We start from the raw sequence: 72,089 nt of genomic DNA, 5'->3' as shown, positions 1-72,089 counted from the left end.
GTGGAGTCCACGACCACCCCGTCTGACTTGGGCACTGCAGCGGGGACCCAATCCACTCCATCTGATCTGCCCACTGAAGTTGTGCCGGCACCCACCCCAACTGACTTGTGCCCCACAGTTGTGACTGCACCCATCACTTCAGTCAGCTCCACGGCAGTTGCAAGTGACTCTCCTGCATCGACCACCCCTTCACTGCCTCCTTCTGCTGCGCCCAGATCCTGTCCCTGCGGTGCCCGGTCTGCCCCCATGTATGCCCCTCCGAGATGATGTTCCCTGTCCTTCCGGTGCAGGCAAGCAATGTTTGACAGTTGTCACTCAAGTTCACTCCTTGAAATTTGATGATGGACTGTCTATTGGCCTCTTGTTTGAACGGACGTTCAAATTTTCATATGCTGAAAAAAGCTTTTTTCTTTATCCTTGTGAACTTGATTTAGCTGTACATTAGGTTGATGATGTTTGGCATGCCCTTGCACCTCTAATGCTTGGTTTCCAATGTTGAATACTGAAGTGTTGATGTGAGGTACTCCATATGGTCCATGAGATATGTATCCTATTCTGGTCGGTATCCATGTCATCCTCTGCAGCTGACTGAGTGTGTCATGATCAACAATTTGTGGACATCTCTGTGAACATTTCATTTGCATGGTCACATCTGTGGCTTGCACCCATGCACATATGATGTGCTTCCCATTGTCCAATTTGTCTATTTCCCTGACTTTGGGCGCATCTCCACTGGACCTACAGGTGTGGGCATCATTGGTATAGGAGCAACTGGGTCCTCTGTGCAACTTGCTGTACATATGTGTTGAGTATGAGCAGATGACTTAGGGGAGATTCACGTACCCAGGCTGTTGTGACCGGACCCTTCATTGTGTGGTAACTGATGGCTGACTGACCAAGTGATCTGCTGACATGAGTGGGACGTGCTGTGACTATGTTTGAAACAGCTGGACTTACACAGGAGTTGGGTCCCCTCAGGCAATGTCACGGATGTGTTGTCCCGTGACATAGCCTGGGCCCATGGTGTGTGTTGTATGAGCATGTTTGTGTGTCCACATCCCTTTTCATACACATGCAGTGTTCCCTTGATATGTTCCTGTTGTTGATGCTTGCTGAGTGGTACTGTGTTCATCCCAAAACTTTGCCATGGGCTACCAGATGTGTGGGTGCATGACACACTACTGTTAATTGGTGATTCATCATTGGGATTTGTCAGTTCTGAGTGGTGATGATGTGGTCAGATGCAGATGGGACACAGTCAGGGGTCCCCAAGGCACTTGTTTGTTCGCAATATCATGTAGTTGACCCTAGGTGGTACCTTTCAGTGATTGAGACATGTGTATGTGTGTGTGACTGCTCCCACTTGTCGGGTTCAGGGCTGCAATGTTTGCAGGTGTCAGCATGTGTGCCTTGTGGTTCTCCTTGGGTTCTGCATTGCCCTGGGACTGTGGCAGGTATTCGGAAGGTTACGTGAGCTTTGACGTCATGGCCATGTACTGCATACTGTGCAGTATGTCTGTCATTCACCAGGGTTGTAAACTGTCCTTGTGTGATGAGTCTGTGCACCTTAGTTCCTCCCAACATTCCTGTGTTTGTCATGGGTGCATGTGCAATATCACCTGTTCATGTGGGCTACACAGATGCACATTGTTGCAGTTCAGAGTGTGTGGTGTTGAGGGTGGACTGATGTAAATGTTCGCATGGATGTTCCCCTAGCTCCCGTTTGTCCATGGATAACGGGCCATGCTGAGTGATTTGTGTTTGTGTAGTTGTGATGTACATTTGTGGCACAGGACACATGTCTGGGTTTCCCAGTTTGCACGACATCCACCTTTGTCATCACAGTGGAGGTGTCATGCATGCTTGTGTCACCCCAATGTCTGGTCCCTGGGGGTAGTGTTGTTGTGTGTCAGTCCCTTGGTGTGTTAGTTGGTGTTCATTCCAGCTTGTGTCACATGTGTCCGTTGTGCTCCCTCTCATCTCACAATGCCTGATTGCCCACTAAGGGCGTCCCAATGATGGTTTACTTTTGTATGGCACTGTGTCCACATCTGTGTCACTGTGGTTCAGCCCCCCTCATGTGTTGTATAGTTGCCTGTGGATACTGAGACACACACACACATGTTGTGTCAGATGTGCAGTGTGAGGTTGGCCATTTGCGTTTGTGCATCTGCATCAGTGCATTGGTATTGCTGTTGTGGGCCATTGTCTGGATGCTGTTTCTGGGATTTGCCCTGCTGTCCCTGTGAGTCATATCACATCATTCTGCACATTCATCCTGGTTGTTAGGTGCCATTGCTGGCATGGAATGTGAGTTTGTGACCTGACACCTACAGTCTACACAGGTTGTTTTGATTAGTGTGTCTATTTTCGAGATGTGTGTATGCTTTGTGATGGTCACTTCTGCTCTTGTGTCATTGTACACTGTATGCATTGTCAGCCCCCATGTGTGGTGCTTGTCTGCACATGGCCGAGAGTATGTTTTGTTTTCACTGCACTGTTAGCCTCACCACATCTCTGTGGGTTTGGGACACAACCGCTAGTTTGCCCCAGAAGTGTTTAATGTGTTGGGAGCAGGGATCATACATGCGGTTTGGCATTTGCAGCTTTGACCATGATGACACTTACCTTTTGGTCACTGTGATGAGGGGGGGATTAGACCCCATCACCACAATGCTCGACATTTGCTGCAGTTTGGAACCACACACTTAACTTTTGTTCTACACAGAGAGGGGGGCATTTGTTGGTCACACATGTGCTGTTATATACATTGTATGTTCGAAGTCATAATCACTCTTGTGGGCATTTGTCACAGACTACACACTGTTTTCATGATGTTAGGGGGATGTATTTTGCTGACATACCTAATGTTGGCGTTTGATGGATGTGTGGCGCATCACCCATGCTATGGGTGGGGGTGGCAGGAGTGATGGGCAACATAAGCCCTATGGGTGGGGGTGGCAGGGGTGATGGACAACATGAGCCCTATGGGTGGGGGTGGCAGTAGAGCTGGGCAACAGGTCCCCTATGTGTGGGGGTGACAGTAGTGATGGGCAACATGTCCCCTATGTATGGGGGTGTCAGTAGTGATGGGCAAAATGAGCCCTATGGGTGGGGGTGGCAGTAGTGCTGGGCAAAGGTCCCCTATGAGTGAGGGAGGCAGGGGTGATGGGCAACAGGTCCCCTATGGGTGGGGGTGGCAGAGGTGATGGGCAACAGGTCCCCTATGTGTGGGGGTGGCAGTAGTGATGGGCAACAGGTCCCCTATGGGTGGGGGTGGCAGTAGGGCTGGGCAAAATATGCCCTATGAGTGGGGGTGGCAGGGGTGATGGGCAACATAAGCCCTATGTGTGGGGGTGGCAGCAGTGATGGTCAACATGTGCCCTATGTGTGGGGGCGGCAGTAGTGCTGGGCAACATAAGCCCTATGAATGGGGGTGGCAGTAGTGATGGGCAACATGAGCCCTATGGGTGGGGGTGGCAGTAGTGCAGGGCAACAGGTCCCCTATGTGTGGGGGTGGCAGTAGTGATGGGAAACATGAGCCCTATGGGTGGGGGTGGCAGTAGTGATGGGCAACAGGTCCCCTATGAGTGGGGGTGACAGTAGTGCTGGGCAACAGGTCCCCTATGGGTGTGGGTGGCAGTAGTGCTGGGCAACATATGCCTCATGAGTAGGGGTGGGCGGGATTCGCGGAAGCGACTTCCGAAAATTATCGCGAAGATGTTTAAAATCTCCGCAAACACGCGGAAATATCGCGAAGATGCGGAAGTTTTTTTCCCGCCCGTTCGCAGTATTTTCTGCGTGTTCGCGGCTCGCCAACTTACCCATGCGGTTGCTTGCGGGCGCGGCCATCTTGTTTTCACTCTTCTCGCGGTGCATGATCGCGAGAAGAAAGATGTGATCGCGCGACGCATGACGTCACTGCGGGCGCGAACTGTCGCGAGACAGCGCAAATGGCTAAAACAATACAACATCTCATGGAGAACGCGACCGGATCGGGAAAACTTGTCAGCGAACGCGGGGATTCAGGTAAGGCGATCGCGCGCGCGCGAGAATGTATTATTTTACAGCGCGAGCAAGTACCAAATTATCGCAAAGCTGCGGAATGCGGAAATTTGGACATTTCCGCGCTCTCCGCGGAACGCGGAAATGCCAAATTAACGCAAATTCCGCGAACGGAACGGAAATTTTGCCCAGGCCTACTCATGAGTGGGGGTGGCAGGGGTGATGGGCAACGGGTCCCCTATTGGTGGGGGTGGCAGTAGTGCTGGGCAACATATGCCCTATGAGTGGGGGTGGCAAGGGTGATGGGCAACAGGTCCCCTATGTGTGGGGGTGGCAGTAGTGCTGGGCAAGAGGTCCCTTATGGGTGGGGGTGGCATTAGTGCTGGGCAACATATGCCCTATAAGTGGGGGTGGCAGGGGTGATGGGCAACGTAAGCCCTATGTTTGGGGGTGGCAGCAGTGATGGTCAACATGAGCCCTATGGGTGGGGGTGGCAGTAGTGCTGGGCAACATAAGCCCTATGAGTGGGGGTGGCATTAGTGATGGGCAACATGAGCCCTATGGGTGGGGGTGGCAGTAGTGCTGGGCAACATAAACCCTATGAGTGGAGGTGGCCGTAGTGATGGGCAACATGAACCCTATTGGTGGCGGTGGCAGTAGTGCTGGGAAACAGGTCCCCTATGAGTGGGGGTGGCAGGGGTGATGGGCAACATAAGCCCAATGAGTGGGGGTGATAGTGGTGATGGCCATGCAACCCCTATGGTGGCCTGTTGTGGATCACCTGTGTGTGTGTGCCATTTTGCGGGTACGTGTCGTTTGTTTGTTTGGTAGGTGTCTGACTTACCATCTGCGCCGTCGGCGTCGGTTCCTGATCCGGTCATAGATGTAGAGTACTGGTATGACCTGCGTGATGGGATTCATGATGTGTTCGTCTCGTATACGCTGCTTGTTGCTCCGTCTCGTACCCGTTGCAAGCTGGTCCGTCTCGTAGCCGTGGATTGAGTTGTGGCACGAATCATAGCTGATATGCTTGTTTTCCAGATGCTGTGACGTGCCATAGGTGGCGACCCGTCTGGCGCGTAGGAAGTACGCATCATACTTGTCAGGGCGGAAACTACTGTGGATACTGCTTCCAGGCGACTCGGTTCAGCGTTCGGAGTTACGGGTCGGTTGGAGAGTGAAGCTTGAATCACAGCCTACGTGTCGGTCGTGTTTTTGGCAGCTATGCGCATCGTACTTCATCTACAGGACGGACCGGCTACGGGTACGTGTCGGTCGCACGGATCAGAATCAACCCCTTAATGTAGTGTAAAATATTCATTTGCATAAAAAATATTAATATGATTATTTAAATTATTGTATATTATTTATTTTTAAATGTATATAATATGTTTATTTATATATATGTTATTATATGGTTAATAATGTTTTAAATATTGTATAATTAAGAATATTAAGTATTTTTTAATATTATTAAGTTAATATATATATGTTAAAACAACAATTAAACATTTTTTTTTTACATTACATTTAATATTTTTACATTTTAAGCTTGTTTACATTATTTTAACTATGTTTTACTTAATTGTGTTTAATATTTAATTACTTTTATATTCGTTTTAATACATTTAAAAAAATCGATATTTTAGTTACCTATATTTTGAACAACGATATTTTGTACTCAATATTTTAGTACTTACCTGTTTGTAGATAGGTACTCGATATTATGTCCCTCGATATTTTTGCTTCGATATTGTGGACACTTGATATTGTGTCCCTCGATATTTAGCCACTGATCCATCTGGCTCATGTTCCACGCCCAGTTTTTTCATGACATGTAGGACAATGCAGGATTTCAGAAGCCCAGAGCCATAGTACTTTACTTTTATTGAGACAACTGGGGAGTTGGGAGGGGGGGAGAGAAAGGTAGCTCAAAGGATCTTGTCTGGATATTGTCTTGCACCTCTGCACACTATAAACAACAGTTGTGCAGAGGTACCTAAGTGAGGATAGCATTAATTTACCATGTGACTATGAGGGAGGAACTGTAGCACAGGTTTCTTGTGAAGCACAGCTTTTTGAACACATTTGCCATTCGCGGTGTCCTATGGGTGAATGTGAACACCTAGGGTAAAGTGACCATCTATTTTTAGAGGATTGTCCCTAAACTACCAGGGGTTCATTCTAAAGCCTTTACATTGTTTAGCCACCCTTAGTAGGTAGGTAAAGCTTTATTCGATACAAAATATCATAAAAGCACAACATACAGTAATAAAAAAGGATCAGGTTAGACAATAAAAAAAAAACAACAATTGATCATAGGTACATCTAAAAAGGTTAAAAGAATGGTTAAGAACTGCATTTAAAAACAAAGACAAGGTGCTTGGTGGCCTGGAGTTCGTTACAGTGCAATAAGAACAAATCGCAGAAGTAGATCAGTGCAATTAAGGGGAAAAATTTTTCTTTCGCAACAGCCAAGCACAGCCCAGATATTTGGCAATACCGCAGACAATGGTGAGAGACGAGGTATCAGTTTGCAGAATGCGTAGCACAATACGATAGTCCCGGCATCCGAGCATTCTACAAATCGGACGCAGCCATTTAGCTCTTGGTCTTCGATAGTGGTAGCAGGCAAATAGAAAATGGGGAATGGACTCTTTGGGTGCTGTACAGCTCGGACAACCAACAGATGAAGGTAAAGATCCCTTCCAGCCAGCAGTCACACAGTTGAGGGGGAGGGACCCAAGTCTAAAACGTACATACAGGGATCTATCCAATGGGGACTGGATAAAGTCGAGATATGCTTCCAATTTGCGGAAAGGCTTATGTTCGAAAAAAGCCTCGCTCAGCTTCCCCGACTTAGGATTGTTCAGCTCTCTTGTGTTTACCCAGCTCCAGTATGCCTTCTTGAGATCCTGTTTTGAAGGGGGTATCTGGGATTCCCAACAATCTTCATATCCAATGGATTTCAATGTTTGTTTTATGTAAGTAATCCATTTTAGCCACCTCCCAGTGTCTGCTGATATGAGATCATTTAAGCCTGCTGCATATTTTGCAAGTTCTGGGGTCCGTCGCAGTCTTGCCCAGAATAATAAGGGTCGTAAACGTGCAATGTCCTGAATAGAATGTCTACCTAGGTCATACAGCAAGGGTTTTAGAGGAGATGATGCTGGGACAGAGATGAGATTCCTCATAAATTTATTCTCCGAGACGACCAGATCATGAATATTTTCATAGCCCCGGATTTCTGCCACCATACATAGAACTAGACAGTGCCTGGGCCTCGTATACCACAAGAGCCGGTGCCACAGGTCGACTAGTAGAGAGATATTGTTCTCTTATAATGGCACCGGATACCCTCTTGTGGCACAGGAGCATCTTGGTCAGATGCGAGCTCCACTTCATCCCTTTTGCAATGCGTATGCCTAGGTAATCGAAAGAATCCACAATGTCTAAGGGTGTGCCATCCAGAGTGAAAGTATATCTAAAACGTCTCGGGGGATTTATTACCATTAGTTTGGTTTTTTCTGTGTTTATAATAAGCCCATAGGACTTGCAAAAAGAGTCGAATCTATTTAAAATTCTTTGTAGGCCAGCCGGGGATTTGGAGATCAGGAGAGTGTCGTCGGCGAACAGGAGAGTGGGGATCTTTTCACCGGCCAGGACTGGAGCATCAGCTGGGACCTCTCTAAGGAAATCCACCACCCCGTTGATGTATAGAGAGAACAGGGTGGGGGCCAGCACACAGCCCTGGCGTACCCCCCTGTTCACCGCGACACTCCCTGTAAGCTGGCCCTGGGCACCCCATCTAATATTAGCATGGTTATTCTCATGCAAAAGCTTTAAAAAGGCAAGAATCTCATGGGGAACACCTAGTTGGAATAAAACTTGCCACAAACGTTGGCGAGGGATTAAGTCGAAAGCCGACTTTAAATCAATAAAAGCTAAATATAGGGTTCCCTTGCCTAAAACTGCAGTTTTCCAATATATCATAAAAAATCTAAAAACTTGATCCATAGTGCCTACCTTTTGTCTAAAACCTGCTTGAAAGTGTGATAAAACCTCCCCGTTCTCAATCCAGCATCTCAGTCTCATCAGGAGAACCCTGCCAACCACTTTCTGTACTACGTCAATTAGACTAATGGGTCTATAGTTGGCAGGGTCCTCCCTATTACCCTTTTTAAAGATTGGAATCACCACCGCGGCTTTCCAGGACTCAGGTACTATAGAACCCTTAGCTATAGCATTCATAACAACAGGGATAAAAGAGGCCCAGGGAATTGGGTCGTGTAAAAGAAGATCACCTGGTATGCCATCGGGCCCAGCCGCCTTACCGGGGGCAATACTTTTAATAGCCAAGATAGCTTCGTGGGTCCCAAAATTGGTCTCCGCTGGAAACTCAACAGTAGGGGGCAAATCATCCACCACCGGAGCAACAGAGACAGTCTCACCCGCATATATAGCAGAGAAATGGTTGAACCATTGCAGCTCCGCTATATGGTTTGGGATGCTTGTTGTTTTAGCCCTTTTGGCTCTGTTCAAGAGGTCCCAGAAGGCTGTAGAGTTCCGGTTTAGGGCCGCCTCCTTGAGTTCCTGCCAGTGGTTTTCTTCCCATTCCCGTTTGGCGACTTTCAGGGATCTCGAATAGTCTTGTCTGGCCTTGCTAATTAGATTTCTATCCTGTTTTCTTAGGGCTTTGGACAGGGTGACTCTGGCCCTTTTGCAATCTTTAGAGTACCAAGGGTTTCCGCTTTTCGTGGAATCCACCTTGGAACGAGTTTTCTCCCCCAGAATAAAGAAATCCCCTATTTTATTAATGGTATCAAGATAAACAGAAGCTATAAGTTGGGGATCATCCGTTTTGGTGCTAGCATCACAAAGTTCAGTATGTTTTCTAACTAGGAGCTCTTTGATTGAAGCGAGCTTCTCCTCATGTTGTGAGATCCCATGCCATTTAAGGCGTCGACTACACCCTGCCAATGATACTTCCTTGGTTGCCATTAGACGAGGTTCATTGTCCACATTGGGTATTGTCATCCAGAGATCTTTAGTTTGTAAACATAGTGGGTTGTGATCGCTGTCTATTGTGTTTTTGACAACCATATCTGTGATAAGCCCCCAAGAGTAGATGTCTACAAGGATATAATCGATGCGTGATGGTGAAGTTAGCCTGTTAAAGGTGAAGGCACCGCCCTTGTCAGATATAGATCTGCCATTCACTGCACGTAGGTTAAATTCTTGAGTGAGTGCATTCAATTGAATAGCCCTTTGTGACCATTTCTTAATCGGAGTGAGCTCTAAGGGTGGGATTCCCCAGGTGAGATCTAATTCACTGGACCCCAATAAATCTTCTGAGGCTAGAGGTTCAAAGGTACAGTTAAAATCTCCACAGATGATAACAGTAGAGTTCCGGTCAATGAGGGTCAGTTCGTGCTCCAAGGCAGACACTGTTTGAGACATCTGTCCACCCGTCGAACCTCTAGCATAGATGTTGAAAAGATCTAGGGTGGGACCACTATGTGAACCTTTTATTGTCAAATGTAGAAGATCAGGGGAAACATTCTTATGGCACTGAACCAGCCAATTATGCTTGATATTTACCCACACATGTAATCCCCCTGATGGGCGACCTTTCCCTGAGCTTAGGGCCGGTATATAGTATGTAGAATACCCCGATTTGTATAGAGGGATTGTGCTCCATGTTTCTTGGAATACACATACGTCAAATATGCCAATAAAATTGTGCCATTCCGGAATCAGGAGCTTTTTAGGAAGCCCCGCGACATTCCATGACACAAGATTAAGAAGAGGCATAGACTTGACGAGTGTAATAGTGGGCTCGATATTAGGGAGCATCTCACAAGACAGAGAGGGCAATGAGAGGGGAGATGGACTTTCAGGGGGTGTGGTAATGTGATTAAGAGCAATGGTAGCCGACTCCAAAGAACGAGCATTAGGAGAAAGATTGTGGACCAGTCAGTCTACCCTATTCAAGTTAGAATCGTTGCTAGAAATCCTCATTCTACCCTCTGGTACAGGGTCGCTTGGCATCCAAAGTGGGGTACGCCTTATCTGGATACCGGAGTGGTCTGGGGCTGAGGTACGATATTCTAGGAGCACCAGATTCTCGGCCAGGATATTTTTACATTTTAAGCTTGTTTACATTATTTTAACTATGTTTTACTTAATTGTGTTTAATATTTAATTACTTTTATATTCGTTTTAATACATTTAAAAAAATCGATATTTTAGTTACCTATATTTTGAACAACAATATTTTGTACTCAATATTTTAGTACTTACCTGTTTGTAGATAGGTACTCAATATTATGTCCCTCGATATTTTTGCTTCGATATTGTGGACACTTGATACTGTGTCCCTCGATATTTAGCCACTAATCCATCTGGCTCATGTCCCACGCCCAGTTTTTTCATGACATGTAGGACAATGCAGGATTTCAGAAGCCCAGAGCCATAGTACTTTACTTTTATTGAGACAACTGGGGAGTTGGCAGGGGGGGAGAGAAAGGTAGCTCAAAGGATCTTGTCTGGATATTGTCTTGCACCTCTGCACACTATAAACAACAGTTGTGCAGAGGTACCTAAGTGAGGATAGCATTAATTTACCATGTGACTATGAGGGAGGAACTGTAACACAGGTTTCTTGTGAAGCACAGCTTTTTGAACACATTTGCCATTCGCGGTGTCCTATGGGTGAATGTGAACACCTAGGGTAAAGTGACCATCTATTTTTAGAGGATTGTCCCTAAACTACCAGGGGTTCATTCTAAAGCCTTTACATTGTTTAGCCACCCTTAGTTAATTACCAGCTATCTCCAGGAGACAGAAATATTGTGAGACTCCTTGTTGAGTCAGGTTTCTCTCAAATATTACTGTCTGTAAAAAAGGAAAACACAAATTTGAGACTGGCGGACCCTGTGGAAGCTAGATCTCATTTCAATATTTCTGCTCAGCTTGATTTGAAACACAATGTAAAAGCAAGTACAGAATTTGAGACAAAATAGTGTGGAAAGATGGATTCTACAAAGTCATTACCTTACAATTAATGCAATTCAGTCAGGAAAGTATGCTAAATTCATAATGATATATTAATGAAAATCAAACTGGAACTTATCCTGTGAAAATGTTGTTGGTGCTGATATCCTATATTGAGTCTGTTTAGAGCTCTAACAAGGTAAGGGGCTAAATGTATAGGAAGAACAAGACTTGCCCAAGATTAAACAATTTGGGCAAGTAGGAGAACTAAGATTGCAATGCCTGTGAAGGCGTTTCTTGATAGACAACATGACGGACAGTACTTAACCCTCTGGTCCATTTTCAGAATAAGCTCACCCACAACCTGCAACATCCTCACTAATTTGTCAATGTAATGCATGCCCTGTATCCAGGATAAATTGCAACAACAAGGTAATGGATGGAATGCTTGAATTAATCTCAGACACTGATGATCGCTCAGGGTTGCAACCCAGTCAATCATTTTTCACCCACCATGTCACTCAAGAGAAATGCCCACCTTATGCAAATCATTACAGACCCTGCTCCTTATCGAAACAGTCCATCCTGTACTGCCAAGCAAGGCACCATCACTTTTTTGTTTTTTTCCAGTGCAAAGCCTTCAGGGCGATTGGTATGCTCAAACCCAATTGAGGAGTCCCAATCAGGGTGAAACCACTCTTGGGTTGCTGGTGTACTGGTCCAGAGACGGCCTTGCTGGGAAGTGTAGGCTAGACTGTTCTTACAGGAGCAGGGATAAGACTGATTTGCATGTGGCTGGGTCCAAGCTGAGGTGGCATGGTGTGCAAAGTACCATTTCATTTGAAAGGGAACCCAAGTAATTATCGGTGGCTGTGATTAATTTAAGCATTCCCTCATCACTTTTTTACATACTTCAGTGCAACCCCCTTAGTGGTATGGGTATGCCCAAGTGTGGATCCTGTGCTCCCCATGCAAATGGAACTAAAGCGCTCAGCTACCTCTACTGAGGTGTCCCGGTGCTTGCTTGCATTCTCGTTCAGGGAGGACCTGGCCTTGCAGTTCGGGCTGGACTGTTCCTATGAAAGCAGGGTCTAGACTGATTTGGCTGGGTCCCAACTGAGTTTTCATGGTGTTCGAAAAAACACTGGATTGAGATACTGCCCAAAGTAATTACTAGTAATTGAGATAAATTCAAGTATTCCATCTGGCACTTTTTTGTTTACTTCGGAGCAATGCACTTAGTGCAAGGGTATGCCCAAATGTGGGTCCCTTGCGCACGGTGTCACAAAAACAAGCTGCACTGACTGATGAGCCCGAATCAGGATGGAACTGGTCATATGTTGCTTGGGTTATGGCTAAGGGAGGCCCTGACCTTGTAGTTTGGAATGAACTGTTCCTATTGGAGCAGTGCCAAAACTAATTTGCATATGGTTAGGTCCAACCTGAGGTGGTATGTTGTGCAAAATAACAATGGACTGGGATGTAGCTCCAAGTAATTACCAGTGGCTCGGTTAATTAAATTATTTCATTCATCACTTTTCTCTATAATTCAGTGTGGCATCCTAAGGGCTAAGGATACGCCCAGACATGACTCGTGTGCTCATTACATCACAGGAACCACACTGCACCCAACTGACAAGCCCTAATCAGGGTTAAACCAGTCTTAGGTTGCTTGTGTTTCGGTTCAAGGAGGACCTGGCCTTGTAGTTTGGCTAGACTTTTCCTAATGGAGCAGGATCAAGAGTAATTTGCATATGGCTCAGTTTATATTTTGGTGAACACTAATGGAGTATTGAGATCAATTCAAGCATTCTATCCATCACTTTTTTGTATATTCCAGTATTGGCACCGCTTGTCTACCCCCACTGGCCATGTAGTTAGCCAGAATAAGAAAGCAGATTGAACAGCCCACCATGGTTCATTAGAGAGTGAAGCCGATTGAAGCGAGAAAGAGCACCGAGATCAGAGTGCAATTGAAACCTCTTGAAAGCTGCAGAGAGCTCTTTTGTGCACCGGGGGGCTGACATGACAAGAGAGGGAAGAGGTCTGGCATTGTCTCCTCTCTCCCCTGGGTTCCCACAGCCACAAATTCGGCCAACACAGGCTGGTGGACCAAGACGACAAGATGGGCTGCACTGTGACTCACAGCCCTGATAAGGACCTGGACTGGTCACTGTGGAGGCCAGGTCCATTGAGGAAGGACAACAACACCTTGATGATGGCGGTGTCTCAGGGGGAGATGAACAGGCTGAAAAACCTTGCAGTCCTTAGTGTCCATTTACGGGTTAATTATGGCAAAGGATAAACTGACCAACCACAGAAAAGATGGAGTAGTTTCCAGCAAAATTCAAGATGTGGAGTCTCAACTTCCAACTAAGTCTGTGCATTCTAGGCCCCACCCCCAGCCTCACCCCCAGAAATCATCTTAACAGCAATATAAGATTCCTGTTCTTCGTTTAAATGCCAAACCCAATGAAACATCATGCACTGTGTCACAGCCATGGAGGGACACATTGTGGACAATGAGGGTGCACTACACATCATTGAAAACACAGTGAAATGTCTGGCAGACACTATCCAATAGCTTGAGGAGAAGGCCAGACAACAGAACACTTCATACAGTAGGGTTTGCATTCTCAGTGCATGACAAAGATCTGAAAAAAACAGGTTTTGAATGGCATATCTTTTTTATTTTTCCCTGCCTGAGTTGCATGCACCAGTAAATCAATCAAAAAGGAATATGTGTGATTTATGTGACCAACATTAATTTTTATACTATTATGTTCTCACAATGTGATAATCAAACTTATGTAATTATATTTGTTGTATGTAATTTAAATGCAGACCTCCTTGTTTTACATTACTTTATTATTGATTTACAAGAAGTTCTAGAAGGTCAACAATTACGTGCCTCATTTATTGTCCCTATTCAAAAGAACATAGTCACACAGAATGAAAACAAGTGACAGTACATCAGGCCATTTTCTGTTAATTGTGTATGCAAAGAGTTTTTAATAACAATGAAATGTTATAAAATCCAAACACAAAAAGTGAAGGCTAGAGGGGAACCTTCACCCCAGGTGACACTGGGACCGCCCAGAATGAATCACATCTCTGGTTCCAATTCAAGGCTATTGGGATAGGAACCACCTTGCCTTCAGCCGATGACTTAGTGCAGCTGGCCTGTGAGATGAGAATAGCAAAACTTGTGATTGCATTGAACGTAAGCTCCATTGTTCAACTAGGCATGCGGTTATGTACCATCTGTAAAACTCAAAATAGTTTTTTATTTTGTGCTATGCTAGAATGCAAGTAGTGCTAATAAGTAGGGGTGGGCGGAATTTGCGAAATTAACTTTCGCAAATTATCGCGAAAATGCTGAAAATCTCCGCAAACACGCCGGAAATATCGCGAAGACGCGGAAGTTTTTTTCCCGCCTGTTCGCGGTATTTTTTGCGTGATCGCGGGTCGCCAACTTACCCATGCGGTTGCTCACGGGCGCGGCCATCTTGTTTTCACTTGTCCCGCCCTCTCGCGATGCTTACTTCCTGTTCCAGGTCGCGCAATGCATGTTCGCGCCCGTTCGCGGTCGATATTTCCTGTTCGCGACCGCTTTTACTTGATCGCGTTGCTTTTTGCTTCCTCGGGGAGAAAATATCGCGCACACTTGCGCACGTGGTCGCAGCCATCTTGTTTTTCACTCTATTGCATGGTTCTGGGGCCTGATTTTTAATCCTCTCAAAATCTTTTCAATCCTTTGTTTATAGCCACTTTTTTTGGATCTTTATTACTTATTATTTTTCTAACTATTTTCCTGTTTCTATATTTTTGTTTTTTGTCTACTTTGTTTTGTTTTTTAGCTACTTTTTCTCTTTCTATTGCCATACAATGTCGTAAGTAGTAAGTATGAGTTGTTGTGAAGGTTTGAAGTGTGAACTATAAGACTAGAATCCCTTTAATTGGCATAGGAGCGGGAGTATTGAGTAACCAATGGCCTCATCTATCTAATTTCAACTCCGCTTTGAAAGTTTTATGGAGAAGAGCACCTGGTGCACTGTTCAACTAAAAAGTGAAAGACGGGTGGAAGGAAGAAGGACGGGCGCGATTTATAATGTTATGTACTACTGTGCTTTATAGTGCTACTCTACCATGCTACTATGTGTATAAATAATTAACTTGTCTTACTGTTTTTCTAAGAGTATATTTTACAATTGTCTTGTTTTTTTCTTTTTGATACACAGCTACTCCTAAACTAAATCGAAGGGAGTTGGCCGCCAAGGCACGGTGCCGGAAGCTGGAGGCAATCCAGCGAGAATACCGGCGGCTGGTGGTCTTAGCCGAGGAGGAGGAGGAGACTGCGGCTGCAATTGTGGAAGTCTCCTCCCGTGGCCCGGGCCCCAGCCACCACCCTCCAGCGGTACGGCGCCACCGTCTGGCGGCTGCCCGCCGCCACCGTGCCATCTCCGGTGCCCCCCCCACTGTGGCTGCAACTGCCGCACCCTTAGACGCCGCGTCGCCCGTTTAGAGGGCGAGATGCGCCAGATGCGTGTCCTCCTCGAGTCCCGCCCCACCAGTTAGTCCCTGTCATCCTGTTCTGCCCCTTTTTTAATTCTTGTTCTTAACTCGTTTGGGCGTTACAGACTTTTTTCTACTATGGACAGTGGTTGGGGTTAGGGAGGGTGGTGGGTCCGCTTTTGTGCGTTTAGTTTATTTTTGTTAGGGTAAATTAAATATATTTTTCTATGTTACATGCAATGTTGTTAATGTTTTGTAGGTGGGGTAACTGTTTAACATCACACTGTTTCCTTGCTGGTGCATGGCCGCCCATAGCCTGTGTTTGATTTCAATAATTGGCTGACTGTATAAGACACAAACAGATAGATGAGAGACACACCTCACTCATTGACTGGTCCTTCTAGTACTTTCAGTCTGTCCTCTAGTCTATGCATTCTTTGTACTGGTGTGTGAAAACGAAATCATTGACATGGCCATTATTAATTCTGCCTCCCCCAACCTTGTCTCTTACCGGTGCTTGATGTTTATGTCCAACTGTGTCACAGCACTGGCTGCATGGTGAAGATGGTTTCCTTTTTTTATACATGCCATGATTGGGGTGGTGGTGGTGGTGGTGGTAGTATAGTAGTAGTAGTAGACACTGGCAGGGCGGCAGCATTTCCAAAAAAAGAAAAGGAGACAGTCAATCGCCTTTCAGAGACTGTTAGAGGAGTAGTTGAATGAAGTACAGTACAGAACTTATCGAGCAACAATAATATGCTCACATTTTTGACAAAAAAACTGAATGGTGGTTAGGAGTATAGCCTACTAGACCGAGTTACAAACTATAGTTGTGTCGAGTCACTTGACTATGCCTACAGTCTAACAGTTAGTGCTGTATATGAGGAATGACAACAAACAAATCCAATCAATGCCGGCAATTCATGCTGAGGTATATGTTCCTTTGTTAAAAAAAATAACCTCTGAAATATCCTACTCATGGGTGGCCAAGCAGAAGAAGATCATCGCTCTGCCTTGAAATTGAAGTAGTGTTGGTATCACCACATCCGCCCCAGCAAGTGTGTGATTAAGTATTGGTGTACATTTAATTTAGTTACACCTCGACAATAAGTCACACAGCCCGGGGGAAGAGGGTTAGGGTTTGTTCAATGGATGGGAAGGGGGTTTTTGGGAAAGGTTTGACATAGAAAAACAGTATGCATACATAGAAAAACAAACAACAATCATTGAAGACTGCCATATCCATATGTTAAGGGAGAAAAAGGCAATGCATGCATGATGATGAGAGACCCGGATTACATACACTTCTAGTTCTTGTTCTGTTGTTCCGGCCTTAATACTTTAACACATAGCAAATAGAAATTTTAAATATTGGTAGGGAAGAAACGTAAACACAGAGCAAACCTAATGATGATAACAACTCCAAGAACACACTGTTGTAAAGATTGTATACAAGATATTATTCAAATTATTTAAAAGAAGATAAAAGTGGATACTGTTACTGTCTTATCCTGGTCAAAAATGTGGACTGGATTTGCATCTCGGCATTCCTCTTGCTCCTCTCGTCCATCAATCTTGGGTGTGTCGCCTCGTCACTGCCCAGCTGGAAAAAAAAAGGTGATGGATTGGTAAGGTAATTAATATGCATTGTAATGTTTTACAAGGTTTAGGGCAAGGCCCGGCCTGTAATTGTAGATAGAAAACCAAAGGGGATATTGAGAAAGAAAGTTCAAACAAATGCACAAGTGATGGTGTAGTGCAACAAGAACACTTTCCGAGGTGGCATGTATGCATCATCTCTACTCTAGTCTGTTTCCAGCATTGACCTTCAACAGTAACAGGAGAGAGCAGGCCCACAGTGCTTAGCATTAGCACATCCTACGTTAACACTTTAGAGTCCTTTTTTTTTCTCTCAAAGAGTTGGACAAACGCAAAGCACATTATCCATTCCAAACATTCCAAGCATTTTACAGTTTAAGTTAGTAAAATCAATGCACTGCAGTCATCCCACCGCTAAACTCTATTCAACTTCTACACAGACATTTGGGTCTGCTGTGGTTGTTGTTGACGTGTTTACATTTAGGCTTTTCCGTTTTATGCCACTCCTGAAACTTCCTCCTGACTTCATCATCATCTCTGATACTTTTACTGACTGACTGTGAAGATCGGCCTGCAGTATAAGTAAAAATTATATGACGCAACAAGAGTAGAAATATAAATATTACTGACTTGAGTCATTCTTTATTGTGTACAGAAAGATAGATTACTACTAGTACACTTTGACATCACTTTGTGCACAACAAACAAACAACGCAAACACAAAGACCAATAGCTCAGAGTCAGGTGTCCAATGCATGCCATTAATTGTCATCATTCATTACCTGTTCCTTCTCATCTTAAGTTAACGGGCCATCTCTTTCGCCATCATCATGATGGACGGTGCTGTTGTGTCACAGTCATTTGCATTGCGCAGATTGCGTGAGTCCCCTTCCTGTATTGAATTAAAAGCAATGTATCACCAAGATGCAGGAGAAGTACAAATTTCTTATTTGCAAGAAGGGGAAAATTTGTGTGTTCTGTAGAAAGTTGATTAGTGGCAGTGCACAATTACATAAATTCATGCGCAACAAACACAACAAAATCTACAACATTCAGTCTGCGACTCTGCGGCCAATGCATGGCATCAATCATTACCTGTTCCTTCTCATCTTAAGTTAACGGGCCGTCTATTTCGCCATCTTCATGATGGACGGTGCTGTTGTGTCACAGTCATACGCATTGCGCAGATTGAGTGAGTCCCAATGCATGGCATCAATCATTACCTGTTCCATCTTATTTTCAGTTAATAGCCAGTCTCTCTCGGCTCTGAAAGGAGGATAGCTATAGTAGTCATCTGATTCATGGTCCACTTGTTTTGGCAGGACGAGGAAAGTTTGAATTTGTTGTTACCATCATCCAATCATCATTCATGAGGGAAATGGAATTGAGCAGGAGATTCAGTATGATGGAGCGGAGGAGCTGGATTCGGAGGACTGTACTGTCAAATAGCAGACACCTGAAACTTGTATATTAAATTAGAAGAGTAGAAGACGGTGGTAATAGATTGGTTGTGATTCACAAGTTTATAACTGGAACAACAGACACAAACAAAGGGGGAAAAAAGGGAGGAAGACAGTAAGTTTGAGGTCTAATGCGCATGCACCAGCGCGTGAGTATGCTCGCGTAGAGCGCTCGCGCCTGGCAACTGTAAAAAGCTGGGGTCAAAGGGGCTAAACAAATAAAATTGACCCACCAGCAATCAGGAAAGGCAAAGTCAGCAGCAAGACGTTCACAGCAGGAAAGAGCAGAACGGCGGCACCTAAAAACAAGCAGCGGTCGAACAACACGAAAGGAGCTCGCCAAAGGAGTGCTTCTCCACAAATCTCCCTCCTCGCTCCTGACGTCGAAGATGTCAAGAGTCCCTGCATGCCGATATTGCCATCGGGAAAGTCAAAGACAGCTGCTCCTCACTCTCGCTGTCAAGGCAGAGAAGAAAGTTGCTCCTCGCTCATGCCATCAGTGCAGCCAAGGAAAACTGCCTTTCACTCTTGCAGAGACAAACAGATATTATTCAAATTACTTTTGAGCAAGGTATTGCTTATCAGGTACCGAAAAGTGACATGTTCAAGAAGCCTAACGCAGTGAAAATGAATAGTTACAACAAGGACCCGGCTTGACATTGCGTCAGTACACGTATCGCAAGACGCTACGCTGCTGTGGGGCTCCAGGATCACCGGAACAAAACGGGACTGCGAGGACCGGCGAGCATTGCGCTCCGCTAACCAGGCTCACCTGCTCCTCTTCCCGCTGACCACCTTGCTCACGTCACGCCACGCCTCGCGGCCCCCGCTGCGCGGGAGCCGCTCGAAGGCTCCATCACCACTTAAAGACTCGGATTGTGCTACGGAGGTTGGGTTTCCTTTTCCCTCCCTGTCCAGGACGCTACGCTGCTGTGGGGCTCCAGGATCACCGGAACAAAACGGGACTGCGAGGACCGGCGAGCATTGCGCTCCGCTAACCAGGCTCACCTGCTCCTCTTCCCGCTGACCACCTTGCTCACGTCACGCCACGCCTCGCGGCCCCCGCTGCGCGGGAGCCGCTCGAAGGCTCCATCACCACTTAAAGACTCGGATTGTGCTACGGAGGTTGGGTTTCCTTTTCCCTCCCTGTCCAGGACGCTACGCTGCTGTGGGGCTCCAGGATCACCGGAACAAAACGGGACTGCGAGGACCGGCGAGCATTGCGCTCCGCTAACCAGGCTCACCTGCTCCTCTTCCCGAAGACCCGCCCTCCTTACTATTTAACTATGTCCACGTGAATCCGCAGCGCGGATCGCAGCGCGGGCGAAGCCCGGGCCAAGGGCGGGCCCGTTGTAGCCCGTTTGAGACCGAGAGAGACCGGACCGGGCTACCCCTCTTTCACCTACGGCTCTAGCGCGTATGTGTTCTTTACTTGTCATTTCCATTGCACGTGGCTGTATTGTCCGTATTGTCTTGTGGAGGCCACATCGCTGCTATACTAGATTAATCGCGCACTGTGTTGTACCCTAATTGAGTATGGCAGCCAAAGAGGGTAGGAACCATGCGACCAAAGGAAATCTCACTGGTACACTAGATCAATTCATAGTTAGAGCCAACTCGGTGATTGACCAGGGTATTGTCCTCATGGAGCGCAGAGTGTCGCAGGATTTGGCCCTAGCAAGAAGATCCTCTTTGGGCCTCCTCGCATCTGCACGCACCCCAAATGGCACTGTTAGTAATGCCCTTCCTCTCACCCAATTTATTGATGAGACTTCTAGTAGTGAAGCTTCTAGTGACAACGACCCTGTGGTCAACCTTAGAACTACATCCCCTCCAGTGACTAGGTCGGGACCGATTCTACGGGAAAAAAGGGCCACTAAGGTAGGGTTGTCTGCAAATTCCAAGCCAAAAGCCACCAGGCAAGTTCGCTCTAAGCCAGGGGGAGCTAAATCTGCACATCATGGTGTAGCTTTAGTGGCAGACTTGGTGGCTAGAGATGGTCAGGGTAGCTGCACCCTCCCTCCAGTTTCGTCTTCCTCTAAGTCTTCTGGGGATCACCCTGTCCAGGCATCAGCCCTGTCTGAATTGATGACACAGTCAGAAGGGGACGCAATAGTTCCGCAACAATTAGATCTAATGCTGCGCGCGCTACTGGCACCCCTGGAATCCAGGTTGGAGGGAATAGTCACCCTTCTGACTAAGCTTGAACAAGGAATTAAGGATCACACTGAGGGTGCTAACAACAATAAAGTATTCCCCGCATGCTTTTGCAATTGCCACTGTACCACTATAGCCGGGGCCCTACCAGTCCCGTCGGCCCATTGCATAGCTCCACGGCTACCACCTGTCCCGAAAGCTACATCACTGGCAATTCCAGCTACACCAAACACTCCATCACTAGAACATCATGAAGCTAGCCCTCTTACGGACCATCACACAGATAGTAACATCCTGGGAGAGGCCCCCTTGGGTAATAATAGCGATAACATGAGGACAGTGAGAAAGCGAACCCAGGATAAGGCTACTAGGATGATTTCTAGAATAGACTTGCCTCCGGAAGCTAGTCCATACATGGTAGTCCTAACAGGGGTTCCTGAAATTAATGATCATAACACTGAGGAGTTCCTGAACCTAAAAAACAAGGCAATCCACTGGCTCTCAAACCATAGGCCCCTGCCACCGCAGGTTAGTTGTGAGATTATTATGGTTAGAAGGGTGGGGTGGGTAGGGCACACTCCTAAAAACTTAACTGGCGATTGTGTCATAGTTAACTTTCGGGATGCCAGGACAGCAGATTATATCTGCAACTGGAAAAAAACCCGCTTAGACACGAACATTGGGGTGCGCCCCCTCTCTTACTTCTACCCAAACGATCATCTGAGGATAGAAGAGAGCGGTTGGACATACATTCCGCATAGACAAAGGGGAGGTGCTGGGAAATCAAGGCATCTGCCCTCCGACGCAGAATGGGCTTACCCTATTTGTACAAATAGGTTTAGCTGCCTCGACCAGGTCGATTGACTGGCCAAGTCAACTCAGGTAGCTCAGGGTTCTACGGGGGACAGTATTCTAGGTTTAGAGCCCCTTGGGCTGCATGAGGAAGGGAATTTGACTCCTGACACTATGGGCTGCACCACTAGCATAGGGGAGACCAGTTACAGTAGCATCAATGGCAATCCCCAAGCGCACCCCCTGCAGTTTTCTGCTTCCCCTCCAATGTCAGCCCCCTCCCATAGCGCTACTTCCATCTTTGGAGGGAGAATTGATCCCCAGCAGAGAAGTAGCATCTCGTCTGTATCAGATCCCCCATCCCAGCACACACTTCGCCCCCAATGTATGAATTTACTATCATGGAATGTGGCAGGCCTAACAAATAAGCTAGCATGTCCCGAATGGGGCTCTTTTGTGGACACTGCTGACGTGATTCTATTGCAGGAGACCTGGGCCAGGGAGGTGGTTCATAGAGCCGGGTTCGCTTCCTTTAACATCGCGGCTCGGTGGGGAGGCAAGGGCCGCCCTTCTGGTGGCCTGACAACATGGATAGGTGTACACCTGGGCTGTAGTGTGGATTTGATCCAGACCAATTCGGACGACATTCTTTGTGTCCAACTGTCCTGGCCCAACTCATATAAATTGGCAGTTGTGAATGTATATTCACGCCCTACTGCTATGGCTAAAGAATCAAACACTGTAGGGGAACTATCATCTTTCCTGGAATCTTTGGACCATGATATTAACTGTGTGATTGCAGGAGATTTTAATTGCCACTTTGAGCCCCTTCCAGGGCTGGGTGAGGGGGCATTGCAGGAAGAAGATGAGTTTTGGGGTATCCCACAGTGCAGGTCCACTGTTGTAAAGGCATGGACCCCACTGGCCATCCAGGTCATGACTCTAACCTTGCAGTTTTCAGTTAGGGCGGTTAATGGCCGAATGCCTTCGGACATTCCATCCAAATGCACTTACAACAAAAAAGACCACGAATCTCATCTGGACTACTTTTTGGTCCAGACTAGGTTATGGTCTAAAATTATGGATTTGGAGGTCGTGAATAGATCGGATAGCGATCATAACGCCCTACTGCTGAGAATGGAAATGCCATACTCTGCTAAAGCCCATTTGGAACCAACTGTTGAACTAGGACTGGTTCTCACCAACAACAGGAGGAGGGTTAAGTGGGAAACCCTATGCGAAAGGCGGGATGCATTGCCAAGCTTATATTCATCTATTATCCCCTTGCTTAAGCTGGCAAGTGACATCTGGGACAAAGGGCAGTCCGAGGATAACTCTGCACGCTTCCTCAATGTTCACAGGGAATTAGTTGATACCCTTGCAGGCTTTTTAAACCCTATAGTTCCTGCTAGGCAACCAAGGACTAACCCGCCATCCTGGTATAATGCCGAATGCAGGAGAGCTAAAACAGCTTTGATTAATGCCATCAAAACCGGCAGTGACAAGCTAACAATCTGCTCACTTAGGGATGCCCACAAACAAGTTTTAAAACAGGCTAAGATAGATTGGGATTGGGAGAGATGGGAAAGTCTATCATCGGCCCTCGCAAATAAGGAATTGAGTAGATTCTGGGCCATTGTGAATTCTGGGTGCGCGGAACCCCGTAATGCCATTGAAGCTAATCTTGACCCGGGGGTGTGGGAATCCCATTTTAAATTTCTTTACGCTGCCACTTCTGATCTAGATCTCTTGCCCTTCCGGCTCTCGTCTGTGGGGGATGCCGAAGCCCTGGAATTCACCGTAGATGATGTTATGACTGCCATAGGGAAACTGGCAATGGGTAAAGCACCGGGCATAGATAAGATACCCGGGGATTTGCTCAAAGATCAGCCTAAGATATGGGCACCGTACCTCTGTGCACTCTTCAACTCAATTTTGCACGGTACGGAGGTCCCGGACTCTTGGTTGGGAGCGGAAATCGTACCGATATATAAGAAGGGTTCTCCCCTGCTCCCCGTTAATTATAGGCCTATCAGCCTCATTGACGTCCCCCAAAAAATAATGGCAAGACTTATTTTAGATCACTTGCAGGACTGGATCAATGAGAATGATATCCTTTCTCCCTATCAGGCTGGTTTCAGAAGTAAAACATCTACCATGGACCAGATCTTCCGCCTAGTAATGCTATACTGGAAGACTGTGTCATTGGAGGGTGGCAGTCTCCACATGGTTTTTGTTGATTTACGCTCTGCGTTTGACACTGTTCCTAGGGGCAAACTTTGGGCTGTTTTACGCGATCTGGGTGTACCCATCTCCCTACTGGGCATATTGGTGAGGCTACACACTGAGAATTTTGCCCAGGTCAGGTGTGCAAGAGGAGGTGTATTGTCTGACAGGTTTGCTGTAAGCAAGGGAGTCAGGCAAGGGTGTGTCCTGGCCCCTACTCTGTTCTGTATTTATGTGAACGGATTGATTGCCAGCCTGGATGCAGTCCCTAACAACGATGCACCCAGGTTGGCAGGCAGGAAAGTAGCAGCCATAATGTTTGCGGATGACACCCTGCTCCTTTCCAAGACACCAATGGGCATCCAGCGTATATTGGAGGGATTTAGCAACTTCTGTAGGGAGCACGGACTACAGATCAATGTAGATAAGACCAAATACATGATTTTTAATCCCCCAATACACACTAGGCCACCACCTACCCTTGATTCAGTTGCACTCGAGAGAGTTCACACCTTCCAATACCTTGGTGTTACCCTAGGTGAAAAACTTTCCTGGGGCCCACATCTTACAAAATCTCAACTTAAACTGACCCAAATAGCTGGGGGAATCCTAAAGATGACAAATGCCTCTACTTTTAAACCCATCAGCCCTAGTCTCGAAATCTATAAGGTGAGGGCCAGAGCGGCTGCACTATACGGAGGGGAACTATGGGGGCACGCTATTAGACCAGGACTAACTAAGGTTGAGAACAACTTCCTGAGACAACTGCTCGCGCTCCCCCAAAGTACACCCCTACTACCGCTGAGGCTTGACTTAGGTTTACTCCCCATCCAGGAGGAACTAGCCATTAAACCTCTCAGGTTTTGGAGGAGGATCTGGCTGACCCCCGAGCTGGAGCAGTACAAAACAGAGCTCCAAGAAATACTGAGATTAGGCAGGGCAGCACATATCCCCTGGCTCTCATACATCAAAGATGAATTTACGAATCTGGGTCTTGCAGATATGTGGGTGAATCCAGCAATAGCTTGCAGAGAGATGCCTGGGAAAACATTCACCGAGTTATACCGATCTCGATGCTCTAATGCGTGGCTCCATGATTCAAAGAATGGTACCATGGTGAAAGCATTTATAGAGATCAAATCAGTCTATTCATTTGAAGATTTTATGGATGTAATTTTCCCTGTTATGGCTAGGAAGCTATACATACAATGGAGGTTTGGTGCACTCCCCTTAGCGTGTTTAACAAGCAAATGGTACCCGACTAGGTCCTCACACTGTATTGGTTGTGACATGATTAAAGAGGATGAAAGCCACATCCTTTTTTTCTGTCCACTCTATAGCAGAGCAAGGCAGAAATGGATTGTACCTATCTGTAGGAACCTTGGTTTTAGGAAATGCTCGGACGCACTAAGGGTTTTTAAGACTGAAACTGCAGGTCACATTGTATTTGCCTTAGCCAAATATTTGCATGCTTTCTGGATTAAAAGGAGTTTTATACTATCTAATACTGCCTAGTAGTCGGGCATGTTTTCTACTTGTGCAACGTCAGTTACAGATACAATGTGTGCCCCAAAAAGCAACATTAACATTGACACTGTTTTTCATCCCTGATTTGCATTTGCCTATGTCATTTTTAGATGCTCTTTTAACAGTGTAATTTTAATGTGTATAATATGTTGTGTACTCTTTTATGGCTGAAATATTGCCGAAATAAAGATTTAAAGAAGAAGTAAGTGCGAGCCTAATTGTCAGGGAAGTATAGCTTGTCCTCAAACTCTGGGGGTTCAGCCAGTAGTAGGTAATCATCTGACACAATACTTCCGTCACCTGAGCCGCTGTCCTCATCTTCCTCCATTGATTCATGTATTGTGTAATTCGGTGTTATGAAGTGCTGATTCATTTTGATCATTGTTAACCTCTCCACGTTTTTTGGAGATAGACTGGTCCTTCTCAATGTTACAATGGAACCAGCAGCACTGAAAACACGTTCAGAAGAGACACTTGCGACAGGGCAAGCCAGATAGCTTATCGCCAGCCTGCTGAGCTGTGGCCATTCAGACCTTTTCCTATACCAATACTGCGATGGGTTTTGATCAACGTACACCTCTGTTGGGTCGTCCAGATAGGCCTGGACCATCTGCTCAATGTTCAGGGTTGCTGCTGGTAAGCTTTTGTGCTGTTTTTTCTGTGCATCAGCACTGTGCTTACAATAGCCCATCTTTACATACCAATCCTGTAATGATAATGATTGTACTCGGCCTAATGATCCAGTTATTGTTGCTGTAGTAGATAGTGATGGTGAGTGTTGTGATTGTAAGCCAACCGCACTGCCCTCAGCCGACGAAGTTGCACTTGATTCTGCATGACCTGCTTCAGTATCAGTACTTCTTGTGGGTTGATCTTGCGGGCTTTTAATTAGCAGCCATTTGTTTTCCAACTTACTGGCTGCTTCAGCTATACATCTTTTGTAGCGGGCCACATCATTGTCAGAAAAAGCAAGGAATGTCTTCAGTAGTCCCAATTTTGCACGTGGATCCAGAATTGTGGCACAAATGTAATGTTCTTGTGACAAAATTTTATTTTGTAACCTTACATTTTCAGTTAAGCGCCGGGATAAGCTCTCCACCAAGTCATGGGCTTGCCTTCTGTCCTCTACACCTTTGTATGATTCAGACACATTATTCAGCTCATACTCTAGCATTTGCAATAATGGGATAGCTTGGCCCATTGTACAGTCCTCCTTGCTGACTTCACGTGTGAAGACCTCAAAAGGAGAAAGCATCTCAGTCAGGCATTTAATTAGGCTCCATTGCTCCATGTCAAGGATCATGCCTTTAACAGTAGCACTAGCAGCATCCCCTCTTCTTTTCCAGACATATTCATGGAGTGACATGTGCTGTTCGGACAGACGATCAAGCATGTAATACGTTGAGTTCCAACGTGTTGCCACCTCCTGGATGAGTGCCTTGACTGGCATCCTAAGTTCACGTTGGATGATCCTCAGCTGCTTCCGAGCTTTAAAAGAATGGCTGAAATGAGTGCATATTCTTCGGCAGATGGCCAGTAAATTGCTGACTATGGGTTCTTTTTTCAGAAAGTCTTGAACTATAATGTTTATGCAGTGCGCCAAACACGGAACCCTGAAATAGGAACCAAGTTCCATGGCCTTAAGTACATTACTGCCATTGTCTGTGGCAACAAAACCAATATGAAGCCCTCTGGGCCGCAGCCATTCCAAAACCTTGGTGCGAAACTCGTGTAAAATGTTTTGAGCCGTATGAGATTTCTCCATGGCGAACATGGCTACAGTTGCATGTTTCCGAGTACCTTCAAAAATCGCAGCTGTGTCAACAACACCTTGCGCAGATAGTTTATCTTTAACCCCCACAAAAGAGATCCAGTGTGCAGTGATGCACATGTAATCTGTGGCTTGGCAACTGCTCCACATGTCTGTTGTCAGGTGGATATTGTGCACAGCACTCTTCTGCAAAGCGTGTCCAACCAATTCCAGCACATCATGATATAGTGCCGGAACAGCAATTCTTGCGAAATAGGACCGGCTGGGAACTTTCCATTTCGGGCAGATGGCAGACACAAATTCAAGGAAACCCACCCCTTCCACAAATGAAAAAGGAAGAAGGTCCAGCGCTAACATTTTAGCCAGCTTTGCATTGTACAATCGTGCCGTTGGGTGGTTGCGTTGGAACTGCCCCTCCAACCTAAACATGCTCTCAATGGTAGGCTGGCTTACTTTCCTTAGTGGTGCTGTTTTCATTAACCCACTACGGCTCAACGACACAGATTGTCTCATTGAGGTACTCGCCGGTCGCCTTGGTGTCTCACACAGACTCTGAGTATGGCTCTTACTGCGGTGCCACTCTGATGTTACTGAGGAGGATGTGGGCGTTACCACCACTGCAGTACTGGGGACAGGGCTAGAAATGCCTCCCTCTTCACCTGCCACCGCAATAATATCGCTCTCTGATTCATCCTGACCAACTTCAATGGGTTGAGTTTTTCTACTTTCTTTTAACTTAAGTAGGTGATCCTCCCACACGATAGTGTGGTGTATTCTGAGATGACTTGCTTGTCCTCCGGTACCATAATTTGTACCAAGCTTACCACGCCGAACACTTTGCCGACAAATTGAGCATATAGCAACGTTCTCCTCCTTGGCGCTAACAGAAAAGAAGTCCCAAACTGGGGAGGAGAACTTTCTGGCACTGCTGGATGTGCCACTTTCAACACCAGATGAACTAGAGGGGGTGTTTGAAAATGTGTGCCCCTGTGCACCTACACTGTGACTTTTACTACCACTACCTACTGAGATGGTTGAGCTGGATGTAGGTCCCTGCCGGGCCTTGGAAAATATGGCAGCTGGAGGTACTGGTGGTGTAACCTGTGTTGGTGAGTTCCGTGCTACATCCCGCTCAGTAGCAGCCTTTCTGGATAGGGATAGAATGTTGGTCTCCAATCCCTTTGGGGCGGGAGTAATGTGCGTGATGACTGGCTCGTCTTCATCAACATCATCACCCCCTCTTCTACATCTACCTCCATAACTCCAAGTTTTTCTGGGACCTTCCTTTTCAGAAGCATTGTCTTGTGGCGTATATCAATCAATCAATCAATCAATCAATCAAAGCATTTATATAGCGCACTACTCACCCGGAGGGTCTCAAGGCGCTAGGGGAGGGGGGGTCCGCTACTGCTCGAATAGCCAGGTCTTGAGCTGCTTCCTGAAGGCAAGGTGGTCCTGGGTCAGGCGGAGGTGGGTGGGCAGGGAGTTCCAAGTCTTGGCGGCCAGGCAGGAGAAGGACCTTCCTCCTGTGGTGGCTCTTCGGATGCGGGGGACGGCGGCGAGGGCGTGGCCGGTCGATCGAAGCTGGCGTGTGGGAGCGTAGAAGTTGAGGCGGCTGTTGAGGTATCCTGGGCCTTGGTTGTGTAGGGCTTTGTGTGCGTGGGTGAGGAGACGGAAGGTGATTCTCTTGTTGACCGGGAGCCAGTGCAGATCTCTCAGGTGTCCAGAGATGGGGCTGCGATGGGGGATGTCCAGGATGAGTCGTGCTGAGGCGTTCTGAATCCGCTGGAGTCTCCTCTGGAGTTTGGCGGTGGTTCCGGCGTAGAGGGAGTTGCCGTAGTCCAGACGGCTGGTGACGAGGGCCTGGGTGACCGTCTTCCTGGTCTCGGTGGGGATCCACCGGAAGATCTTGCGTAGCATGCGCAGGATGTTGAAGCACGACGAGGAGACGGCGTTGACTTGTCTGGTCATGGAGAGGGAGGAGTCCAGGATGAAGCCCAGGTTGCGTGCGTGGTCTGTTGGTATGGGTGCGCTGCCCAGGGCGAGGGGCACAAGGAGTCGTTCCAGGCGGAGGGTGAGGATCCCAGGATGAGGACTTCCGTCTTGTCTGAGTTCAGTTTCAGGCGGCTGTTCATCATCCACTTGGCTACGTCTGACATCCCTTCGTGTAGGTTGGCTCTGGCGGTGGCGGGGTCGTTGGTGAGGGAGAGGATCAGCTGGGTGTCGTCGGCGTAGGAGATGATGTTGAGGTTGTGTTGGCGTGCGATGTCTGCGAGGGGGCTCATGTAGACATTGAAGAGGGTTGGGCTGAGCGAGGAGCCTTGAGGAACGCCGCAGATGACTTCGGTGGCTTCTGATCTGAACGGGGGAGGCGGACTCTCTGTGTCCTTCCGGCGAGGAACGAGATGATCCATTCCAGTGCCTTCTCCTGGATTCCGACGTTGCTGATGCGCCGCACTAGGGTACGGTGGCAGACAGTGTTGAAGGCTGCGGAGAGGTCTAGGAGGATGAGGGCCGCTGTTTCTCCGTTGTCGAGCAGGGCTCGGATGTCATCGGTGGCTGCGATCAGGGCGGTCTCGGTGCTGTGGTTGGCCCGGAAGCCAGACTGCGAGAGGTCGAGCGATCCGTTCGTCTCGAGGAAGGCGGCCAGCTGCTTGTTGACGGTCTTCTCGATGACTTTTGCAGGAAACGGGAGCAGCGAGATGGGGCGGTAGTTCTTGAGGTCGGTGGGGTCGGCTGATGGCTTCTTTGGTAGAGCGCTGAGTTCGGCGTGCTTCCAGCTCTCGGGGAAGGTAGCGGTGTCGAAGGAGGTGTTGATGATGTCCCGCAGGTGGGGTGCGATGACAGCGTCGGCCTTGTTGAAGACGTGGTGAGGGCACGGGTCGGTCGGAGATCCGGAGTGGATGGAGTTCATCGTGCGTATGGTGTCTTCGGTGCTGATCGGAGTCCAGGCGCGGAGGGTGGTGGTGGGGGGCGGTGGTTCAGTCATGGTGTGCGTCGGTTGAGTGCTGAAGCTGTTGTGTATGTCCGCGATCTTGTTGTGGAAGTAGGAGGCGAGGGAGTTGCAGAGGTCTTGCGAAGGGGTGATGTCGTTGTTTCCGGCGTTGGGGTTGGAGAGCTCTTTAACGATGTTGAAGAGTTCCTTGCTGTTGTGTGCGTTGTTGTCCAGTCGTTCCTTGAATGCGGTTTTCTTGGTGGCGTGGATCAGTTGGTGGTGTTTTCGGGTGGCGAGCTTGAGGGCAGTCATGTTGCTCGGTGTTGGGTCTCTGCGCCAGGCTTTCTCGAGTGCTCGGCAGTTCTTCTTGGAGCTCTTGAGTTCGTCGGCGAACCATGGGGCTTTCTTGCTGCCGGGTCTGCTAGGCGGGGTCTTCAGAGGGGCGAGGTCGTCTGCGCAGTTGCTCTCAGACCGTGCTGGTGGGACCCAAGTGTCATCACGATCATCAGAAGCGGGGCTTGAAGTAGAAGATGATGGACTAAGCCTCCTTTTCCTTGCTGGTGGTCTGGAAGACAATAGATCTTCTGAAACAGAGGTTTGAGTTTGCTCCACTTTGTCTGCAGGAAGCTCGATTTCCTGAAATGCCCCTACGTCAGGAGCAACAACTACTATGGTGGGCTGTTGCGGCAGCTGCTGCTGTTCTTGTTGCGGCGGGTGCTGCTGTTCTTGTTGCGGCGGGTGCTGCTGTTCTTGTTGCGGCGGGTGCTGCTGTTCTTGTTGCGTCGGGTGCTGCTGTTCTTGTTGCGGCGGGTGCTGCTGTTCTTGTTGCGGCGGCTGCTGCTGTTCTTGTTGCGGCGGCTGCTGCTGTTATTGTTGCGGCGGCTGCACACTGATCTGCTGAGTTTGCGCCTGCGTTGAACTTGATTGTGTACTACTTTGCGGTAATGACATTTCTTCAACATCGCTGCTCATTAGTAGACTGGCTACCTCTGCGACACTAAAGCCCTTGGGCCTAGGTTGGTGGGGTTGGACCACTGTGCTGCTCCCAGCTTGGTTCCCGGACAATGCTTTGGTGCCACAAAAAACATTGGCCGGCACACCACCAGTCGTGGTTAATGGCACTTCCTTTTTCTGTTCCTTCTTCTCACCGGCAACTTTCTTGGTACTGGACCTGGTACCTTTCTTTGGGGCCATCTTCTTCAGATGTCAGGCAGGCTGCAGATGCACAACAAGTTCTGGTCACACGTGGACGTGATGCGCAGCAGGACTTCTGTCTGGCTGGCAGTACAACGGGTAACCGGGTTATGCTGATGACACCTCCTACTCTGTCTTTTGTGCACCTAAAAGCAAATAAGACAGGAGAAGAACATCAGTGAAATGTTGCATTTGTTGTTGTGGTTCAATTACTTAGTACTGTACTAGTGCAAACAAAAGATAGTCTAGCCATTTATGATTTTTTTTTTTCACTAGAGCTATGTTATACTACTGTGTACAGCCACACAATACACTCTCAGGAAGGATAGGAAAGTTATTAATAACCACCAAAATAAAAATGTAATGAAAGTGGGGTGGACCATTAAATTATTTGAGCATCTCAGCATCCATGGAGCAGCTGCTGGCAAAGGGGATGGATGGATGGAAGCAGTAAGCCAAATAGCCAATAGGAAAACCATGCAGGCCTATGGCAAAAGTAGGACACTAATAACTCACAGTCAAAAAAACACCCCAAAAGGCCACCACCCACATGGACACTCACAAATCACAAACAACCTGGGGGCCTGGGAAACACCAGGAGCTGACAAAAGGCCTATAAAAGCCAGGTGAAGGATGCATGCTAAAGCACACTGCTCTGCCTTTTTAATGCAACAAAATGGAAATACGAACATTCACAGGCCCCAAAAAGGTCTGCAGGGTGCATGCATTGCACACCAACACACCAGACACATACAACAAAAGCATGTCTTTAAGACAACCAACATCAGAAAGGCCACCCCAAAAAACACACTTCCCCCAACTCAATCCAATGCCATCCATGCCCTAAATGATGTCTAAATTCAACAGATCACACAGAAAACACTTGATTAATAAAGCTGTGGCTACCTGCTCTGATCCTAGTGGATGAAAAAGCAGGCCTGTTGGCAGACAAGGCCCGGCAAGCTTGCAGGCCTAGGCTTCAAAATGGCCACCAGCCACATGGCCAGGCCCAACAACATCACAAAGGCCACCCCAAAAAACACACTTCCCCAACTCAATCCAATGCCATCCATGCCCTAAATGAAGTCTAAATTCAACAGATCACACAGAAAACACTTGATTAATAAAGCTGTGGCTACCTGCTCTGATCCTTGTGGATGAAAAAGCAGGCCTGTTGGCAGACAAGGCCAGGCAAGCTTGCAGGCCTAGGCTTCAAAATGGCCACCAGCCACATGGCCAGGCCCAACAACATCACAAAGGCCACCCCAAAAAACACACATCCCCAACTCAATCCAATGCCATCCATGCCCTAAATGATGTCTAAATTCAACAGACCACACAGAAAACACTTGATTAATAAAGCTGTGGCTACCTGCTCTGATCCTAGTGGATGAAAAAGCAGGCCTGTTGGCAGACAAGGCCAGGCAAGCTTGCAGGCCTAGGCTTCAAAATGGCCACCAGCCACATGGCCAGGCCCAACAACATCACAAAGGCCACCCCAAAAAGCACACTTCCCCAACTCAATCCAATGCCATCCATGCCCTAAATGATGTCTAAATTCAACAGACCAAACAGAAAACACTTGATTAATAAAGCTGTGGCTACCTGCTCTGATCCTAGCGGATGAAAAAGCAGGCCTGTTGGCTGACAAGGCCAGGCAAGCTTGCAGGCCTAGGCTTCAAAATTGCCACCAGCCACATGGCCAGGCCCAACAACATCACAAAGGCCACCCCAAAAAACACACTTCCCCAACTCAATCCAATGCCATCCATGCCCTAAATGATGTCTAAATTCAACAGGTCACACAGAAAACACTTGATTAATAAAGCTGTGGCTACCTGCTCTGATCCTAGTGGATGAAAAAGCAGGCCTGTTGGCAGACAAGGCCAGGCAAGCGTGCAGGCCTAGGCTTCAAAATGGCCACCAGCCACATGGCCAGGCCCAACAACATCACAAAGGCCACCCCAAAAAACACACTTCCCCAACTCAATCCAATGCCATCCATGCCCTAAATGATGTCTAAATTCAACAGATCACACAGAAAACACTTGATTAATAAAGCTGTGGCTACCTGCTCTGATCCTAGTGGATGAAAAAGCAGGCCTGTTGGCAGACAAGGCCAGGCAAGCTTGCAGGCCTAGGCTTCAAAATGGCCCCACCCACATGGCCAGGCCCAACAACATCACAAAGGCCACCCCATAAAACACACTTCCCCAACTCAATCCAATGCCATCCATGCCCTAAATGATGTCTAAATTCAACAGACCACACAGAAAACACTTGATTAACCCCTTCGGTGCTCATGACGGAACGGTTCCGTCATGAGCGTCGGTTGAGCTGTGCTCATGACGGAACCGTTCCGTCATGACCACGCCCGCGCAAGCAGCGCTCAGCACAGCGGGGGAATCCGCCCCGCATGGAAGGGGTTAATAAAGCTGTGGCTACCTGCTCTGATCCTAGTGGATGAAAAAGCAGGCCTGTTGGCAGACAAGGCCAGGCAAGCTTGCAGGCCTAGGCTTCAAAATGGCCACCAGCCACATGGCCAGGCCCAACAACATCACAAAGGCCACCCCAAAAAACACACTTCCCCAACTCAATCCAATGCCATCCATGCCCTAAATGATGTCTAAATTCAACAGACCACACAGAAAACACTTGATTAATAAAGCTGTGGCTACCTGCTCTGATCCTAGTGGATGAAAAAGCAGGCCTGTTGGCAGACAAGGCCAGGCAAGCTTGCAGGCCTAGGCTTCAAAATGGCCACCAGCCACATGGCCAGGCCCAACAACATCACAAAGGCCACCCCCAAAAAGCACACTTCCCCAACTCAATCCAATGCCATCCATGCCCTAAATGTGCTTGAAAATGAAATGCATTCAAAAAACAACAAAAGGAACAGTTGCTTCATCATGCACACACACACCCATGAGGCCATGCCCATGGCTAGCTCGGGCCTACTACTACTACTACCCACAAAATAAAAAAAATAAAAAAGGAATGATGATAATTAATTATCAAAAATAAATTGTAGTTACAACAACTGCAATGCCCACAATCAAACAAACACAACAACCACTTACTTGTAAAATATCCTATTCCAAAAATCCTCAAATCCAATTGCAATGATGCAGCAGACAAAAAGAGTGATCTTTTCAGCTCCAAATCCAAAGGCAGGATGAGCAGGAGATGGACAAAGAACTGGGAGGAGCCTGCTGGACAGGAACAGGAAGTTGGACATTCTGTGTCACTTCCTCCTTCTCTCCACCTTTTAAAAAAATGACTCCTTGCACAAAAAAGGAAAGCCAAATGTCAATGTAAGGAGTTGTTTTCATCCAAAATCAGCATTTGTAGAAGGTTTCATGCTGCTAGAGCTGATATTCCTCTCCAAATTGAAAATTTTACATTGTTGAGTTCTCGAGCTTCACATTACTTCCGCCGGCGTGTCGAAAACAACATGATCGCGTTCTCTTCTTTGTCCCTGTCGCGTTGGATATGACGTGTTCAGGGTCTCTTTCTCCTGTTCGCGTTCGATTAGACGTGCCCGCGTCCTCATCCTATGGCTCGCGATGTAGAATGATGTGTTCGAGATCTCAATCTTCTCATACTCGCGCGGTGCATGATCGCGAAAAGAAAGAAGTGATAGCGCGACAAATGACGTGATCGCACGACAACTGACGTTAATGCGGCCGTAGAACTGTCGCGAGACAGCGCAAAACGGCTACCAACAATCCAACATCTTGTGGAGAACGCGACCGGGTCGGGAAAACTTGTCGGCGAACGCGGGGATTCAGGTAAGGCGATCGCGCGAACGCAAGAATGTATTTTTTTACAGCGCGAGCACGAAACAAATTATCGCTAAGCTGCGGAATGCGGAAATTTTGACATTTTCGCGCTTTCCGCGGAACGCAAAAATGCCAAAATATCGCAATTTCCGCGAACGGAATGGAATTTTGGGCCAGGCCTAAAGGGGTCGATTCTGATCCGGGTCGGGCAGCTCCCCGAGAGCTGTTCGTAGCCTTACCGTGCGACCGACCAGTACCCAGAGCCGGTCCGTCCTGTTGATGAAGTACGATGCACATAACTGCCAAAAACACGACCGACACGTAGGCTGTGACTTAAGCTCCATTCTCCGCCCGAGCCGTAACTCCTAACGCCGAACCGAGTCGCCCGGAAGCAGTATCCATAGCAGTTTCCGCCCTGACAAGTACGGTGCATATTTCCTACGCGCCGGACGGGTCGCCACGTACGGCACGTCACAGCATCCGGAAAAGAAGCATATCAGCTACGATTCGTGCCACAACTCAATCCACAGCTACGAGGCGGACCAGTTTGCAACGGGTAAGAGACAGAGCAACAAGCAGTGTGTACGAGACGAACACATCATGAATCCCATCGCGCAGGTCATACCAGTACTCTACATCTATGACCGGATCAGGAACAGACGTGGATGGCGCAGACGGTAAGTCAGACACCGACCATACAAATAAACGACACATACCTGCAAAATGGCACATACACACAGGGGCTCCACATCCTGGCCACTAACAACAGGCCACCATAGGGGTTGTATGGCCAGCACCACTACCATCCCCACCCATAGGGCTTATGTTGCCCATCACCCCTGCCACCCCCACTCATAGGGGACCTATTGCCCATCACTACTGCCACCCCCACCCATAGGGCTTATGTTGCCCATCACCCCTGCCACCCCCACTCATAGGGGACCTGTTGCCCATCACTACTGCCACCCCCACCAATAGGGGACCTGTTGCCCATCACCCCTTGCCACCCCCACTCATAGGGGACCTGTTGCACATCACAACTGCCACCCCCACTCATAGGGGACCTGTTGCCCATCACCCCTGCCACACCCACTCATAAGGGACCTGTTGCCCATCGCTACTGCCACTCCCCCATAGAGCTTATGTTGCCCATCACCCCTGCCACCCCCACTCATAGGGGACCTGTTGCCCATCACTACTGCCACCCCCACCCATAGGGCTTATGTTGCCCATCACCCCTGCCACCCCCACTCATAGGGGACCTGTTGCCCATCACTACTGCCACCCCCACCCATAGGGGACCTGTTGCCCATCACCCCTGCCACCTGAAGAACCAGAACCTTTTGGGCCGCCAGGGTACGCCCTATGTCTCTGGAGATCACCTGCTTCGCTACACAGAGACACGGGACACTCTGTCGGCGTTAGAAGATCAGATTTATTTAGCTGCAGCTAGTACAGTTATCCTAGAAGTACACAAAGTAGGTTCTCAGGAGACTGCCCCTTCACTCTGTGGCGCATCAGATTAAATACTATACAACGATGCAATTATTAACGAGATACACTCCCAGAGCATATAAGAAAGAGCCAATAAGGAAAGTTAGAAAACAAAGCGGAACCAATAGGAAAGGTTTGAAAACAGAAATATCAGATGACTCGCAGAGACCTCTCCTCCAACTGGGTTTGTCACCCCACCCTCAAGCTGATATATTAACAGATTCATAACTAACTTGCAGGTGGAGAGATACGCTTGTGTGTATTGGAGGACAGTCGTGAAACAAGAGAATGCTAGCAGGAGACAGTGAAGGCCAGTCGATAAGATAAAGTCAGGAAAGAATAGTGTGAGCCAACAGATAGTTGAAACAGGGATTAGGAAAGCCAGACAGGGATTAGTGTACTCGGCTAGTTCTAACACCAGCTTTGCAAATAGAGGATGAGGGCGTATTTTGACACCGGGCTACAGTAAAAGCAGAATAGACTTTGTTCGCCGTGCTGCCTGAGTGATGGCAACACAAAATGGCGGCGGGTCACAAAATGGCGGGTCGATTCGATCGTGATCGAAAATCGAAGTTCCTCAGACCCTCCTTTTGCCAGAACTCAGGCAAGATAGACTCACGCTAATCTGAGTCCACGTCAATAGCCATGAGGTCATCGAGCTGTTGCTGTAACATCATTCTTATGTTTTCTGTTACTTGTGGCTTGGGTTTTGGGATGCACATGGTAGCACAAAGGTCACAGATAGCGGGACCACAGTGCATGCAAAGGCAACAGGAAAATATAATGGTCAGAATTATACCAAGGAATGTCAATGCTTTCCAACCCCATTTGGACAGTAGTCCCCAAAACCATTCCGTTAAAGACCAATCTCCTTCGTCCTGATGAATAGACTCGGAGATTATGTGCAACTTGGAGATAGCTTGGTATACTGTCGGAGCGTCATTAGGAATGAAAATACAGCAACTTGACCCGATCAATTTGCACACTCCATCACGATCGGCAAGAACAAAGTCTAAGGCAACTCGATTTTGCAAGGTCATAAGACGATCCGCCTGTAGTTCTGCCGTGATGTTACTTAAGGCTCCTACAGTGATGTCTATTGTAGTCTCTACGACACGGACCAATTGCCTTATATTTCTGCTGTTAGCCATGGGACCCCAGAAGGGAAGAAAACCTTTAAGGAAATCTCCTCCCTCTTGTCCTGCTGTGTCCTTTGAATCAATAATCCCTCTGCCGTATCGGATACGGTGATGATTTGAGGAAGCAGTGTAAGTAGGGGGAAGAAGGAAGGCTATATAACAAGTGCCAGAGAAACCCGTTGGTAACCAAGTATAAGCTCTGTTGTAGCAGATGAAATAGGTGCCTTGAGAGGGCACTAGAGGAGGCGAGTTTTGAGAGGAATAAACGTACGTGTAGGAGCAGTTATTCTTTTGTGTAGTGTCAGAAGAGCGATCATTTATCTGTAAGCAGAAGTTGCCCTGATGTGGTATAGTCCAGATTGGTGAGGACTTTCCTTTTCCAACCTTAGTACTGAGACTAGACATGTATTGGGTGACGTTCCAATTAGTGTATGCTTTTCTTTCGTCAACAGAAATTTTGCTGTTTTCCATGATTTTAGCCATAACTACCATACCCTTAATTAAAGAACTATGACTAAAATCCGGATAATTAATTTGTGTGCTAACAGATCGTCTGAATTTGCTTTGATAAGCGTTGGAGAAAATGACGAAGTAAGCCCAAGCAGAACCTTCATAAGAAAAAGGAAGAACTAGATAGGGCATTCCTTTCTCTGTGGTATGTGGCATAAGACCACACACCCAACAATCAGTTGTATTAACCACTAATTGATGCTGATGTAATAGTTGGATAAAGGAATTGTTATAATACTCAGTTCTTCTAACGAGTTCATGTCAAGGAAGAGTATGAAAGAGGTGTGGAGAGATAGTAGAAGAAGACAAAGAAGAATAAGAAGAAGAAGAAGGGGAGGCATCTTTTGGCTGCAAAGCATAAATTATCCAACCAATAATCGCCAAAACAATACAGAATGATATAAAAACACATAAAGTTCTACTAAAAACGACTGTACATTATTTTACAGGATGCTTTCTTCATTTCATCTCTTCTTTCTTTATTACTTAGTGTAGTTTCCATCTTACTAATGGATGCTCACGGCAATCTTCCTCAATCACTGAAGTCACGATACTCTACCGTCCTATGACAATGAAGATCCTGCAGACCTATTGTCACTACTCAGGTCGTGACCTAGACTCCTACCGTGACTGCAACCGGAACAGAACACTACACAAGGGAGAAGAAAGTCTTAAATGTTCTTTGGTCTGGGCCTTAGATTATAATGTTCCTTCCCCGGAACACTCTGATTTTGGAACAATGTTTGTGGTTCAGTCGTATCCAAGCGACGATGCGATGGAATTGCTTCCTGTAAAATGTTGTCGTCCTCTTTCTCAGACAGTGTCCCATTCAGGTGTGCCTCACTGAAGGGTACGAATCGTGGAACTTTTTCACCTTCACAGTCACCAACACCTCTGCGAACCCACTGATCAAAAGGCAAAGGCAAAGGTACTTTCTTGCAATGCACACCGTGAATCCAATTTTTCTTTCCTTCAACTTTGACGGCTGTTCTTGTGGTCAGTAACACCACTCGAGGCTCCCGCCACCTGGGCTGAAGATTATTAGACTTTTGAAAATTCTTCACACAGACCCAGTCACCTGGTCGGATGGAATGACCTGGGTCTGTGGAGGCTTCCGGCAGAGCACTCTGAACCTGTTGATGAAGAACACGCAATTTAGTTGTAAGGTCATGCATATAATCAATCAACATTGGATATGGCAAGTCTGAGAATTTCTTAGGGCGAGGTATTCCCCATACGTTGGCCGGACGGCCAAATACCACTTCGTAAGGGCTAAGTCCCAAACGAGAGTGTACTGCAGTTCTGGTGGATAGCAGAGCTAACAGCAAAGCATCAGGCCAATTAAGTCCTGTACTTGCTTGAACCTTTGCTAATTTTAACTTCAAGGTTCCGTTGTAACACTCTACTAAACCCGCTGACTGTGGGTGATTTGCCGCGTGGAACTTTTGCTTGATTCCAAGACCTGCACAAACTTTCTGCATGACTTGGCCAACAAATTCGCTCCCAGTGTCACTCCAGACAATGCGTGGCAAACCAAACCTGGGGAAGAACTCTTTTAGAAGGATTTTAGCTGTGGATAAAGCTGTGTTATCTTTTAGAGGATATGCTTCTATCCACCTTGAAAAGGCGCATACTACCACCAGAACATATTTGAGGTTGTTGCATCACTCCCTATGAATGTAATCGATTTGTAACACCTCAAATGGATATGTCGGAGGAGCAAAGTGACCTGCTGGAATTGGGGTTCCCTTTCCCGGGTTGTACATTAAACAAACAATACAGTGCTTTACTACATTGTCTGCACATTTTGGGACATTCTCATTTTGCCACACTGGAGCTAGAAGTTTACAAATGCCTTTTGCACTTAAGTGGGCTGGACCATGTGCCATAGTAACTACTGGGAGAACATAGGCATTTGGTAACAGCCAACGCTGATGTTCAGATAGTTCCACCTAACAACCCATCTCATCTAACATTCCAGTACTTTCTTTCCACTTGCTTATCTCGCTCTCTGAAGCCTCTTTCTGAATCGCTTTTATGCTTTCCACTGTATTCTCACACATTCCTCTCTCTCTGACCCAATTCGCAGGACCTGCCACAAAGATTCGACTCGTTGAATCTCTCGCTGTCTTCTTTGCTATTTCGTCTGCAAATGCATTTCCTCGACCAACATCATCCGTAATCTTTTTGTGTGCACTACATTTCACTATTGCTATTTGGGTGGGTAAGGCAAGCGACTCAAGGAGATCAGTCACTAACTGGCCATGTTGTATTTTGGTGCCATGTGAAGTGAGGAAACCCCTCTCCCTCCAGAGACGTCCAAAATTGAACGCTACACCAAAAGCGTATTGGCTGTCAGTGTATACATTCACTCTCTTCCCTTTCGATAATACACAAGCTCTTGTCAATGCTATCAATTCTGCTGCTTGCGCTGAATTGTGTCTAATGCGTGCAGTTTCTACAATAGTATGTAAAGTAGTTACAGCATAGGCTGAAACTGTATCTCCATTAGGCATTTTAAAACAAGAACCGTCTACCCATAGAGTCCCATCCGGATTCTCTAACGGTGTATCTCTCAGGTCAATTCTCCCTTTTGTCTCTTCCTCAGTACGGAAGAAACAATCATGTTGATCCTCAACACTCTCCTCATTTGGAAGGGGCAACAGAGTCGCTGGATTCAAGGTATTACATCGTTTGATGTGTATGTGACTAGCCAACAGCATCAGCTCGTAACCAGTTAAACGAGCACTCGTAAGATGCTGCGTTTTCGTTCTGTTTAGCAAAGTATCCACTGCATGTGGCACCATAACAATGAGAGTGTTATCCAATACCACTCCAGCAGACTGTCGGAGAGAAATTGCTGCTGCTGCTGTCGCTTTGAGACAACTGGGCAATGCTTTAGCTACAGGATCCAGCGTAGCTGAGAAATAGGCACATGGCCGCTGTTTGTCTCCGAATTGCTGTGTCAAGACTGACAATGCACAACCTTCTCTCTCATGAACATAGAGCGTAAAAGGCTTAGTGTAATCTGGGGTGCCCAGTACAGGAGCAGAACAGAGAACGGTACGTAAATCAGTGAAACTCTTTTGGCACACATCAGTCCATGGGAGGGGCTGAGGCGTATCTTTAAAAGTGAGTCGCAACAAAGGTTTGGCTATTAGAGAGAATTTAGGGATCCACTGTGTGGTATCTTCGTTCTCAAGTATGAATCCATGCACTCCTGCAGGGGTGCTCCGACGTTCGTCGAGAATTGCTTCATATCCTGGTTATCTGAAAGACTATGTTTAACTTTGTACATATATTTTTTTTTGGTTTTTTTTATAAGTGTTTTGTGCCAATGTATTTTGTTTTTTTTGTTATAAGGAAAGGAGATGTGTGGTATCTTCGTTCTCTATGTGGTTGCAAGGGATGACATATTTGGATTCTTTAATTCTAATGTTGCTATGTATGACATATACAGGAGATGTAGAATCTATTGGGTGGAAGGTTGGGAGGAGAAAGTTCTTGTAGAAGACAGTTGGAGTTGTGCTGTTGTTCTGCTTACTGGTGGATAGGATCTTTCTTTAAGGATTAAACCTTTTGAATATCTTCATCTCGTCTGAGCCTTCTTATGAAATATAATACACTGTCTACAATAGGAAGTGATACCCAGAAAGGCACATACTTCCCTTTGTGTGGATGGTACAGACATTTGTGCAATCGCCTGTATTCGTTCTGGTGTCAATCGTCATCCCTCCTTTGATAGGAGATGACCCAAGTAGGTAACCTCTCGACAAACATATTGTAGTTTGGAAGGTGAAACCTTGTGATTCAGTTTAAACAAATGGCGTAACAATGCAACAGTGACATCTTTGCAGATATCTTCTGAATCAGCGGCGACTAACAAGTCGTCCATATATTGAATAAGAGCAGCACCAGACGGCAAGTGAAAAGTATCAAGATGACATTTTAAAGCTTGGCTGTAAATGGAGGGACTTTCACAATAGCCCTGAGGTGCGCGCTTAAATCGGAAGCTTCGGCCTCCAAGAGAGAAACCAAAAATGTCCCTACTCTCTTCTGCAATGGGAATACTGAAGAAGGCATTCTTCAGATCGATGACAGAGAACCAAGTCGCTGTGGAAGGTATCATTGTCAACAAAGCAGTGATATCTGGAACAACAGGGAATTGTGGAATCACAATTTTGTTTACTTCTCGCAGATCAATTACAAAACGGTATACAGGAGGCTGAGAAGGATCAGTGCGTTTAAGAACAGGAAGAATAGGACTATTACATGTGTTACCTCTTGTTTCTTCAACCACACCCTTCTGAATCAGGTCATGAATGATTCCCAAAAGCGCTTTCTCACCTTCGGCAGAAATTCTATACTTTGGGATGCGCGTTAATTCAACATTAGGCTTGAGAGTGACAACATAAGGCGGAATCTCAAGACAACCCACATCGTTCGGACCCGTGGCCCAAAGTGCTGCTGGAAGAGAAAGTAATTCAGGTGGAAACTGATCTTTTGACAAATACATTGGGGAGACCAATTTCTGTCCTAGAGTAAGATGTACGCCAGAAGGAGAACAATATATTGTGGCATGCATTCTTTTCAATAGGTCTAGACCCAACAGATTCTCACCGCATCCATTCGTTAACAGAAGTGGAGCTTCCAAATCATAAGGGCCAACTGAAATAGGCAAAGGGCAAGAAACTGGATTGCGAACAGGGGCGCCAGAAAATCCTACGGAAACATTCGTTAAGCCAGACGAAGGTGCCCCAGGGAGTTTAGAATGAATGATAGAACTTCTCATTGCTCCAGTATCCAGAAGAAATGGCTCTGAAACACCCATTATAGTGACGTTAACATAAGGACCATTTTGATCTACTGGGATTGGCACGACTCCCTTACTTTGTCTCATTCTTGCCTTCAACATAATGGTCTTCATTGTAATACTGTGTAGGCCTCACAGTTTGCTGATCAAAGTAGTTCACGGAATTGGGAGAAGGAAGGGCACGCTGTTCTTGAGTCAACATACCCCGACCTCTACCTCTGTTTGCTGACTGGAGCCCAGCACGACCTCGTGGAGCAGATAATGCTCCATTGCGCTGCAATAAAACCGGACAACTATTCTTAAAATGACCTTCCTCTCTACAATAGGCACATTGATTAGGACCTGACAAAGGTCGCGGATTGTATGGCTCAGGTTTTTGATACAACCTCTGAAACTGCGGAGGCTGCTGAATTTGAGGCTGAGCATAACGTGGCGGATAGGCTTGTTGCAAGAGAACCTTCGTCTTTAAATCTTTCGTCTTTTTTCTCTTGCTTTTCTTTTTCTTCCTTATCTCTGTTCTTGTAATATTGTGCAGTAGCCAATATCTGATCAGAAGAAGAAACTGCCCATGAACTTTCTGAATCCTTTAATTTATGTGACAGCTCGGGAAGTAAATTGAATACAAATTTGTCCACAAATAATCGCTGTCCACCCTCGGTAGCCATGTCTTGACCACTGTGGTCGATAAATGTCTCCTCGAAACGAGTAAAGAAGTCAGAGACACTTTCATCTTTCTTTTGTTTGCATGCTGCTAATTTATCCCAATTAACTCTCAGTGCAGGCATCATAGTTTTCATTAACGTAATAATTCTACCAGGAAGTTCCGAGATCAGAGCGTCAGGCTTTGCGCCACCCACTTGGTCTCTATCTGTATTAGTTATAACATCCCAAGTAGCACCTAATTCTTGTGCGTGATCCTCTGTACGAATTTTAGCCCATATTGTCTGTGGGACTACATTACCCATTAGCATATCAATATCTGCTAGATTCATAATACAAGCATCAATTGTCTGCGATAATTCTTTGTAATAACCTGCAGGGTTCTTACGAGGATCTGGTAGAGTCTGCTTAAGGGCCAAAACTTCAGACCTTTTCCAAGGTACATGTACCCATATACGTTGGAAATGAGCAGGAATAGGCGCATTGCCACCTACTGCTGCAACTGCCTCCTTCCATACTGGAGGAACCTCTCTCATAGGGTAATTTTTCGACGTCAGTCTAACCGACGGATCGGAATCAAGAAAAATCTGAGAAAACAATAAGGATCTATAAGAGATAAGCGTCCTCACAGCTTCCTCAACCTTAGAACCCACAATAAGTCCTTTTTCAAAATCAATCTGAACATTTAACAGATCTTGTGAGATCGGACTCGAACTCATATCTTCCCATTCTTTAATGAGAGTGTCGCACATTACATTGAAAACATATCTCTGCGTAGGCGCATTCCATTGCAAAAAGGTAGGCATAATATCAAGCACACCATATTGTGGACCCTTCTTGATCCATCTTCGTGCAAGAGAGTCTAACTTCTCTCGTTCCTCAAAATCTGGAAACTGACTACGAGATTGTCTTAGAGCAAAAGCCGGAGACACATTAAAAGCTCCAAAGAAAGGAGATAGAATACTAGTGACAGAGTCTGTGAGACGCTTACGCACAGACGGTGAATTAGACATTAAAATTGGAGACAGAGAATTAGGGGAACTGACAGGAGAAGGACTGGTAACTGCAGGAGGAGCAGAAGGCAAAGGAGAGCTGAGATCAGGAGATGAAGACAAAGAAGTTGAGACTAATGGTAAAACCGGCAAGGGCAGTAATACTGGAGGAGGCAAATGCTGAAGAGCCGGAACTGGCGGAGGTACCACTGGCAGCTGAGCAGGATGTAACAGCTGAGGTACATTGGCATATTGCGCATAGGGCAGAGGCAACCTTAATAAGTGGGACATTAGGGGATCTTCTTCTATATCTTTCTTATTATCAGAAGGAGAAACAGGCAACACTGGATAGCATTTATCTATAGCCATACGATGTTGTCTTTCTGAAATTTCAGTCGCATGATCAATTTCATCATTTTTGAACTGTTGGGCAGCCTGTATAATTGTCATACCCTGTGCTTTCCTATCTCGTTTTGCTTGTTTAATTTCTTTCTGTTTGGCTTCCTTACGCCAAAGGCGGAAAGAGTCAAACATTGCCGGCCGGGCTTTTCTTTTAAATAAAACTGCTTCCAAATTATCTAGCACATCTGGATTAAAACTACCATTTTCTGGCCTTTTAAGAACACCATCTTTCTTCGTGTATCGAGTCCATGTCTCGTTAAAGGCAATGGGGCCGATACCATGTTTCGAGTAGAGCTCATATGTGGGAGTTCCAACCGAAGGAATCGGACAAGAGTCCTCAAGTCGGGAGTCCCTATTACAACCAAGACAACAAATTCTTCCAAACTTAGTCAGACCAGGCATCTCGAGATGTCTCCGGACTGTTCACAAACTTCAAGGGAGTAAAACTCAGTTTACGCAGCCCAAATGCACTTACCCTCGGCTTTATCTTTTGCAAAACATAAGTCTAAGAAACCTAAGGGAATCAAACAAAGAACAAAATTGTGGGCGCGACCCACATAAAATACTTAACTAAGGACGTCTTCTTCCACCAACAGAGGCCCGTCTATCGTCTCGCCTTACCATACATCATCAAAGGAAGGGACAAAGCAGGGCGGCAGTCAGGGCAGCGGTCGTCAGTAGCCGTCAGGAAGGAGTAACCGCGCTGCAAAAGACCTTCGGACCACTTTCGACATACAGGGGTCGCTTAGTGTGGCTCGCTAACCCTCCGGAATTTTCTTGCGGGGTTCCTCACGACCTTCGAGCAGAACCGGTACCACTGAAGCCGCCCCACGTTGGGCGCCAGTTAAAGAACCAGAACCTTTTGGGCCTGTCGGCACAGGGTACGCCCTATGTCTCCGGAGTTCACCTGCTTCGCTACACAGAGACACGGGACACTCTGTTGGCGTTAGAAGATCAGATTTATTTAGGTGCAGCTAGTACAGTTATCCTAGAAGTACACAAAGTAGGTTCTCAGGAGACTGCCCCTTCACTCTGTGGCGCATCAGATTAAATACTATACAACGATGCAATTATTAACGAGATACACTCCCAGAGCATATAAGAAAGAGCCAATAAGGAAAGTTAGAAAACAAAGCGGAACCCATAGGAAAGGTTCGAAAACAGAAATATCAGATGACTCGAAGAGACCTCTCCTCCAACTGTGTTTGTCACCCCACCCTCAAGCTGATATATTAACAGATTCATAACTAACTTGCAGGTGGAGAGATACGTTTGTGTGTATTGGAGGACAGTTGTGAAACAAGAGAATGCTAGCAGGAGATAGTGAAGGCCAGTCGATAAGATAAAGTCAGGAAACAATAGTGTGAGCCAACAGATAGTTGAAACAGGGATTAGGAAAGCCAGACAGGGATTAGTGTACTCGGCTAATTCTAACACCAGCTTTGCAAATAGAGGCTGAGGGCGTATTTTGACACCGGGCTACAGAAAAAGCAGAATAGACTTTGTTCGCCGTGCTGCCTGAGTGATGGCAACACAAAATGGCGGCGGGTCACAAAATGGCGGGTCGATTTGATCGTGATCGAAAATCGAAGTTCCTCACACCCCCACTCATAGGGGACATGTTTCCCATCACTACTGCCACCCCCACCCATAGGGCTTATGTTGCCCATCTCCACTGCCACCCCTACTCATAGGGGACCTTTTGCCCAGCACTACTGCCACCCCCACCCATAGGGCTTATGTTGCCCATCACCCCTGCCACCCCCACTCATAGGGGACCTGTTGCCCATCACCACTGCCACCCCCACCCATGGGGGACCTGTTGCCCATCACCTCAGCCACCCCCACTCATAGGGGACCTGTTGCCCATCACTACTGCCACCCACCCCATAGTGCACCTGTTGCCCATCACTACTGCCACCCCCACCCATAGGGCTTATTTTGGCCATCACCCCTGCCACCCCCACTCATAGGGGTCCTGTTGCCCATCACTAATGCCACCCCCACCCATAGGGCTTATGTTGCCCATCTCCGCTGCCAACACCACTCATAGGGGACCTGTTGCCCATCACTACTGCCACCCCCATCCATAGGGCTTATGTTGCCCATCTCTGCTGCCACCCCCACTCATAGGGGACCTGTTGCCCATCACTACTGCCACCCCCACCCCCACCCATAGGGCTTATGTTGCCCATCACCCCTGCCACCCCCACTCATAGGGGACCTGTTGCCCATCACCACTGCCACTCCCACTCTCACCCATAGGGTCTGTTGCCCATCACCCCTGCCACCCCCACACATAGGGCTTATGTTTCCCATCACCCCTGCCACCCCCACCCATAGTATGGGTGATGCACCACACATCCATCATACTCCAACATTAGGTATGTCAGCAAAATACATCCCCCCTAACATCATGACAGCAATGTGTAGTCTGTGACAAATGCCCACAAAAGTGATTATGACTTCGAACATACAATGTAACTACCCTCACATGTGTGACCAAAAAATAAATGTGGCCTACACAAGGCAAGCATCACCATAGCACTGTGTCAATGTAAAAATAACACCACCTCATTGTGTAGAACAAAAGTTAAGTGTGTGGTTCCAAACTGCCGCAAATGTTGAGCATTGTGGTGATGGGGTCTAAAACCCCCCTCATCACAGTGACCAAAAGGTAAGTGTCATCATGGTCAAAGCTGCAAATGCCAAACAGCGTCACAGCAAGTCTCAGTCATGTCAGCAGAACACGTGGTCAGTCAGCCATCAGTTACCACACAATGAAGGCTCTGGTTACAACAGCCTGGGTACGGGAGTCTCCCTTAAGTCATCTGCACATACTCAACACATATGTACATCAAGTTGCACAGAGGACCCAGTTGCTCCTGCACCAATGATGCCCACACCTGTAGGTCCAGTGGTGATGCGCCCAAAGTCAGGGAAATAGACAAATTGGACAATGGGAAGCACATCATATGTGCATGTGTGCAAGCCACAGATGTGACCATGCAAATGAAATGTTCACAGAGATGTCCACAAATTGTTGATCATGACACACCCAGTTAGCTGCAAAGGATGACATGGATACCGACCAGAATAGGATACACATCTCATGGACCACATGGAGTACCTCACATCAACACCTCAGTATTCAACATTGGAAATCAAGCATTACAGGTGCAAGGTCATGCTAAACATCATCAACCTAATGTACAGCTAATCCAAGTTCACAAGGATAAAGAAAAAAGCTTTATTCAGCAGATGAAAATGTAAACGTCCGTTCAAAACAAAGTCCAATGGCCAGTCCATTATCAAATGACAAGGAGTGACAACTGTCACACATTGCTTACTTGCACTGCTAAGGACAGCGGACATCCCCTCGGAGGGGCATACATGGGGGCAGGCCAGGCACCACAGGGACAGGATCAGGGTGCAGCAGAAGGATGCAGTGAAGAGGTGGTGGATGCAGGAGAGTCACTTGCAACTGCAGTGGAGCTGACTGAAGTGGTGGGTGCATTCACAACTGTGGGGCACAAGTCAGATGGAGTGGGTGCCGGCACAACTTCAGTGGGCAGGTCAGATGGAGTGGATTGGGTCCTCACTGCAGTGCCCAAGTCAGACGGGGTGGTCGTGGACTCCACTGCAGTGCCTAAATCCATGTGAGCGGAATGGGGTGCAGGTGAGGTCGGCAGGAAAGAGGTGGGGACACAGTCCCCACATCAGTGGCACAAACCGTCTGACCGGGTGTGGAGGAGCAAGTGGTAGGGGGGAGGGCCCCAGCATTTTGGGGATGGTGTATCTGTGGGTGGGGGAACCCGGGGCAGGGTGTGGCAGGGGAACCTCTGGAGTGGTGGCCAGGGGGATGGAGGATGGAAACTTTGTTGTGGAGCAGGGGTGGGGTCTTGCTCTTCTGGCTCTGGGGGGACTTGCGGGTGGGGGCCTCAGTCTGACTGCACCTGGGGAAAGGTGTACGGGTGTGAGGGGCACTCCCCTCTATGTGTGGGGACTTCCTCTTCCCCTTGTAATCTGGATCTGCTGGGTCGGTGGGGAAGAGGCCAAGGTCACAGAGGAAGAGCTTCTGTGGAGATGGGGTTGCAGGTGAGGCAAGGGAAGGGTGCTGGGAGGAATAGGTTTTGGAGGACTGCGGAGTGGCTGTGTGCCTGCAAACCATCCCCTGTGAGTGTGGTATCAGTCCCTTGCGCTTGCTTGTGTGCACGTCTACACCTTGTTTGGGTGTTTGTGTGCTGCCCGTGTCTGTGGCTTTGTGAGAATGTGCAGGTGTGTGTGCTTGGGACAGGTAGGGTGGTAGGAATCGTGGGTGGTGCAGGGGTAGGAGAGGTGCGGGACTGTTGGAGGAGGGACACTGCTGCCGTCAGGGAGGAGGCCACAGACTGATTAGACCTCTGTAGGGCAGACATGCCCGATTAAATGCCCTCCATGAACAACACCAGTTGCGTCAACAGACTGGTGTGTGCATGGAGGACACTCAGCATTGATGTCTGCCCTACATGGATCTGTCTAAGTAAGTCCACAGACTCCTCACTCAGGGCAGCAGGGGACACAGGGGCAGGGGGTGAGGTGCCTGGCACAAAGGAGACATGCTTCCGAACACGGGAGCCTCCACGGACCTCTGGGATGTAAGCCGATGGGAGGGTGTGATGGTGGTGGTGGGGGCGGTGGCGGGGACAGCCTCACTAGCTTGGGTTTGGTGGCTGCTGACACCCGCCTCCACAAGGGTGTCATCTTCAGAGCTGCTGTGGCCCTCAGCTAGGGTGGATGGTGCTGAGGACTCCTCGGTGTGGCTCCACTTGCCCTCCGTGCCACTGGGTCCCCCCGACTCCTCTCCTTCTATCCCAGTCAGGCTCTGTGGCTCCTCCTGGTCCATGGAGCAGTCCCCTCCTGTGGCTGTGGATGTATTTGGAGAGAAAAAGGAAGAAAGAGAACAACATAAGTCACCTGCACTGACTGGACACACCACAGTGAGTACATCACATCACAGGGCAAGGCCTGGCATTATCAGCTGAACACTGCTCAAAGTGCCAAAACTGTTTAGAATAAGCCAAGTGTCATTCTCACCATCAACCATGGCACACATATCCCTCCTGGACTTGCACCCATATGTCTGTTGCATGTTGGCTGCTAATACCCCAATGTGCCGACATGCACCACCCACACATTTGTTGGACATGCAAGTGAACAAGTAGGAGTATGTCACTATACACTATACACACAGCACATCTCTTGCCACTGACTCAGTACAGTTGTCCAGATGAAGGGATGGGCAGAGACTCATTTTACATGCTTTTGATGCATGCCAGCAACACACACTATGATGTTCTCATGTCCTGATAGTCAATTCCACCCTGGGGTGCATGGAGCACACTTGAACACAATGCAGGATCACTCATAGCAAGTTAAATGCCATGGCACTGGCATGCATGGAAAGTCAGTCAACACTGTCTCCTGTCACAGGGGCAGGGCATCTTGACAACAACAGTATGCACTGTGTAACAATCATAGCTCAGGGGAAAGCAAACTCTGCATATGACAAGTGCGCTTGCCCATCCCCTGCAAACAACATATCCAGAACCCAGAAGACCCCACATCATGCAAATCAGACATATTAGTCTCTGTGAACACAACTCCCTGCACGTTAGCACATCACAGTCTGCTGTGCAGGTACCCCAGCTGCCTGAAGTGCACAGTTGAATACACCATTGTGCGCTGTCAAATGATCACAAACCTATATGTCAGACAGGTCTTGTCTCTCACAGTCACATCTCAGATGTCCTGCTGACCCTCAAAATCATGAACACCCCAGTTGTACGTAACAGGAAGCCACACCATAATGACACAGAGGCAGACACCTGAAAGCAAATGTCACTAAGCACAACCTGTAAGTTAATACACAGGAGTGGGATAACAGAGTGTTTCTAAATGCCCTTGAGTAGGCATGACTGCCCAGGTCTAAGTGAAACAGTGTTTGGCCCTGGACAGTAGTCCGGTGGCTAAGCAAGTGTGACATACTTGATACACATACTCCTGAGGCCCACAAATTGAAGTCCCCTGCTGCATGGGTTTGTTTGAAATACCCCAGCCACATGTGGCGAGTCAGACCAGCAATTGGAACACATATCAAGGGCACACACAGATCACATGTCAGATCCCAGGCATTGGGTAAACAATTGACCCACCCATGAAACACACAACAGAGTCACAAGAACAGATGCTGTCCAGAAGCTGAAGCATAGCTGACTGCAGGGACACAGTGCCCTAGTGACATAAGCAACAGACTGTAGGGGCCACACCTGTGGAACAGATGAGGAGGGTGCATCACACAATTGAGGGACCTGAGTATTGACTACAAGACCTACATAATGTGGAAGTGTGACCAGGCCAAAAGACTGCAATTAGCATGTCAGACATAGTACACAGATTAGGTATGGACTTACCCCCTCCTTGCTGCTGTCTGGCCTTCAGCTGCCAATCCAGGTCCAGGAAGACCACCGCCAGGATCCGGAGTATGTGGGGGGTCAGGGTCTGGTGTTCGCCCCTCCTGCGTGGAGGTGACAGCTTCAGCTGGACTCTAGCTATCCTCCAGGTCCAGCTCGAAGGTCCAGCCACCTCTTCTGGCAGTTGCGGATCCGGCGCTTGTAGACCCACACCGAACGAACTGCCTGAGCGATGGTCAGCCATATCTCCTGCTTCTGGTGGGCATCATCTGTGAGGATGACAAAGTTAAAAGTCCATTAATACACAAGCCCCATATTTGTGCTGCACACATTGGGATACACATGTCATCGTCACAAAGGGAGATGAGTGACACAGGTAGTGCACCCATGGAAAAGGACAAATGCCCTGCATGTCTGACATGTTAACAATACCTGGGAAGTTTAAGCAAGCACAAATGCACTTTAGCAGCAGAGCACCTGTTCATTACATGTACACACTTTGGGGGATGAAAGTACTCAGTGAGAATGCTTGCCATTGGTGTACACACTGCTAGTACTGCTAGTCAGACAACATGCATAATTAGGAAGGCAGTGGACTGCACACTCACCTGCTCCCCTGGTTTCCCATGCAGCTTGCTGTACTGTGGAAGGAGCTCGTCCAGCAGGGCCTGGTTCTCCTCCTCAGTGAAGGCTGGGGCCCTCTCCAGAGTACGTGCCATAGCAGGAGCCAGAGGATGCAGAGACAGCAGCAGTGGCAGCAGGGATGTGGTCCATTAGCATGTAGTGCAGGCAAGTGAGCTCCCTGGGGTCCATAGAGACTTATATCTGTGCTGTAGAGGCAGACTCTGTGCCATGTGTCCCCAGTGATAGGTCCAACACAGTTGCATTCTACGAATCTGCCAATCCATGGAAATGTACATGTCTTCCGCATCGTTCAAATCTTCACCTTCATTAAACCATAGGAATTGCAACATTGTTGTAGGCATCCAACTGAATTTCCAGTGCACAACTCGTACAAGTTTTGAATCCGCATCCGTCTCCATGACAGTCCAGAGCCAATGGGTGCGCACGGATCGGTCAACTGACTATACAACCCGTATTTTGAAAATACACATGCACCCGTCTCCATACGATTCAATGGCCAAGGCGTATGCCTGTCTCTGACCATGCCTACACGACGCGCATGCATGATAGTCACCCGCGTCGAACCTCATTGCAGTCAATGGCAAAGCATACGCACGGCTCGGTCATGAACCGTGCAATGCGTACGCATTGTCACCCGCGTCGGACCTCATTGCAGTCAATGGCAAAGCGTACGCACGGCTCGGTCATGAACCGTGCAATGCGTCACCCGCGTCGGACCTCATTGCAGTCAATGGCAAAGCATACGCACGGCCCGGTCATGAACCGTACAATGCGTACACATTGTCACCCGCGTCGGACCTCATTGGTGTGACTATTTGACGGCTTCAACACACAATTATTTGCCAGGTACACATGTGCACACCTACCACACTACAGCATTGGCCACACAGTGTCCCATGGCATGTAAGGCTGCATTCCCTGTGTGTTGGGGGGGCAACACTTAGTTTGTTGTGTGGCACTTTTGTTCAGCCACTCCCAGGCTGTGCACGTGTTCATGGAGGCATAATCCTTTGTGTGTTGTGCACATTACCACTGTGATGTGCAACTGTACAGTAATGGGCATGAGTCATGGACACAGTTGCAGGTTGGATATGTTTAGGACATGTCACATACACCCTGAGTCCTGGGGGTGATGGCTTGTACATCACAGTGAGACCTGTAGCCACAATTCTGATGTACACCCACAGTTTGTGTGCATATGGTGTCTCAGATGTGGATGATCAAATGTGCCCAATGGGAGACAGTCTACACATCCATGTGGTATGTGCAGCAACCTTGATGGTGTGTGTGTGTCTAAGAGACGTACATGTAGGGCCTGCAGAGACAATAGTGGCCACTACCTGTGGGACTCACGCTTTCCTTGTGGCATGTACGTGATACGCCACGTCATGTCAGTGTCGATGTGGCAATACAGGGACCCTGGGTATCTGCATGGCAAAGCTCTGTGATGCCTGGGAGACATCAGGCCTTACTTGTCACTGTGGTGTGTGTTTGTAACATCACAGCAGTACATAGGTAGGGTGACACAGCCCAATGATTGGCCATTGCACTACATGGGACTTATGTGGACATGTGAATTGAGATGTGAGGTGATGGTCATGTAGGTGACATATGTGTCCATGCCCAACAGCACACACCTCAGTACATTGTGTAATGTCATGATGTATCATGTGATATTGAGCCTGGTCATGGCCACATGGGCGGATGAACCGATAATCTTCCTTTGTGCATCTCTGTTCTGCAGGGCACCAGCTGTCCATCGACCGTTCCCAGACCTTCAAACCATGCAGGAACGTGACTGCATCCGACGGTACCGCTTCACGAGGCCACTGATTGAGAAGTTGGCGGAGAAGTTGGCGCCACATCTGCTACCTGGCCAGACATACCCTACAGCACTGACCCCAGAGGTGAAGGTGATGGCAGCCCTGCGCTTCTTTGCTACTGGTACCTTCCAGTACACTGTGGCTACAGCAGGTGGGATGTCGCAAACTATGTTTAGTCGTGTGCTACGCGATGTCTTGGAGGGGATGTTGCATTTCCTTGACCTGTACATCAAGTTCCCTAGCCCAGCTGAACTCCCTGAAATAAAGGATGCCTTTTATACACTGGGGAGGATGCCGAACGTCATCGGATCTATTGATGGTACACATGTGACCCTGATACCACCACATACACATGAGCAGGCATACCGAAACAGGAAACATTTCCACTCAATCAATGCTCTGGTTGTATGTCTTGCAGACATGTGTATCACACATGTGTGTGCACGGTTCCCTGGTTCTGCTTACGATGTCTAAATCATGAGGAGTAGTCGCATTGCAACGCTGATGTCACAGATGCCAGATCAGCGTGCATGGCTTGTCGGTGTGTACTGACTGTTTACCATTGTGTGTGTTTGGCAATGTTGTATTCTGCACTCCTACAAAACTCAACTAATTGTTCATTTTTTTGTGTGTAGGTGACTCCGGATACCCCAACATGCCATGGTTGCTGACACCCCTCAGGAACCCTGTGACACCAGCTGAGATGCGCTACATTGAGGCACATGGTCGGAGCAGAAGGGTGATTGAGCGGACATTTGGCCTCCTGAAAAGCCGCTTTCGCTGCCTGGACAAGACCGGAGAGGCCCTCCCATATGAGCCTGCAAAGGTGTGCAAAATTATCCTTGTATGCTGCATGCTACACAACATGGCAGTGCGGAAGAAGGTGCCTCTCATCCAGGATGACGATGACCAACCTCCGCCACCTGTGGAGGATCCCGGCCTGGGCCACGATGCCAGTGATGATGAAGATGAGGGTGACGTCCGCTCACAGCTCATCAACAACTTCTTCACCTGAATGTGAGTTTCCAGGGTTGTTATGTCAATGTATGGAGTTAGCCTGGAATGTGTTGTGGCTGCTCTGTTGCTGTCTGAGTGTGTCTGTGTGCCACTTGACTGGATGCATGCAGTGATGTGTCCATTCAGGTGGTCTGTACTGCACAATAGGGTAGTGCTGCTAACTTGTTTCTTTGTAGGTTTCTTGTGACATGTTTTGTGCATGTGTGTTGCATTTCTCTCCTGTTCTGCTGTGCTTTTGACTGTGTCTTGTGTCTGTCCTTCCCAGGGTACTTTGCCTGTTGTTTGGTCAACACTGACCCCCAACACCCAGAATCCAACACCAGTGTGGGAGTAGTCAATTGCCATCAAGTGATGTGCCACACACCCCTGGACTTCAATTCTCAGACACTCTGTGACCGTGTGTCCACCGTAACATACAATTGCCTTGCAACTATTTTTGAATAAACATGTTGCTGATGTGTAATGAACCTATGCTATACTTTGCTAGGTGCGTTGTCTGTCTTCCCACATCTGAGTGACATTTGCTTACCTCACCTGTGGACTTGTTACCACTGACTGTAGATAGGTGTTGTGTCCGTGCACACCTATGTATTTCAGGTCAACATCATTGTGTGGGATGAGTAACATGGCCATGGTGAGTATGTGTTGTGTTGCCATAGTGGTGTGTCTCTCTCACATGTGTCACATCACCATGACTCACCTAACGGTGGTCACATTGTTGTAGTATTTGGCATGCACTGTGTTGTTTAGCAGATCGACATCTCCATGACACATGACAAGTTGGAATCACAACAGAGGCAAGTATGGTGTACTGGTGAGTTTATTTTCGAACATGTGTGAGGAAAGTGCACAGGATGGTGGGTGCGGTACATTGGTTTTTGAATCCAAAGTTCACATTAGAGTTGGAAGTGTTGGGAGATGAAATGCCCAGAGTAAAGTCCACAGTCATATGCTACATTGGACCAACATGAACCCTCCATGTCATGTGGGTGAGTTGTGTGCGATTGGACAAGGTGAACGGGTTGCACACAAAGAACATTGTCCAGAACAGGTTTAGAGGCCCTGGGGGATGTGCTGGGACATCTGCCTCTCACATGTCCTTCTTCGGACGACCCCTCTTCTTCTTGGGGGAGGATCCTCAGGTGGAGGTTCTGCGGTGCAGGGGACTCTCCGCCAGAGACCTCCTCCCTCCCTGTGGCACTGGCAGATGGTGTTGCAACAGATGTTGTGGCCACACAGGGAGGTGTGGACATGTTTGTGCTGATCTGGCGGAGGCATTGGAGTATGTCCCGAAGCACCGCAGTAAGGGCATCCCACTTTGCCTCCATGCGGGCATGCTGGGCAGCCTGCAGTATGTCCTTGAGGATCCCCACTACCTGGCCAAATCCTCCGGTGCTACCCTGGTACGCATCTATGCTGCGTGCCAGTTGGGGGTCATCATGCAGTCCAGACCCCTCTGCAAGGCACGCCCTCTGCCTTCCACCCCTCCCAGCACCCCTATCTACACGGGCAGGACCAGCGGAGGGCCGTACAGGTGACACTGGGACCCCTTGGGTGGTGTTGCCTGTAGCTTCCGGGGGGTCCTGTGTCCCTGTGCTGTGGGTGTTCAGTGGCCTTGGACTGTCCGTGTTGGCAGGGGTGCCCTGTCGGTTTCCAGATGCTGGAGCCGTGGGTACAGGGGGTGCAGATGTTGATGCTGCTGGTGCTGCATGATGACTCACACCGGAGTGGCCAGGTTGTTTGTCGTCATCCGAAGAGGACAGAGACAGAGTCAAACCAGAGAGCTCAGTGTCCACCAGAGTCTGGGACTGGGAGTCCTCTGCATTTGGTGCTGTGTCCCCAGCACCACCTGTGTTTGGAAGAGACACACAATGTAAGTTATGTTGGTACAGGCATCAATGGTTCACAAACATGACATATTCTACTGTACAAACGGATGCCTGCCTGTACACTACTTTTTTCCGGCTTGTCACGGCAGGGATTGATATTGTTATTGCACATTGTCCAGCCATAAAGAAACATTTCAATGTGCATGTCGAAGTGTGTGTATGCCCAACTCATGGATAGATTTGTCTGTACATGACCATTACTACTCAAGGGCCATCATGTTGCTGACACAGGTGTGTCATCCCTATACACATGTGAGCTTTGACAAGGACATACGTGCTATTTCACTGGGGATATACTGTACTATTGGGGCATGTGTGGTAGCAGAGTTTGCTAGTCTTTGTGTTCCACATTGGTGTATTGGTACGACATGGTCACAGTTCGGTATGCCTGTGATCTGATTGGAGGAAGTGTTTTCTTCCAGTGTTCCTAGTTCACATCTCATTTCATACAAGTGATGATGTCACCATCGTTAATGAGTCTGGTGCTGAGTTTTGTACGTGCATATGTGATTTGACTTGTCAATGTTCCCCATGTTGACATGGATTGGGCAAGGTAGCACTCTGGCTTTTCAATGTTCATGACAGTGAGGGCCGTTGATGTGCGTGTTGCAGTTTGGCTGCTGTGAGTAGCATGTCTCCTCCAATGCTGTCCAGGTTTGACCTTGTGTCTACAGTGTCTATGTCAGTGAGTGGTGTGTTGTGTGAAGGATGCCTATGTTTCAGCACGATGTAGGGGTGGAATGCAGCTCACAACAGCACCGAGTGTGAATGAGACCATGCTATGGTGTCGGCTAAATTGGTGTGTCCATTCCATTCACTGTCAGATGTCCCCTGTCAATGATGTATATGTGAGTTCCTGTGCGTTTTGTACAATGTACCATATATATGGCTCTCCACATTCGTCATCTGCAAGACACACCTCCCCTGCCCGGCCAGGGGGCACCCCTGTACACGGCATCCCCAGACAATGATTTTGAACATATGGTTGCAATGGCTGTGTGTGCAACCGGGTTTTGTTTGGCCAGTGCATATGTGTGCTTGTCAGCCACCTCATTTCTCAGGCCCAGTGTCAGACATCTTGTCAGTCCCTTCCCACTCCCTGTGAGGCAAGCATGTTTCAGTGTGAGCTTGCTGGGCCATGTGGGTAGGTGTGGATTGTCTGTGACTGCAACTCCCATCATGCTCTTGGCTACAACCCCTTCCCAGCATGCCCATACTTCCTCCCTCTTGACTCTGCTTCCCTGTGAGGGGGTGTGACAGCAATGGCAAGATGGCTGACTGTGAAGTCCTGCTGTTTGTTGTTGCCCACTTCCCAGCATGGCCTTGTGCTTCCCCACAACAGAGTCCAGTGTCAGACATCTTGACAGTCCCTTCCCACTCCCTGTGGGGCAAGCATGTTTCAGTGTGAGCTTGCTGGGCCATGTGGGTGGGTGTGGATTGTCTGTTACTGTAACTCCCATCATGCTCTTGGCTACACCCCCATTTCCAGCATACCCATACTTCATTTCTCTTGACTCTGCTTCCCTGTGAGGGGGTGTGACAGCAATGGCAAGATGGCTGACTGTGAAGTCCTGGTGTTTGTTGTTGCCCAGTTCCCAGCATGGCCTTGGGCTCCCCACAACAGAGCCCAGTGTTAGACATCTTGTCAGTTCCTTCCAACTCCCTGTGGGGCGAGCATGTTTCAGTGTGAGCTTGCTGGGCCATGTGGGTGGATGGGGATTGTCTGTGACTGCAACTCCCATCATGCTCTTGTCTACACCCCCCTTCCCAGCATGCCCATACTTCCTCCCTCTTGACTCTGCTTCCCTGTGAGGGGGTGTGACAGCAATGGCAAGATGGCTGACTGTGAAGTCCTAGTGTTTGTTGTTGCTCAGTTCCCAGCATGGCCTTGTGCTCCCCACAACAGAGCCCAGTGTCAGACATCTTGACAGTCCCTTCCCACTCCCTGTGGGGCGAGCATGTTTCAGTGTGAGCTTGCTGGGCCATGTGGGTGGGTTTGGATTGTCTGTGACTGCAACTCCCATCATGCTCTTGGCTACAACCCCCTTCCCAGCATGCCAATACTTCCCCCCTCTTGACTCTGCTTCCCTGTGAGGGGTGTGACAGCAATGGCAAGATGGTTGACTGTGAAGTCCTAGTGTTTGTTGTTGCCCAGTTCCCAGCATGGCCTTGTGCTCCCCACAACAGAGCCCAGTGTCAGACATCTTGACAGTCCCTTCCCACTCCCTGTGGGGCGAGCATGTTTCAGTGTGAGCTTGCTGGGCCATGTGGGTGGGTGTGGATTGTCTGTGACTGTAACTCCCATCATGCTCTTGGCTACACCCCCCTTCCCAGCATGCCCATACTTCATTCCTCTTGAGTCTGCTTCCCTGTGAGGGAGTGTGACAGCAATGGCAAGATGGCTGACTGTGAAATCTTGGTGTTTGTTTGCCTACAAGTCCAAAGAGAGCCCCTGTGCTTCACACAGCAGCACCCAGTACAGGGTATTTTATGATGATATTTCACAGAGGTGTGGGTCAATGCATTGTACCCGGTGAGTTGTGTGGAGTTTGTGTTGAGGGGGTGGGCGTCTCCACATGCTGGTATGTGTGGTCAGAGCTGTCAGTCCTCCTTCCCACCCAGCCAGACATCCCATCATGAAACGTGCTTCCATTGGAGGGTGTGCAAGTTGTCTTTCAGGATGTCAGTCAGTGGTGTCCTGCTTCTGATTTGCACACAACCCCTACCAGGGCCTTTTCTGAGGGGTTTTGATGGGCCAATTTGGAGGGGCAGCATTATCTATGACTACAAACCCCATCATGCTTTTGGATACACTCACTTCACCTGCATCCCCACTATTCCTTCCTGTCAGTCAGCTGCACAGTGAGGTAGTGTGTTTGTGGGGGCAAACTGTCTGGCAGTGTTATTTGACGTTGTGCCACTGCCTTGCTCTATTTGTTTGTAGGTTGGTACATGTCATGATACAGTTCCAAGTCACTATGAGATGGCAGGTTTTGTGTTTGTCTGACTAGCATAAACATCTTGGGATGATTATCGATTGGTTACTGTGGCTTTGCTTGGGGTGCATGGTTTCACTGTCCCCTTGTCACACAATATTGGGTATGTTGTTTGTGTACTCACCAGGCTCTGGTATGTCTGTTAGACCATGGACTCTCTCTGGTGGTAGGATGTCCTGCACCTTCTCCTCCCAGGTCCTGAAGTAGACTGGTTTGGCAGGAGGGCCACCGCCGGTGCACTGTCTCAAGGCGTGATCTTTCTCAATGAGTTTCTTGACCCTCCTGCGTACGTCATACCACCTGTTCTGGATATCGTCCTTTGTGCACCTTGCTGGTGTTTGTGCGTTCACTCTTGTTCAAAATCCTCACCCACATCTTGATTTTCCGTGACATGGGGGTGTTTTGGACCAATGTACCAAACAAATGTGGCTCTACTCTGATGATCCCATTTACCAGCACTTCTAACTCACTATCTGTGAACTTTGGATTCTTCTTTGGGGGCATGGTGATGGGTGGTGGTGGTGAGTGATGTGTGTGAGGGTGCAAGTGAGGGTGGGTTATTGTATGTGTGAGTGCTTTTGGTGAGGTGCTGATGGTGTGTGAGTTGTGTGATGGGTGAGTTGTGAGTGTGTCTGTGGTTGCTGTGTGATGGTGTTTGCTGCTGGGTGTGTCTCCTATTTGCAAAGGATCATGGTAGTGATTGATGTCCTTTATATAGGTGGAGTTGTGGGTGTGTCTTTGTCCCAGTTTTTTTGGGGGGATATTAATTGGCTTAGTCATTGCTTGTTTGGTTCTTTTTTGTCTTTTTTCCTTTGGGTTTTCTAGGCATGAAGGAGACGTTCGTCTGACCGAGACGGACGCTGATGTTGGCTTGTGCGGGCTTCTCCGCCTCGTTCACGCTGACTATCTTCTGTGTTTCATACACGTCGGTCGCGGAGATCTCTATTACTTGTGGGCCCGGTTTTCTGTGCGTGTCGGTCATGCGGCTTGGGCTCCGTGCCAGTCGGTCTGGTATTGCATCGTTCTGCGCGGGTCGGACATCGGAGGGACGTGTCGGTTGGGTTCATTCCGGGTTCGTGACGGTCAGTGAAACTCACGTAGGTTTTCCGTCCGGATCACTATTTTCCCTACGGCTCGGCTGTACAGTTTATATTCCATACGTCTCAGTTGTAATTCACACGCGTTGCATTGTACTGCACGGGTCGTACGGCGCTGGTCTGTGTCGGTCGGTCTCCGGTCCGGGTCCGTGTCGGTCGGTACGTTTTGCGACCGGAATCGGAATCGGCCCCTAAGTAGTGAATTTGTGGTACAACTTGTATGAATTAATAACAGTGATCATGTTGGAGAGGTTCCTCCTTTTTATGCTTGTAGTAAATAATGCTGCTGCCATTTTATTTGGGTTACAGTTCATATCGTGTGCACTAGACTAGGATTCTGATTTCAAATCAATCTTTAAAATGTATCCCTCATGTTCTTGAGTGTCTACTTTCAAAATGAAAGTGGATTTGGGGTTCCACTATCTATACTTGTAATATCTCATGGTTTCGCTCATTACTTGAAACACATCTTGCGCCAATATTGTTCAGTGGGTTGTGGGGTGGTTGTAGTACTAGTGGTTTTCGAATTTGGGTTGGCACATTGACTAAGTCCTGAGAACCAGAAGGACTTGGAAACTGACTTCTGTGTTTCTAGAGACAACCCCAACCTTTTCTGTTGTGAGAGCTACTTCTGTTTGGTGAAAATCATTGTGAGCTACTGAAGTCAAGCCACTCCTGCAATCAGACACCCCCACACCCAGTTTCATTGAATTTAAGCCTAATGTTCATATAGCCAAAGACTATGATTTGAACAAAATACTTTGACTAGGAGCACTATGATAGGGCTGCCATGTGTCAGTGAAAAAGCGAGGTCCTTTAGGATGTATGAATATGTGTATGGGTGAGTGAGAGTCTGTGTAGTATGTACTTCTGGCATAGGGCATACCTTTCGCCATACGTGGAACTGTTACATGTATAACACAACCATACAACCATTTTTTTAATGGAAGGAATTTAAAGTGCAGAAAAATGTTCTGCAAAAAATTTCATAATATGAAACATTTTTCTGCACTTTAAATGACTTCAACTTTATTAACTGGCTATATTTTTCAGATGCCAACCTGTTTACTTGCCACTGGCAGCGAGATGCCCGCTGTACCTAAATGTGACATCTTGAAATGGGAGAACATTAAACTGAGGTGTCAACTTTATGTTTATATGGATTCCATAAAGCTCATCATTTAACTTTTCTCCCATTTCAACGTGTCACATTTGCAAAATGGTGAAATCTTGGCATCTTGCACCCAGTGTCCCATAGACATTGTGCCATATTTATAACAAAAAATAAAGTCATTTATTTAAATAGGGAATGTAAAGTGAAGAAACATGCTTCATAAAATATTAAGATGTAATTGCCTTAATTGAAAGTGGAGAAAAACATTGACTCAATGTTTCATAGGAATATTTGTATCCACTTTACATTTCTCACATTTGAAAAAAATGACAGTATTTTTCATTTATAAATTTGACACAGTGTTGTCTGGCCACTGGAAGCAAGAGGCCTGCTGTTTATAAATGCAAAAATGGTATAGAATTAAAATGAAGAGTTAACTTAATCACTCACCTCAAAAAAAAAAATAATCAAAAAGCATTCAGAAACATAATTTTGTTCTCATGATCCAAGATTGAGTTGATAAGGACTTTGATTCAAGATTTAAATACCTCAGTGCTTCAGTTCTTCACCTCCGTGCCACGGGTCATGAATCTGAGACATTTAGTAGGTGAAAAACGGGGATTTAGCACTGACCTAGGAATCGCACACGCTCGTGCATGTCCGATTCCTTTTGTGCTACCCCATTGGCCTTTGCGGGTATCTTTTTAGAAAAGACTGCACGCAATTGGCCAAAGGTGGGTGCATTGCTCCGCCCATGGCCTATTGGTGTCTATTACACGCATGGTGCGCGTAATAGACTCTAATAGGCCATGTGGTTTCAATTATCGTGCCCAGACACGGGCGCAATAATTGAAAGCACGTCTCGCAGTGGTGTGCAAACCACTCGCGACCTTCTTTGTTTTCCAAGCGGAAGTGAAATCGAATGCTTTCCCTGCCGCTTGTTTTCTCTATAGCATTTCAAATCCAGTGGCAAGAGAGGTAAGGGCAAAATAATGCCTCCCTCCTCCCGTCCCCCCATTACAAAATGGTATGTGGGTCCTTGAGTCTCCCGTATCTCGCGGATAATCATTGCTCTTGTGCTAAATGGCCTCCCTGGAAGTTTGGAGCCCTGACGAGTTGGGGGCCAGTGTAACGCCCCTCATACAGGTGCCGCATGACAACGCATTGCAGGCGCGAGCAGCATCACCGCTGAGCACTCAGGCAGCCCCGTCGGATACTCCTACCTCGCGCCTGCCCGACCTGCCCCAGGACGCACCCGCTCCTTGCAGGCTTCACCCTCTGCCAGAGGCCTCTGAAGCGCAATAGCTGGCATCCTTGAACTCCATCCACCCCGGCATGGGTGAGACGGCATGCCCCGCATTCCTCTGCCTTCCTCCCGCCCTTGAAGTGTTTCACAAATACATAATGATAGCGCCGCGCAGCCAACACCCTACCACACCCCTCCCGCCGAGCCTCGGTGTGCCCCCGTGGCCCCTCGTGCACTTTCGACCTCCCCGGGCCTGTCACCCGGCTCCTACCATCTGCCGCCAAACCTTTGGCCTTGTCACCTGAGCCTGGAAGGAATACCTCTCCCAGGGTGCACTGTCCTCCTCAAGTTTGAATTCCACCCTTTGACCATAGGCAATGCTGAACGTGTCGTATCCTTCCACGGAGTTCATTTCCTCCCCCGCACATGCACTTGGTTTGGCCCATACATCCCGAATTACCCATAATAAAGTTTCTTCTGTATTACAGTGCCGAGAGGTCCCTTGGAGGGGTGGTAAGTGCTTTATAATAACTGCCACTACCTACGTCACTTAGATGTTCTGTGCCCCTCATATTGCGAGACCCAATAAACTTATAACAAGATTAGCAAAGTGTTTCCCATGCGTGACTTATATCCAGAAAATAATGCAATCCACAAGAATTAGGGACATCCCATAAGTAACATCCCACATGCACGTGTGCATTCACGATGTATATTAGTTAACCACCCAGAGGTGTGTGCACCAGCATGTGAACTGTGCATCTCGCCCCCACTACACGTATTAGTGCACGCACTAGGTCACTGCCATGCTTTAGGAGAACACGTACAGTCCTCACACATGATGACACCGCAGTCTTTGCATGGGGCACCCTACTACCTATGCGGTAGGTTAGTCGATGCTAGAACTACAACAATTCATGAATCCCGAGAACCTAGTGGGCGCTTCCATGCACCACAGGACACCACACTTCTGCTTCTTGTAGGCAGTGCTTAATTTGTAAATAAATAAGTGCCGGGGCTCTCATCAGGAGGCCACTGTAGCCTGCACCACACATTACCACTGCCATACTGCCAATGATAGCAACAACACAACTACTAACCATCACACTCTTACAAGTGTGACAATTCAAACTACTTCAGGCTCCCAAAGCTAGAATGGCTTGGGTGGCAGGTAATAGTCATTTCATATGTATTTTGAATTAATAATTAACTGTTGTTTTGGTCATTTCTAAATTAGCCATACATCGCCACCTTGTGGCAGACTGTAACAAGGGCGGTGTTGTGTCAACCAGCTCAAATTAAGCACTGCTTGTAGCATATGTGTTCAGACCCAACAGGCTAACCTAGTGACTATGGACTCCGTCTCCAGGGTGGCAATGGAAAGGGATCGCCTCAAAATAGATCTGATGCAAGACAAGAGGTTTTCTCACATGAAAAAAACATTTACCCTGTGAAAAAAATAATAGACTTATCTGGTGCAATCACACAAAAAAACAGCCTGCGACAGTTTCAGCTGTGCAGGGCACAACAGAAGTGGCAGGATCTGTAAATCTGCAGCCAGAGAAAGAGCAAACCTCGATCAGTCAATTTATTTTAAGAACCACTCCAAACAGCCTGTAAATTTGTGCCTAAGTTCACAGACAGCGCAAGCAGCCGCAGGAGTGCAGCATTTTGGACGTCACCCTAACAGCAGCTCCCAGTTAATGCTGCTCTGTGTCCCCAGCTTGTACTTCTGCATGGAAGCACCTACACAGGTTTGCATCGTGTCTCATTACATTTATGTATGGTGTTAAAATCTCATCTTATTGTCCTCTGTGAGACAACATCCAGTCGGCTTAATTTGTAAATAAATAAGTGCCGGGGCTCTCATCAGGAGGCCACTGCAGCCTGCACCACACATTACCACTGCCATACTGCCAATGATAGTAACAACACAACTACTAACCATCACACTCTTACAAGTGTGACAATTCAAACTACTTCAGGCTCCCAAAGCTAGAATGGCTTGGGTGGCAGGTAATAGTCATTTGAAATGTATTTTGAATTAATAATTAACTGTTGTTTTGGTCATTTCTAAATTAGCCATACATCGCCACCTTGTGGCAAACTGTCACAAGGGCGGTGTTGTGTCAACCAGCTCAAATTAAGCAATGCTTGTAGCATATGTGTTCAGACCCAACAGGCTAACCTAGTGACTATGGACACCAGCTCCAGTTGGGAACAAAGGCAGTGTAGTAACTGCCATAATAGCCACGGAATGTGTTTATATAGCCAATGATTTATAAGAGGGAATGAATGACTTGCAGCAAAGTCAAGGGAGCATGAATTCTGCCATAATACAGAATTCTACTGGGGGAGCTGGTGCAACATGGCGGATATGCCCGGAAAGTTTGGGAACATGGTATGCATACATTTTGTCTGGGTCGATTGCCATCTCGGGAATGGTGCAAGATTTACTCTCAGCGCAAGCATAGGGAAATCCGTCTCCAGGGTGGCAATGGAAAGGGATCGCCCCAAAATAGATCTGATGCAAGACAAGAGGTTTTCTCACATGAAAAAAACATTTACCCTGTGAAAAAAATAATAGACTTATCTGGTGCAATCACACAAAAAAACAACCTGCGACAGTTTCAGCTGTGCAGGGCACAACAGAAGTGGCAGGATCTGTAAATCTGCAGCCAGAGAAAGAGCAAACCTCGATCAGTCAATTTATTTTAAGAACCACTCCAAACAGCCTGTAAATTTGTGCCTAAGTTCACAGACAGCGCAAGCAGCCGCAGGAGTGCGGCATTTTGGACGTCACCCTAACAGCAGCTCCCAGTTAATGCTGCTCTGTGTCCCCAGCTTGTACTTCTGCATGGAAGCACCCACACAGGTTTGCATCGTGTCTCATTACATTTATGTATGGTGTTAAAATCTCATCTTATTGTCCTCTGTGAGACAACATCCAGTCGGCGAGGTTAATAAAGGAATGTAGTGCAAGCCCACTAGACACTTTTGCACAGGCAGTGAACCCCCTTTGCCACACACCTCTTTCACCAAACCTAGAAAAGTAGCATTCTTTCATTGTTCAGTGTGTGATCTACACAGAATGTTTCATGCGCACGCGCACCAGATCCAGTTGCATCACAAAGGTTAACTCTGGATCCCTGGGTCACCCCGAAACTCAGCAGGATCTGTAGCCCTACTAGGAACCATCATCTATGTGATCACCCCATCTGCAGTATTAACCCTTATGGGAGTAAGCCCCATACATTCATTCAAAAGCTGTAAATATGTCCAACTACTGAAAATAACAGGAAAGTTCTGAGTAACATACATGAACACTCTCCCAACAGCACATGTCACTACAGTACAGCGCTACATGCGCAGTGGGCCAGATAGTGGGACTTCCAGCATCTCCACATGGACATGCAGTGACACCCTTCTGGCAAGATTTATTATAGTCCATCATTCCCACAGGAAGCACAGAATCTGTGTCACACAATGGCCACAAGTGCTGAGGCACTATAATCACGGCATGTTGATAGCGCTTTGTGAGGATGAGAGTTATATAGCCCTTTGTCAACTATGGGAATCCAAGGGCATCACAGCTGTTGCACCAGAGTGGTGCATGGCAGGGGGTCCAATATGATGACCCTTAGGCCACTTGGGCAGGATGGGACCAACCTTCAGTGCACTATCGAACCCTGTTGCAGCCCCTGCATTGAGTAGGCCGTAGTATATCAAAGTGTTTATTTGTGGTGCTGTGGGATGGGAAGCCTGCGTAGAAGGACCTGTGGTTCTCCCTGGGTCAGGACCAGGTAACCAGAAGATCAGCACCCTGGTCGCAGGCAGACCAGGGACACAACCAATCAATTATCCCTGGCTTCCGACACAGCACACCACTGGAAGGTAAGGCCCATATCTTCACGTAGATGCCGGGTAGGATGAGGGGGGTCTTTGGAGGCCAGGTCTGTATGACTATATAGTGCTTCTCACGGGGGAGCTACCATGTGCTCCAGCAAGCTCTGATTACCCATCTAATGAAGGGATTTCCTGCAGCCCATCTAGGCTCAGTTGTGGACTTCCAAACTAATTCATTAGTAGCTTTTGCCAATTATAGGGCTACAAACCACAGGCGAGGGAGATAGGACAGGCCTTGGCCCACCATGGGTTCCTAATCTCATTGGGTGTGAGTGAGATCACAACGGCAGTCCACACTGTCTGTTGATCGGAGGCTGGCCTGACCTGCCTGTTCCTCTCGGGAGGCGGTGCCATCAGACTGAGCTATTTCTTTTTTTTTCAGGTTGGACTTGTGAGGCTACTGAGGTTCTCCTCTTCAGGACTTGGTTCCTCTCGCTCACGCTGCATAAGCGCATGTGAGGAGCTGGACTTCCTTCTCAGAGTGCAGCGAAGAATCTTCGGCTCTCAACCCTTCAGCTCAGTGGCCATTGGGCCATCTACATCTGCATTCAGCCTTTATGTCCTGTGCCTACTTGCCCTCAGCTCTCACCATGTTGAAACCTCTTCACATTTAGTTCTGCAAGCGGGCAGACCAGAGTGATCCTGGAGCATGGACCTTCTTAGAGGGATTGGCTAAGTGCCCTTTGGGATCAAGTAAAGATTTCCTGCTAGAACTGTTTGAGTGGGTTTCACTACTCTTTTTGATGAGTTTTAAGAAACTCTTACATTTTGAATTCTAGATTCAGCTGGAGGATTTAAGGACTCTTTATGCTTTGTGTTTTACCCTGGATACTGTGGCATCCTGCATAAATAAGGTACTTCCTGCATAATTTTGGGTAAACATTAGGGAAAAGACTGTGCAGCTTCAACCCCCATTTCCCCAGGGCTCCTGAGCTTTCTTATCCAGCACCAGAACAGTTACGAAGGTGGCTCCTGAGAGTACTGATCCAGCACCGGAGCACTTACTCATGTCAAGAGATTGGTTCACAAATCTGGAGCGTCAATCTTGCACCACTCTCTACTTGACCCATCCCTAGCTGCACCATTTCTCAGTGAGTGATTGATGGCTGATTGTCTAGCCCTGGCCTTGTCAGTCAATCTGGTAACAGACCTACTTTGAGGCACCATCCTGTATGGTTAAAAAAAATTCCATCTTCACATCACATCATGATGTACTGAGCAACTCACTGTGAGTGGCGCACTGTTACCGCAACAACAAACACACAAACAGCCTCAACACATCGCAGCCATTCTCCGAGTAGATTCTGTGGCTGGTGCTGTGCATTTATATATTTATATTCCCGTCTAATCCTGTTTCCCCCAGAAGCGAAGGGACTAAATAGTTCTTGGCTACCTAGCCCTACTGGGAGTGCTTTCAATCCAAGGGGGTGTATTGTGTAGCCAAGCATCATTGATTCTGTTATTTTCTGTGCTAGCCATGACAGCCAGGTGTGACTGCTCTCTCATAAATCCCTTGACCAGAGATCTACCCACCCGTCCTGACCCATCACTCTCAGGATAGTCTGTAGGTATCCCTGGAGGTAGCGCACTTACCGCGGAGGAAACCCGTTGTGTAGGGATCACCGTTCTCAACCTCCTCTGGAGGTAGCTTTATTTTACACAACCATTACCTACACTCCAACTCTGCACAATTATGGCCTGAGTTCGGTGAAAACTGCAAAATTCTCCAATATCTGGAGCAAATTCTAAATTTGGAGTATTATACCCTGGAAAACATGCCCCCGTGGTAATGTTCCTATGACGTTTAGCATTTCCTCCAGGAATTGTAGGGTTTCCAGTTACCACCACACTCTGAATCAGGTTACTAATTCTCTCTGGACTTGTGAGAAGGTTACTGACATTTGTCATTTTACAGAAGAGTTCCAACCACCCTTTCAGGTGTCATTGTAGGTTACAGTACCACGCCGGTATTCTGGGTAAAAGATTCAGTCGATTGGGTCTTGTGTTAGCATCTCTCCTCCCACACTGTTTTCCTGCATCCATGAATACTGCCTCTGAAGTAATCGCTAAATAAAAAAGATATTAGAACACCTTCCAAAGGTGGGAACTTCATTACCGCCTAATGCAAATTTTTCCAGTGCTAACCATATTCTCCAGATGGGGGATTCCTTGTTTTCCTAAGCACTGTGGTGTCCAAGTTCCCACATTGTTCACAGCTGGGGTGAGTGTTCTCTCCATGCTGTGGACAAACATCTTGCACAATTGTGGTGAATCACTGAATGCTTTTTCTCTGATGCTGCAGTAAGCATTTAATGGTGATCAGGACGCAGGAACTGCTAGTGCTGTGAGGTGGCAATGTGCTGGACAGGGGCAGCATGTTGTTAATTTAAACATAAAAGAAATCAAGAAGCATCAGAAGAACAATACGAATGTTATTAAATGGCTAAAGGTTACTTTGAAGAAAGACAGATGTGTAAATGGACTCAGTGACCGCACCATGATGCTGTTTTGTTCGTGTCTTCAGCGCATGCATTAACTCGAAAATTTCCGAGTTAGTGCATGGACTGCAGACAGCAGAAACACTGGACAATAATTGATTTATTGTGTTTTCCAGCCCTCCTGTCAGCAAAACATGCACTTATTTTGTAATTTTTCAAGTGAATGGATGTGCAGAAGATGCGAAAACGAAAGCACAGACCAACGTCGGTGAGGCCATAAAGACAGGGGATTGTGATTCGAGCCTGGGGCTCAAATCCGACATCTGGAGTGCAAATAGAGACATTTGCAATACTTACTAAGTTCAATGTACTTTTATTGTCAAATAACTCTAAACGGAAGAAGTCTAAGATACTCTACTGCACAACTTGTTTTCAAGAGTTCAAAATATGGTAAAGTTGTGCATTACCATTTGACGGCCTATTCACCTGGAGTTTAGACATGAACTCACAACACATAAGAGAACCATCTGAAAACTTGAAATGTATTACAAAAAGCATTTGCAATGCAATAGGTCTCGCATTATTAAAGTTTGAGCTAATGGCATTGCTGATAAGAACCCCACACCAATAGCTCATACATTCAGTAATGCGAGACCTATTGCATTGCAAATGCTTTTTAGACTTTGTTATCGTCAGCCTGAAGATAATAATGTAAAAATAAATAAACACAGACTTCCAGTAACTTTGAAAGGAAAATGTGGCCTTGGCTTATTTAAAAATAAACTCAAGGCTGTGTGCAACTCTGAAGGTGTCTGTGAGCTACTGTTAGCTCATGGTCAACTGGTTGGAGATACTCTTCTAGAGAAATCTAGAAAACATAACACACATGATCCGTGGTCAGGGCCGGACTGGGAACAGAAACCGGACCTGGCAAACTGCTCAGCCGACCCCCCTGTTGTGAGGGGGAGTGCAGCCGAGCAGTTTGCGAGGGCCGGTTTCGGCCGATTTTGTTACAGGGGCCGATATTGCTGACCCCCTGTAACAAAAATGGCCCCCAGGGGCTCAAAACTGGCCCCCAACCTAGCGGCCTACTGGGGAAACGCCTGGTGCCCGCTATGGCCAGTCCGGCCCTGTCTGTGGTTGAAAGTAAACACCATGATAATGTGCCCACCAGCTGGAGGGCCACCACATCACTTCATCATAAAATTGCTGAACTGTTTAGATCAGCTGTTCATAACCTGTGCTCCGTTGACCCCTGAAGTCTGCCATTCCTACCGAGGGGAGCCACTATTGTTCAGAAGATTAAATTATATTAGCAGATTAGGTGATTATTAAAGAATATATAAATAAAGGATCAAAGCGTAAAATGTAAACAACATTCTGAAAATTCTAAAATTAAGTTGGTATGCTCAACTTGATTCTTGAGAGTATCGCAAGTACAACAAACAGTATATACTATGGACAATGGGTGACGGAAAATGACACTGACAAACAGCATGCATTAAGATCAAAAAATACATTGTGATAAGGTAGCATCGAGCATATCACTTTGTTTTTCAAAATTAAAAAACAAATTTAGGAAAGCTTCAACTTCCCAATAAGAATTCGATTTTTCTTTATTGCAAATTAAATATTTTATCATTTGTGTATTTCTTTGATGAATACTTGTTTCAGTACTATTTCATATTGTTTTGAGGGTCAAAGTGTATAAATTGATTAGGCTGGAGTCGCTGTCTTTCAGTAATGATTCAGTGGGGGCCCCTGGATTACAGTAAAAATTCAGTGGGGTCCATAGTAGTCAAAAGGTTAAGAATGTATTCAGGCATTTTCGGGAGCTAAGTACCTATATGGAAGAGATTCTTTAAATAATACATTTTGCACTTGATTGAAAGATATAAGGATGGCATTGCTTAGTTGTGTGGGTTCAAATATGAAACTGTCCAGTGCAGCTCAAAATGTAATTGAACTGATTTTTCAGACGGAACATTCCTAACTAAATATCAGAGATCAGAAGATGCCTCAAACACTTCAGAGTGGATCCAAAAAATAAATAATAGAGGAATATGAAGAGAGAAGTGTTCAGTATGGGAGGGTTGAGGGAAATGCAAGATGTTTTCAAATCATTTTCTTAATTTTCAAACTAAATTAGGTTTCTTAACAGTCTACTGTGTCTGAAGAGTTATGCTGAAGTTGCTTTGTACAATTTTTAGTGCCTATTCGCTTTGAAGAAATAGATTGTCAAAAGGTCCATGCAGGGTGTCTACACTTTTTTCATCTGTTTCTATAAACATTGAAATTATTAATTAAATATGTTTTGTTCAGTTTATGGCCCAGCCTCCCAGCCTTATCCTTAGCAAAGTTGAGGCAGTGCAGGTTTGTTACTTCATAAGTCATATTTAGACTAAACTAACAAACAAGGAGAGAGTGTCCCCTTTAATAACAAATGAGTTCCAGAGAAGCAGTTTAGTGTACAGAAGACAGCACCTGAAAGTCAGGA

This window comes from Triturus cristatus, chromosome 2_1, assembly GCF_964204655.1.
Source record: "Triturus cristatus chromosome 2_1, aTriCri1.1, whole genome shotgun sequence".
Classification (NCBI taxonomy): Eukaryota; Metazoa; Chordata; class Amphibia; order Caudata; family Salamandridae; genus Triturus; species Triturus cristatus.
Note: the sequence above shows the minus strand (reverse complement) of the source record.